Raw genomic sequence first — 72,089 nt, forward strand, 5'->3', positions numbered from 1 at the left:
GGGAATTTATTTGAGGGAAACCCCACCCCGGCCCTATATGCATGCGTAGAAGTGGAGGAACTCTTGAAATCAAGCTATGAGGATAATGAGATAGACATCCCCACTGCAGATGGGAAGAATTGTCTTGGAGAATGTGTCGGCAGCACAATTCTGTGACATAAACGAGATATCTTACTGGTTAGTCAGATAACTATGTCTGATATGGAACATATCTCTCCAGGAGCACAACAAGAACGAGAGGAATCACCTGCGGCTCTGCCATCACCTGCGGCTCTGCCATCACCTGCGGCTCCAGAGGAAGGAGAGCCGTCACCTACGGCTCCAGAGCAACGAGAGCCGTCACCTACGATTCCGCCATCACCTGCGGCTCCAGAGCAACGAGAGCCGGCACCTGCGGCTCCAGAGCAACGAGAGCCGTCACCTCAGGCTCCGCCATCACCAGCGGCTCCAGTGACACGAGAGCCGTCAACTCAGGCAACGACCTCGGCTCCTCTAAGCAGATCAGTGCTACCTCGAGTTTTGCGGTCTTACCAAAAGGAAAAGGAAGGGTCCAAAATTGTGAATAGATGGCACACCGCAAACAAGAAGTCTGATGAAAAAGCTAAGAAGGCTAAGTCAAAGTAAAAACCACCAACTTCTAGTGGCAGTAGAAAGTCGGGCTTTTCTACGCCCCACACGGACATGTTGCACAACCAGACCCTTGCGGTTGATGACCTTCCAGACTTAGAAGATGCTCCTCTGGAGTTTGCGTACGGAAAAGACTTGTTACCGAACTGGTTACTATCTGATTGTCCAACTTACATGCAGAGGATACATAATTGGTACAAGAGGGCATGTAGATTTGGGCTGAAAACCCTGTATGCTCCGCACCATCCGAATGTATTCGGAGTTAAGGGGCCACAAATCAATGATATCACGCTTGATTTTGAAGACATCCAGCACATGTTCCGCCTCACACAACTTGGCATCGAAATGGTTCGACTATGGTGCATGTAAGTGCCTCATCGACTTTGTATTACTTTCTAAAGTATTGTATATGCATAAATATTTAATGCCATACATTAATTCTACAAGATGCAAACAATGGATGCTATTATTTGTAATCTCAAGGTCCGATACCTTGATCCCGTAGAGATTTGCGAGTCTTTGCACGCTGGGCCAAAATGGATGAAGGACGACGATGATCATCTAAAGCAATTTGAAACAATGGAGGCCAAAGATGAGGAATGCAGAAGATTTCACGAACTAACTATGAAGAGGGTTGCAGCCTACATAGTGATTATGATGGAACAGTGGCAAGACATGGATTCCATATATGCGCCATATCACGTCCAGTAAGTGTAATACAAATTGTTTGATTATCCATTACTCCGATATCCATGCCTACAAATCGTACATTAACTTTTTTCTTTTTGTTTTGCAGAGGTCACTGGATTGCATTCGAGCTAAAGGCAAATCTTGGAAGATTCATCGTATATGATTCCTTGGACTGGAACACCGACATATACTAAAAATTCATGGACCTTATTTAATTGTGAGTGAATTTCTTATCTTTCCTATGCACATCTGTCTCTTGTAGGGGCGGGTCCACCCGCCCATGTAAATGCTTTTTCAGGGGGCGGTTGGATCCGACTCTACAAAACGATTTTTAGGGGCGGGTGACCCCCCACCAGCCCCTGCAAATGCATTTTCAGGGACGGCTCTCATGCCCGCCCCTGCAAACTGTCATTTTTAGCTGCGAAAAGTAGGGGCAATTTTGCTGCCCTCCCCGAAAAATACGTTTTCGCCCGCCCCTAAAAACCGTTTCTGCACTAGTAAAAATTCTCGCAAAACTTGAGATAAATAGGCAACACATCCTCTCTAAAATGCCATGGAGAAGAAGAAGCCCGAACTCGGTCAAATGGTTAGTACCGGCTAGTTGCTCTAGCCAGTAGCTGGTACTTGATCTGTCCACTTAGTACCGGAGCCAAGGTGATACTAAATGTTCTCGCGCCATTTAATATCGGCTATAGCCACCAACCGGTACTAAGTTGCCACAAAGCCATTGCCCCCTGTCATCAGTGGCGTACTTTAAAGCTGGCTTGTGGTTACAACTGGTACTAGATGCCTCACTGGGACGCTGTTCTTTCGAGCCAGTGCTAAATGTGCATGTTAATACCCGCTTAAAGCCAGCCCAGTACTAACAGACGCAGACAAATGCTTGGTTTTCTAACGGTGATATCTCCAATATTATCCCACACAGCTCTAGGCTGAAAGCCTAAAACTATAATTACGGAAACATGAAAGACGTTATGAAGCATAATTTGCGTCACTAACCATGTGAGATTATTTTTTTTCGATGGCTCTAACAACAAATCGTGTTAAAGATAAAACCATCCAATGTATGGTTTCTTTACTTCATGCAATTGAAACGCTTATTATGGTGTGGCCTGGTTGATGGTTAGTGTAACTATAATATAATGTAATGAACGGAGAGTTTCCCTTTTTCTTAGATTCTGGAAAATATCCGGCCTCAGCTGGCACCAATGTACAAAATAGCCCGCTATAGTCCGCTACTAGCTTTTTAGGAGATCTACCACTACGATTTACAATAGTTGTCCACTATATCCGCTAAAGAGGTTTTTACAGGATTTAGCAGTAATAAATTAATGTTAGCGAAAAAAGTTTTTGCGATATTTAGCAACGCTAAAGGTCAAGTTGTGAGTATATTTTCATAGTGTCATTCCCTCGAAGATGTAGTCAAAATAATCAATATAACTAGGGTGGACCATACAAAGTAGCATGTGCACAGTTGGGCGGTCAAGAGACATGTTGAATCTATTTTAAAGTGTTAGACCAATGATGCTTCTAATTTTATATGTAATTATTGATAATTTTATCATTCTGCTAAATGATTTAGCTTTCGTTATAGCTTTCTATAGCTTTTAGAGAAAGCTATCATTAAACTTCATAGCCCGCTATTTCTTACATTGACTGGCACAGAATGATAGCTTGCAGACAATGATTATAAATCATACAATTCTAAGCCTGCCAGAACGACTTAATAAGCGATTATAAATTCAGAGACACAAAAACTAAGAGACAAGCACTAGTTCTCAATGTATTTCTGAATTTCCAGCCAAACTTGTTGAATATCTCCATCACAGCATTCTCCAACCGTTGGCAATTTTTCTTTAGGGAGATCATCTCTTCCTCTTTAGATAGCAGTGACCAACATCTAATCCAGTAAGTCGCCCTAAAGATAACCCGCAGAAGTGAGTTAGTGGTAGAGTTTTTGAAGATGACATCATTCCTACTAAGCCAAATAGACCAGCGAAGAGCTGAAGCTTCAATTAGAATTGTCTTTCTAATATTTGAAGGAAAACATCCCCAAGACCCAAACAGATTTGCCATACCGGATGGTGGTTGAATGGCGAAAGAACAGCACGTTCCATTAGCCATATATATGACACTCAAAAAAAAAAGGTGGATTGCCTGTTCCTTACTAATGAAACAACATTTGGCGCATCCCTTCCATTCTCTTTTCACCAGGTTATTCTTAGTTAGAATTACTATTTTTAAGTACCATAAGAATACTCTAATTTTTAGAGGAAGCTTCAGCTGCCGGGAGATACAAGAGTCAGGGAGGGAATTATTTTCCATCAGATCTTTGTACATTGAGTTAACTGAAAAGACACCTTTAATTTGTTCATAGGCAAAATGAATTCATCTTTTCTATCCCTTATCTGAACCAGCAGCACTTTATCCACTAGGTCGAGCCATTGGTTCAATTTTCTCCTACTACGGCTCATCTAAACACTAAAAGGCCCGCAAGGCCAAAAAAAAATAAAAAATCTAGCGACCACTACCAACCCCCTGCCGTCCACAAAACTTGAATCCAGGATTAGTTGTCTCACGCACAGCTTAAAACAACCCCACCTATCCAATCCAACATATGTAATTTTCGATAGGATGCTTTCTTTTTAAACTAACATGTGAAGATCCCTTTAGTTCCGGTTGGAACCAACCGACACTAAAAGTTCTTTGACGTCTATAAAATTTAGACCGAGATGACTAATGCTCTCATTAGTCCCGGGTCTATAATCTACCCAGATAAATAAGAGGGATGGATGTAGGTTTCTCTATTAGTGAAATGATATGTTCAGAGTAGTAGTGCTTTGCACTTCTGCCACTAAAACATGTTTCTTCTTGACAATATTGCATAGAAGTAGGATGTTTAACCATGTTTCCCTCTAAAGTTCCAGCGAACACTTTTGCCGGATAACAGGCGTAAAGACAAACACTGTTCGTCGGCTTTAGGTCATGCCAAGAATTCCTCTTCCCAAATTCTCTCCACCTACCCCATTCGTGTGGCCGATCAATAGCATCTTTATTTTCCCCAGTTGCACAGACACGTGCATGCCCAACCCACTCGTGTGGCCGATCAATAGCGATGATTTTGTTTTGCTCATTATTATTATAGCAACTATATAGCCTCTTAGTTTGACCGTGGAATCTCAGCATTCTGTAAGGCGATTATATTGCTTAGTAGTCAAGAATCATATTGTGGGCCATCATTGTCACATGCACGATTTTCTTAGACCTTGATTATCCTTACGACTCTGTCATGCATGGATACCGGACACTCCATCCCCTATATTTGGCAGTGCGCAACCATATGACAAAAGGAAACTGTTGAATCCTCTTTCCCCTTGTCATTGATGACCCTTTTTTGCTTCTCTACTTGAACAACTTTGCTGCTCATTGCCCTAGTTCTGTCAAGGCCTTGGCTAGTTAGATGCACTGCGTGTTCCAAACCATTGCTATAAGAGTGCCAAAATCCGCAGGTCGACCCAATCTGGTCGAACTACATATGACGTCCAAACCTATTGTATTGTGCCAGCCTTGGCTGTTGATAGTCTATCAACATATATCTCTTGTCTAGGCACCATCCAATGTTGTTAAACTTTTACTTCAACAAGAAGAAAAATAGAGAAATGTAATGAAAATTCATCTGCTATCATTCTTGTTGTTATGTTATTTACTCATATATTGTAACTGGATTGACATACATTATCAAATCTGATGAGAGGATTTCAAAAAAAATTTAAAACCTTGATGAAGGGATATGACAACACGTTTACTACCTATGTACATAAATAAATGATTATTTGAATTTTTTTTTACCTTCAACCAAGAAAGTGAAGATACATGCCAGGAGATGGATACAGGAAGCAATAGTACTCTCACCAAATTACTGCTGCCAACATGTCTGTTTCCCTGACCGAAGTCTACTGTCAAGAACATTTCCAGTGTTCTTACACAAATTTTAGGAGATTTTGTTATATTTCACATATTCTTGTAGTTTCGAAATTAATTAGTTGAAGAAAAATAGAGGTGGGCCAGAAAGAGCTATTGCCAAAACTGAACTTATGATAAAAAGAAACTTAATAATTGACTTTCTTTGCAATATGAAACGAGCTATTGATTCTTTTGATTGAGAAGATAATAAAGAATTAGATGGTCACATATAATAGTAAGACATTCAAGGAAGTCGAGAAAACATAAACCGCAAAACTGGATTCGTCTGTGTAATCATAACATAGAAGATAGTTGCTATGTGCTCAAAAATTTTGCTGCTCATGTCGTGTTAGGCTGTTACGATGTAATAATAAAGAAGCTCGAGTAGTTTTCCTTGAAGAAGAAGATGACACCGTCAAAAAAACATCAAGGAAGAATGTAGCACATGTGCATTTGCTATAGTTTTGTTTGGTACAAAATGAGAGAGGTTAATGATTACTACTCATTTGAGAGCAAGGTTAATGACTGCTATCTACCTTAACATTCATGTATATATCCATGGACATCGAGTAAACTCCCGAAGCGTGTGAGATCTGGAGCTAAAGGGACCTGCAGATGCAGGATGTATAGTGCGACAATTCTAGGGTCTAGCGTAGCTGGCTAGCTGCCCCTCTAGTTAGCAAGTGCTGTAGTAGTGTCTGTGAGACGGTGACTATATGCTTTCGGTAGCTGCCCCTCCAGCTACCGAAGGAATTTTTCTAAGATGACAGAGCTAGCTAGAAGATAGCCTAAACACGAACAGTCTGTTCACGGTTTCAAACTCATAGTGGCAACTGAAGGAAAGATTGGCGCTTCGGGTCACATCATGGACAACCTGCACTATTCCTTCCTGTCAACGAACCAGCCAGCCTCTGCGACGCATCCATGGCTGCAATAATCGATCTCTACAGCTAGCAAACATGGCAAACAGAACCATGCTTGTTGCGGAAGCATTGCTGTCGTGCCTCGATAGATTCGCGCTCGCTCCTAGGCATCTGAGCCTCCATCAATGGGGTGTGCCTGCATGCCCATGCACCTCGTAGTTAGATAGCTAGGGTTTTACTAGAGGGCCCTGTCAGGGATGCTATCTTGAGAACAAAGCAACGTACCATACTCTTGATTGTTTGGTAGATGCAACTAATATGCTGGTGGCATCGATGCTGCATGCATCTGCTCTTTATTGCTACATATTGATTACAGTAAGTTTTGAGTATCGTTCACTCCTGCTAAATTTATCAATCAATGATTGATGTGCAAAGTGTTGACGCAAATTTGGTCAATACACGAAAATGCTAGCACGTGCAGATCGCAAATGATCCACACCAGCGAGGTCCTGCGCAGGCCGGTCAGACTGATTTGAACAGAGATGCCGCGAAGACCTAAAACCACACAAGCTCGAGAGGGACCCCATTGGAGCTAATGGAGCTAGGGTTGCCCTAAGGTCGGCAGACCACTCAAGATGCCTTCAAATGCCGTAAAGGCGCAGGAAGAACATAATTAATTAGGTTGGAAAAGCTAGGGTTTGAAGATAAAAAAAATAAAGGACAATGTATTGATTTAATTGTGATTAGGTTGGAAAAGCAGGAAGAACAAAATAAAGGACCACTCAATCAACTTTAGCCTTCGTATATAAGGTCGGGAAGTCATACCCCTTCACGAGTCGGTTTACAAAAAGATTCCTAATTACAAATCTAAACCTACTCAGATTACACAGGCCAGAAAAGTCTGACCGGTCAGATAGGTTGGCCATAGTCTTTGCCAATTTTAGCTGTCAACATATGCCCGCTACCTTTTTTGATGAGCTTTGTAAGCCAAAAAGGAACTACCAGAACCTATCCTAAGAATTATGCTTTACACATAATACAGTGGCCTAAAAATAATAGTAAGGGCGATATATTCATATATCAGCCATCTTCACCTTCAAGCGTCTTGCCATACATTGTGATAATATTTTTTCAAGGATCTTCCACTAAGAGCCCCCGGGTAAACGCTCTTCTTGCAGCGTCTTCACCATATATGAATTTCCGAAGATGATCTTTTTGATAATCTTGTATGGACCTTCCCAACTTGACGACCACATGCCGAACTTGTTACTTTTCATTCCAAGAGGTGGAAATTGTCTTCCGAACCAGCTCACCAACCTGAAGAAATTTACTTTTTATCTTCTTTTTGTAAGCTCTAGCCACCCAAAGCTTATCCTTTTCAATTTTCTTCAAATCCTTCAAACACTTGTCGGCCACCTCATCAATGTTATCCATCATCAAGTCATGGTAATCAACAGAGGAAAGGTTATTTTGTTTAGCCGACTTATAAGCGTCCAGATTCACCTCAACAGGCAAAACAACATCTTGACCATGTACAAGCTCAAGAGGAGGAATTTTAGGGCCTGTTTGGGAGTACTCCACTCCACCAAAACCAGCTCCACTCCCAAAACTCCACTCCACCTTTGTACTCCACTCCACCCATTTCACCTCAACATGTTTGGCTAGTCTCTAGCTCCAAAAATTCTCGTGGGCTTGCTAATTCCGAAGCCCATTGCCTGTGGGCTGTCTGCACTAACGTGGGCCATCTTCAAGGTCAAGATTTGAGTGGTCTGCTGCTTTTTTTTATTCATGGTCTGCAGACTACCGCTAAACATTACTGCATGGTCTGCACCCAAGGCTGGTGCCCGCCTCGCCTGGCCATCCATGCCCACCACGCCATCGCTAGGGCCAGCAAGGGGGTGGCCAGCGCCACGTGCCTGACCACCGCCACACCTCGCACCGCCAGCGCCGACATCCTCTTCAAGTTGGGAGAAACAGGGCGCTGCTAGCTGGCCTTCAACTGCGAGCTGGGTCAAATCGGCGGCCGGTCGTCGCGGAGGACCTCTGCAGCCCGCCATTTTGCTGGCGGTGGCGCGCAGAAACCAAGGGGGTGGTGCTGTGGAAGGAGGCAGTGGCGCTAGCATTTGCTCTGCAGGTAGGGAAGAAAAGGGAGCGCAGGACTCTCTAGTCCAAAAGAACTGGCCGTTGGGTGGTCAAGGCTCGGGGTAAACAAGAAGCGAATCGTTTCTTTTTTGTGTAATGGATGGTATGGTGGGTAATTTTTTCCAACTCCACCTGCTCCATGTTTTGGTGTAGCATCTCTTGAGGGGTTTCTTATTTTTTGTGGAGTGGAGCTAGTTTTCTATGGAGTGGAGTGGAGTTGGTTGTCTTGTTTGGATATTTTTTTTGGACTAGAGCTGAATTTGGTGGAGTGGAGTGCACCTAAACAGACCTAGTATCGTCGTGTCTAGATATGTGATGAGCCCATAAAGTTTCAGATAAAACCTCATGCCACCTAGGCTAAAGGTTATGCTTCGTTTGTGTTATGTCCCACGGTTTGTTAGAGGTAGGCCGTAGATGGTGACGACCCTATTGGTCCATTGTAATCCTCCATGTTCGGACATAGCGTAGAGCTATTGGCTGTAGTCGCCTGGCAGACCAGGTGTAAGCTAGTGCCCGAAGTGAGTATTGCGTCCGAGAGGTCGACCTTTAACTCATCTATAGTGCTATTGTAGAAATCCTCTCTGCCAATGCCACCTATCTTGGTGTGTCCTTGGACCGACTAGAATAGGAGTTAGTGCACACATGTTCCCTGTGGATTCGATAACCCTTAGAATACTCTAAGGTGAAAGCTACAACGGTATCCGTGTGCTTGCGAATTTATTCGCGACGCTAAAATACCCAACATGGGGTAAGGATGAGACAAAACAACACATCCACTCTCTTCTGACTTTTGAGTTGGAGGCTCTCCTTGGAAGCCTTGTACTGGCTAGGTAGAATTTAGAAATTAGGGAGAGAGTGAGGGGAAGCTGGGGAGGTGCCAGGGTTGTCGACCCCCGGTGTTCTCCTCCGGTTTGTACCTCGACAGATACTTATCAATTATAGTAAGTGTTCATGATCTTGCCCATGCTTTAGCTTCTTAGATAAGTAGTGCTAGTACCCTAGTTGTTAATGGGATCAATAGTTCACTAGTTCAGTGGATGCCTCTAGAGTAGGACTCCTGATAAAGAGGGATGATCCTATACAACTCTAGAGTTAGTAGAAGACGCTGTAGACGTGGTGTCGACTAGACTCTACCTGTTGATTGTTGTATGACCCCACGGTTTGTAGAGGTAGCCTGAAGCTGGTGGCAGCCCAGTTTAGTGTCATCATAACCCTCCACATTCGATAGAAGCCTTATTATCAGAACTTCTAGTTTATTGAGGCGAAACTAATAGCCCGAAGTAAACAAATAGTAAACTCTATCTTACCTTTGATGCTGAGCCTTAGAAATCCTCTCTGCCCCTTACCTCTTCGATAGTGTGGTGTCCTTGGACGAATTCGAGACTTAGATAGTATACTCACGTATCTCAGTGGATACGATATCCTGGAATATTCTTGGGTGAAAACTGCGACGATATTGCAGATTCTATTCGTGACGCTCCTAACCATCAACACAAATTTGTCGGCCTCTTTTCGACCTTGTACCTCGACGGATACGATTCGTTTGATCAAGTATCCGAGTTCGTCTATCGGTTAGTTCTTGGTAAAGCTACTCTCTTGGTTTCATTCGTTTATGGGTCTACCGTTAGTTCTAGTAGATACTCTAGTAGAGGGCCCCTAATAAAGACAGGATAACCCTACGCAATACTTGAGTAGTAGTCAATAGCATAGACGTGGTGTCTAGATCTTAGATTACCTTTGTTTCTTTCGAGCCCCACGGTGTTGAGGAGTAGACGGTAGGTGGTGATAGCCCTATTTGTTCACTATGGAGACAATCTTCATGGTTAGCAAATTCCTCTACATTTGGGTTTGCAATAGAGCTAATAGTAGGAGAGCCTTGGCCGACCAGGGTCAAATCGGTGCCTGAAGTAAATGAGTGGAACCTTGAGTTTACCTTTCCTTGATTCTATCCTTTCAGATAAAAACAACACTACCCAAAGGCAATCCTATCTCTCATTCTTCAAGGATAACATAGCCAGAAGACCGTTACACATCCATTCCTCGTGGAATACTAGCAGGTTAAGTGCTACAATGGTATCTCTGTGCACTTGCGGATCTTATTCGTGAACGTTAAGAAATCCCAACAGTCTCCGAGCGTCGCTATGGCGCCGCCGCACGGTAGGGGCGGGGCGGCGGGGATGGGACGATCCCGAGCATCGTCGCGGCCGTGCTGCAGGGGAAGAAGGAGTAGCACTGCGGCAAGGAAGAGGGAGGGGTGGCGGGGGAGACTAGGGTATTTTGGTCCAAGTTAACAAAGATATTGGGGAAATCTAACAGATTGGTAGTTTCGAGTAAACGTTTGCATCTTTAGATGGTATTTCATGGGTGCAAACCTTTTTAGTTGTAATTTACAGAAGTCGTGATCTTTTTATTCTACACAACCAATTTTTCCTTACTTTTTTAACCTCAAGTTTGACTACTCGTCTTATTAATTTTTTTACAAAATGTCACTTTTTTTGCTTTGGCTTGCTTTATCCATAAAAGTTCTTCGACAGTGACTGAAATTTGACTATATTTGTACAATTTCTTGGAATAAGACGAGTTGTCGAACTTGAGGTAAAAAAGTCAAATGAATTACAATTTCGAACGGAGGGAGTAATACATTACCACCTAGCTATATGTACACATTTTTCGCAATTCAAAACAATACTGGACCATGAAACAAATAAGCACAGTTACACAAATGATTTCATGAGTTGATAATGTTAACTTGCTTTCATGTACAACATATTAACACTGTGCTATCTATTGTGGACTAAAGCCAGGGTGCCTTTGGTTGGGCTTTTGGCTGTGGTTTTTGCCTCCAAAAATCAAAAGCTCAACCAAAGGGTTCAAAAGTCACATGTGCTTTTACCCAAAATCAGTTTTCACTGCAGCACAAATCAAAAGCACCACTCCCCTCTACTTTTCACTGGCTTTTGGGTCAAAAAAATTACCCACATATCATTGGTTATGAGCATACTGTCACACCCGATTTCAGAAAGAAACCAGATGCATCTCATATGTGCGCCAGGATCAAGTTTACACACATATGATAGACGTCATAAGTGAAATATATCAAAGACAATGTCCAAAACGTAAGCAAGAGAGAGTAAATAACTTTATTACACTCCGATAAATAGACGCGAAGGTCTTTAGACGTTCCACCGATATCCTATACGATATCTTCAACAAAGCTTCATCCAATCCCATAGGCAATTGACTGGTGAACGCATGCCTAGAACTTCTTGAAGTTGATGTAGTTCTCCATTCCAACATTCTCTTTTGAGCAGCAATTAGGCAAATGTGAGTACATTTATGGTTGGTACTCAGCAAGTGGGGGAAGATGCAAGGCTACCAAGGAAAAGCTGAGGTTTATAGGAGTTAGCATTTTAGTTGGTCAAATTTTATTAGCAAGCACCTATTTACTAGGTATAAGTTTATACCAACCCACTTAAGCAATAGATCATAAATGATACAACAATATAAACCAAAGCACCACAGATTAAGTCATTCTTCAAGTTCAGTTATCATGTGAGGGTCCAGGCCGCTCATGACCGTGAGCACGGCTGATATATCAGTTTTAAACACTCTGCAGAGATTGTACACTTTACCCACAAGTCGGGTAAAAGTTAAAAAGAACTTTGGACCCAACCACGCTGTGCTGATCAGGCACAATACCACACTTCCGAGGTGTGGTTGCATAGGGACACTACGAGGCCTTTACAAAGATTCCCTAGTAAGAAGTAGTCCGCTAAGGTTTCCGGAGCAGTAGCAGAGTATAAACCTCCCTAATGGGCATAGTGTCTTAGCAAAGCCCACATCCCAAGAGGACCGGGTTATACCCCGACAACCGCCACTCCTCTTGCCCTTTCGGTAAGACCGCTTCAAACTAGAGTCTCTAATTAATCAGCCAAGACCAGAGCCATGTGGTCCTTGTGGTTGTACTGTTTTCCTGGGTGGTTCTCCATGTTCCAATTAAATCATATGATCTTGTAATTAACCACAACATAACAGCATATATAAAGCATGAATAACATTCTCAAAAGATTATGATATTACCATTCCAAAGTTAAGCAACTAAGCATTTCTACCCAACAGATATACTAAACCCGGTGTTCAAGGTTTTGGGGTAAAAGACTAGGTAAAGTCCTTAATAGGTGTCCCATCAAATTTATGCAATTCAACAATAAAGTAAAGTGAATTATCATATATTATTGGGACAAAATGGAATATGCAGGGGGAGAAGTCCACTTGCCTTCCTTGCCAAACTGTTGTTCTTCTTCTTCGAATTGCTACTCTTGATTTCCCTCGAACGGCGTGTCGTCTACACAATCACACAAGCAAACATACAACAAAATAAGGAACAACACATAAAACAGTAAAAACAGAGAAAGATATGTTGACAAAGATGTTGTACGCGTTGCAAGGATTGCGTGAGCGCAAGAATCGCTGAAATCGGAGTTGAAACAAGGAAGTTATGGCCAAAATAAGGTTCCAGGGGCTTATTTGCGAAGAAACAGAACTTCCAGGGGCTAGAATGAAAGAAACCAAGGGCTAGGTCATAAATAAACCTTAAATATAAGGTTTAGATTGAAAAACAAAGGCTAAAGGATGGCGGATACAATTTTGAAAGAGTTCAGGTCTAAAAAAGAAAATAAAGGACTTGTTTGGAATTATTTTTGAACTGATCAGGATGGCGGGTTGATTTTCAAAGCGTTCAGGGGCTCTTCTGCAAAACCGGCAAGAATTGACCGATATGTATTCTGTTGACTCCGGTCTAGATTATATCTGGACTGTAGGATCAAGATCGGGCGGTTGAGAAGCGATCAGGACAGCTCGGTTCGGCGCTCGGCGGCTTGGCTCGCGCGGGCGAGCAGCTGCAGCGGCTCGGCTCGGCTCCGGGCGGAGCCGACGGCCACGAGCGCCCGTGAACGGCGGCACGCGGTGGCGACCTCGCTGGAGCAGGCCGGAACGGTGCTCCGGTGCTCGGATTCGCGCGCGGAATTGCCGAGGAGGGAGAGGGGAGCACGAGGAAGAAGATGGAGGGGTCGAGGAGGCGAGTTCGAGCAGCGGAGATGGCACACGGCGGCGCGGTGGTGCGGCGGTGCTCCGGCAAGCAATTGCCGGTGAGGGAGAGCGAGAGGGAGAGGGAAAAAGAGGGGGCTACCTTTCTCACCTCAAGGCAGAGCTCCGGCAGTGGTTTGTTGTCGAGTAAGAGCGGAAGAGCGGGAGATCAGCTGTGGCGGCGCTCCGGGCACGACGTGCGGCGGCGCTGCGAGACTGGGGAGAGCGAGGGCGGGGCACCAAAGCAAGGAAAAGAGCGAGGCGGGGCTTGGGTGCGCCTTTTGTAGACCGAGGAAGGAAGGGGAGGAGACGGCAAGGGGAAGGGGCGGCGAGCACATGGTGGCCGGCCATTAAGGCCAAGATGTGCGGCCGTTTCTGATCGAGGAAGGAGAAACGGAAGGGGAAGACGAGGAGTTGGCGATGCAGAGGAGAAGGAGGCAAGCGGCCACGAGAAGGGAGCGGCTCGGGCGGCGCTCGGCATGGGGGACGGGAACCGGCTGGAGGAAGAAGAGGGTGCTGACGGGTGGGCCCAGGGCGTCGGTGAGAGAGAGAGAGGAGAGGGACGAGCTGGGCTGGTGTGGTAGATGGGCCGAGCAGGCAAACTGGGCCGAGAAAAAAAAGAATTGGGCCGCGCAATGAAAGAAAGAAGGATAGGGGATGGTTGGCTGGATTGGCAAGGAAAAAGGGAGAAGGAAGTTTTTTTTTACACAAACATAATTTTAGTCAAATAAATTTTGGAATTCAAACCAAATGTGATTTTGGGTGTTACAAACTCTACCCCCTTAAAGAGAATCTTGTCCTCGAGATTCGGAAAGATTAGAGAACAACTGAGAGAATTCTGCAAAAGCTCATCTTCTTTTTCTCATGTAGCTTCATCCTTTGAATGATGATTCCAATGTACTTTACACATTCTAATTACTTTTCTCCGAGTGACTTTTTGTGATGTTTCCAATTTAAGAATCAAATAAAACTGATTGCGGATTAAGAATTGACGTCGAACGTATCGAACACAACATTTGAAGTGTCTTGAGTTGTCTCTGTTGTCAAATTATTCACTCGACCACGCTTGTAGTTCTATTGACTCCTGTTGCCTTGATAGTTGGGATTCCCAGTGTGCACTTGAGATGATTGATGTCCAGTTCTTTGACCATTGTTCTTCTGAATCTGAGAAGTCTGCATGTTGCGTGTCGGGCAGATGTTGGCATAGTGCCCCAGTTCACCACATCTGAAACAACCCTTGGGATGAATTTGCATGATTGGATTGTAAGTCCGCACTGGTGCACCTGTTGTATTGCCTAAACGGTTTTGCTGCAGGTTGAAATACTGGGACTGTTGAGGAGTATGGGGAGATTGCTGATTCTTTTGATAGCCTTCACTTTGTGTCAGACCCGAGGCAGCGGAACTGCTTATAAGCATAGAATGTTCTAGAGTAAGGGATAGCTTATGTATGTACCTTACCTCTTTTGTAACTACCCGAATAGGCGTAGAACTAGCTGCAGTACAAAGGAAACTACCCGATTGTGTTGTAATAGAATTTCAACTGTACTGGGCTAGGACTTTCCATGTAACCCTGTCTCCCCCGGATATATAAGGGCGGGCAGGGACCCCCTCCAAACGATCATCCACACCTAAGGCAATACAAACCACACATGACGTAGGGTATTACCAAAACTCGCGGCCCGAACCTTTCTAAATCTTTGTGTTCCTTGTACCATCAAGTTCCAGAGCAGTCGATCCCTACCTACAAACCTTACTGCTAAGGGTATCGCTAAGCAAGTTTGGCGGTAAACACCGACAGCTGGCGCACCAGGTAGGGGATTCGGCGAGTTCAGCGACGAATTCGATGGCCGGATCAAGCGACGCCAACAAAGTGCCAGAGGGCACAACCCTTATTTTCGGTTCTTGGGCATGTACGTCTGACGGATCGGGCGGCTTCTCCAGCCACCTTGTCACGTCTAACTCGCCTAAACCGAAAATCATCTCCCAACTCGCCGACATTCACGAGTCTGTGGATCTCGACGAAAAAAGAGTTCTATCTGAACTCGACTCGGTCAACCCAGAAAACGTGTCAACTCCAACCCGAACTCTTGGTTCAGTCGAGTTCGACACAAACTCTGATTCCAAAAAAACCTCACTTTTCCAAAACTCTTGGAAAATACCTGATCATCTCAAGACGATAAAACGCCCCAAGATCAAAAACTCAAAACTACTCGATGGAGTAAATCGAGTTTCATGATCAATAGAGGGATGCATCAAACTTGCAAAAACTGCTCTTGGCTCATCTACATCACAGCAGAACTCAGAAGTATCGAACCCGCCACAGAAGAGGCCGGGCGATATACTCTCGGGAATCGATCGAGTGGATTCCAAGCTCGCCGATTGCATTAAAATAGCTGAAGGCACCCTGCAAAACAAGGAGCAGAAAACGGGAGGAGGAATCTGCGGAGAATCTGGTGAGACAAACCCCCGGCTTGTTCGGATGGGACCGTCTATCTCCAGGATACCTCAGAGCCCTTCACCGAAACCTGCTCACATTCGGACTCCTCAACCAGTCGAGTACCCGTTCGATCAAGATTTTGATCAATTCATGAACGGTCTCGACAACTTTGAACCATTCGATGATCTCGAAGACTAGTCCGACAACGTCGACTTGTTCATGGATGCTATGGCCAATCCACCCGAGCATGCTAACGCTCTTTGGGAACTGGCCGAACTTAAAAAGGGAAAAGCCAAAGCTCCAGAACAATTCAGCAAGTCAATTTTCGACAAACCCTAGATCAAGGAGTCTGAAGGGCTGACTCCCACTCAATCATGGCTACACTGGATGCAATGAAAACGTAAACGCTAAACGGAGGCTGGGCGGTGACCCAAAGTTTAGTGTTTAATTGGTTTAGACCGATTTAAACCGTGTTTAGACGGGCTAAACGGTGTTTGTACTGTAGCACATTTTTTCAAGTATTTCAAGTATAAAATACATAAAGTGCTGGTAAGAAACAGAATTTTGCACACATGTTGCAGACCTTTTCTTTCTTGCTTGATGTTCCCTCTCTGAACATGTGCCTACAAAATATAAAATTAGTGTTAGTAACAAAGAACATGCAACAAACACAAGTGTTCAGGATCAAAAATTCAAAACTGTTCCAGATTTTTAGAAATTAAGATGGCAACAGAAACAGCCACAAGCACACATAAACATGGCAATAGAAATTAACACAATTAAACACAAACAAGGTCCTCAGATCTTAGTTCTTACACAGCCACAAGCACACATGCCAATGAAATTAAAAACACATTTGGTAGTTCACACAAGCACAAATAGGAAAAGCACCACAATGACAATATTGTTCTCATGAAGATAAATAGAGGCTCAAGAAGCAAAGAGCCAATTCAGTCATCATCCTCCACTTCCTCTTCCACATAGCCTGTCGTGACCACATTCTCTTGGTCAGACTCAAACTCAATTTCTTCTTCATCCATTTGCTCTTCTTCCTCGGGTTTATCATGGACATCATCTTCAATATCTCTTGTTTGATTCAGTCTTCCACTTCTACGAAGTTTGTTAACTTCTTCAGCACCACAAGTTTATGCAATAAGTTTCCATTTCAGCCCTGTGACAGGCTCAACATCGGAGCCTTCTTCATCATCACCTTCCACAATCCAACCTTGAGCTTGAGCACATGTTGCATCAGTTGCTAAAAGGGGATCCATCTTCTTGTTTTGTTGTGCCTTTTTTTCTTGTTTGCATGTAGAATATTGAACCGAACAAAGAGAAGCTGATTCAACCTCTCACACGTCAGCCTGTTTCTTTTACTTGTATGAATCTATATAAAAAATATAAAATCAGATTGAGAAGTGAAGAACTGAACATAGAAATGAATCAAAGTATATTGTGATTTCAGATTTGTAGTGTGAGTGTGTTACCCCCTCAAAGCTACGCCAATTCCTTTCACAGCCAGAAGCACTTGAAGTCAAGTACAAGATTCTTATGGCCATCTTTTGTAAAGTTGGAACCTGTGTTCCATAATTTCCCCACCATTTTGCTGCACAATAATAGAAAAGTGAATAGGCATAACATTATTAGTTTATTATAGATCTGAAAATTCTGAAATAAATGTGAATCTAAGGCAATAAACTATTGGACTGCATACCCGGACTATATTCAAAGTCTTACAACCAGCTAGAGCAAATTTCTTGGAAAAGTGGCCAACTTGATCTTTAAACCTGTGCACATCTTCATTCAACACCTGACTTTGTTTCTCATAGTCACCATGATAAAAAGTTTCAACAGCTGAAATGAACCCATCCATGATCTCCTCAGATTCAAATATAGATGGATCATTGTAGCTATAGTAGGGATTTAAGAAGTATGCAGCCTTGTGCAATGGACAGTCCAGCCTATCCTTCATCTTTGCATCAATGATTGCAATAATGGAATGGTACTAGGTCCCAGACCTGTCCACATTTCCTACAGCCACCATGATTTCTTTCTTAGCCTTTAAGATCTCTCCATATAGAAAAGCCATTGATGGCTTGATATCCCCATCTACCATGCGAAGTACTTTGACCAATGGCTCAAATACCCTCAAACAAAGTGAAACACCATTCCAAAAATTAGGCCTCACCAATGTGGTTGTGGCTTGCACACCTTTGGCAGTCTTCTTAACTTGGTTTATTTTCTCCCATTCCTCACTTTGAGACATCATCCTTAGCTGGCCCTTCTTCTCATACAAGCTTTGTAAAGTGAGAAAATTGGAAGCAAATCAGGTCACACCTGGCCTAATGATGTCTCTCTTCTTTGTAAACTTTCTCATCAAAGAGAGTGTCTTATGGTGTGCAAAAATGAAGATAGTAAGAGCTTTTGCTTGATCAACTATGCTCTTGAACTTCTTTATCTTTCCCATACCTTCAAGCATAAGGTTGATGGTGTGAGTAGCACAAGAGCTCCAAAAGATGTTTGGCTTCAGCACATACAACATGTCATTTGCTGCCATATCGTTGGAGGCATTGTCAGTGACCACTTGGACTACATTTTGTGCACCAACTTTCTCAATGCAGCTGTTTACATACTAAAATATTAGTTCACCAGTATGGGATTCAGATGAGGCCTCCTTTGATTCAAGAAAACTTGTACCAATGCTGCAATTCACACACAGATTCATTATACTCCGTCTTTTTTGATCCGTCCATGCATCAGTCATAATGGAGCAGCCATTCTTGGCCCACTCATTTTCCTGCAACTTCAACATCTCCTTTGTATCACTGACTTCTTCATGCAACAACTTCTCTCGCAGCTCATGTTGGTAAGGCTTCTTTGCACCAGGCCCAAAGCATCCAGCAGCTTCAAGCATCTGGTCAAATTCTTCATTATTGATGGCATTAAAAGGTATACCTGAAATTAGAGAAAACAAGATTAGAAACCTGAACTTATGCTAGTAACCTTGAACTGAATATATGTATGGACTGCCATCACATACCTCTCACATACAACCACCTTGCAATGTATCTCTTCAGTTTATGAAGCCTCTCCTTCATTATATGCTCACTGATTTTGGGTTGAATTTTCTTGCTCAGAGAACTAGCATCAAGGGGCTTTGTGAACTTGTCCATAGGACCAACTGTTGCTTGTGATGAGCTTCCAATTTCATGCAGCCCTGTCTCATCTTCCTTGTCTGATGGAACATCAATTACTACATTATCTCTAACCTCCTGTTGTTCCAGCAACCTTGCCTTTTTAGCCTTGCTAGAATCCTCAATAGCTTGCTTGCACCTTGCTATGTCTTCATGTGTGGCATTTGGGCATGGTGTCACCTGTCCTCTCTTTTGAGCAATATGCAACTTCAACCTATAAATGTCTGCCTTGGCAACTTTAGGACATAGCTTGCATTGGATCACATTCAAATCATTAGGATCAACTAGCACTCCATATTCCCATCCTATGTCCTCTGAATTTCTCTTAAGGGACACTGGTTTGTCCATAGTAGCAGCAGTAGGATTAGATGCACCAGACGACATTCTGTAAAGAACAATCTTTGATTTAAACCTATTGTTTACACTTTACTGGAAGCTCTAGTCAATACTTCAATAGGCAATTGGCAGTAGATGAAGCTAGCAAAGTAAACTCATAGCAAAATTTTAGGATAGCAGAAACATGAAAAAACTCATGACTAAATAGACAGACATGAAGGATTGGGCAGGGAAAATAGAGGAAATAGATGAACATTACCTGAACAGGGGCGGGCAGAGCAGCTGCACGTCGAAGCAGGTCGGAGTAGGGGAGAGACCGGAGCAGTGGCGCGCCTGGGAGAGGAAGAGGAGCAGGGGCGCGCCGACCCCTAGATCTCGTCGGAGCAGAGGGGAGCAGGGCGCGCCGCTCCTTGGAGAGGAAGAGGAGCAGGGGCGCGCCGAGCCCTGGATCTCGTCGGAGTAGAGGGGAGCAGGGGCGCGCCGTGCCTGGGAGAGGAAGAAGAGCAGGGGCGCGCCGAGCTCGCGCCTGGGGGAGGAGAAGGGGTGCGTTGCGCTTGCGCAGGGGAGCAAGGCCGCGCCGTCGCTCGCGCCTGGGGGAGGAGCAGGGCCGCACCGCTGCTTGCGCCTGGAGGAGAAGCAGGGCCGCGCCGCCGCTCGCGTAGGGGAGTAGCGCGCGATTTTTTTTCTAACCCTAGCCCTGTGGCGACATATACCCAGCGCAATTGCGCGCCCAAACCTCCCGCTTAGATTTTAGTTTCGCACCTCCGCTCTAATGCCAAAACTGGTCAAAAAACGGGCTGAACGCCGTCCATGACCGCCCAAGACCCGTTCCGTTTAGGCCGAGTACCCCGTTTTTTCCCGTCTATGACCGTCTACACGGGTCAACCATTTAGGAGACTGATTACCTCCTAAACTATGTGGTCAGGCCTCGTTTACCGTTTAAACCCGTTTAGACTGACCGTTTAGGCCATTTAGGAAAACACTGACTGGATGAACGAGAACACCCTCCGCGTAGAGATGGGCATCCCGCTTCTCGCTCACCCAAAGCACAGATACTCTAAAATCGATGGACTAACCGATTCCGTGTCCGAGTAGCCCTCCAACTCGGAGGATGAGCTAGATGACCTAATCCAGTACAACAAGCAAGTAGAGTCCAACTCGGCTAAGAATTCTAAGTCCGATCAGGACTCCCTCACTAACTTGGTCATATATGCAATGACGCAAGGACAGATAGTGTGCCTAAGGAAGACACAAGATCCCACCGCCTCCGGCTCGCAGCCAACGGATCTGCCTTACCAACAGAGCACCCCTCTAGATCCGTCCTCAAGCAAACAAGAACAAGAAGTTCAAGATCTTTGCCATGAAATCCTCATGGTTCGCATCTCCGAAGTTCCGGAACCTCAGGGTGATTCCATGGAGCGTCTCAACCTCGACGACTACAACTCTGATGATTTCGACGAGTACCTTTCCGACAACATGGAAACTACTCCTCCCACAATCACAGAAGCCCAGGCTACTACCAAGCAAGATTCGCTTGTACCTCCTCCAGTGGTGACGGTCACGTGCAAATGGAAGAGCAGCATCCAGCAGAAGATCTCTACGAGCGTCGTCGCATGCTTAACCAAAAACGGGCGTTCAGGCGCCAGCGCCTCGCTAACAGCCAGCAGGAATAGTAGGGCGACAACTACGACTACTCCAATTGCGATCTCCGCAACGTGATCAATGTTGGCCGCCACACGCGCAACATCATCATCTCAAGGAGAAAGTAATGCGAGGAAGTCGAGGCTTACAGCCCTTCCTCTAACTACTGCATCCCACCAAAGGCTTCCACATCCTTCAAGAAGCACAAGCCGCCAACCATCAGTACCCATCCTCAGGGTAAACCACGCACCCCGCACCAAGGAGAATCATCTCAGGGTGGAAACAGGATCAATATAGTACTGCTACGCAAGTGCTTCATCCACCCAAAGAGCTCTCACACGATCTATCAGTGTGACTCACTCCGCAAGGCCCTTGGGGCACCTCTCCTGAAGGAGACCCTACCTCAAATCTAGCCGACCATCATATCGACTAGTTTTATCTTCGAATAAATTTTTATTCAGTCTTGTAAACCATTGCTCACGTCTAACAGGCAAGGGGTAGGTCTTAAGAGTCAGAGTCTGTCACTTTACAACTATTGTAATGTCGACAAACCCAAATAAGAGTTGATTTCTCCCGTAAATCGACTACTTGGCTTTCACTCATATGACCAATATCCCATCTCGAAAGGCATACTCAACATCGGAGCAGCTATCAAGTAGTTTTTATGGTTTACACTCAAGTACTTTTCTGACATTTACATCTTGGGCAACCCGACGGGGTTCGTACCTAACAGTTCTATCCAAAAAGTTACTCCAGTCCTTGGTTAAAGGGACACCCTACTCGCTTGCTCGAGTTGGTCTTGGATACTCTTTCGGCATTTTCGTTTTGGGCAACTCGACGGGGTTCGTACCTAACAGACTTGCCCTAAGAGTTACTCCAGTCCTCGAGTAGGACACCTTACTCGCCCTGCTCGAGTAAATTTTTGGGATATTTCTAGAATGTTTACATCTTGGTTAACTCGACGGAGTTCAATCCGAACAGTCCTATTCTAGAAAGCAATCCAGTCCATGTATAGGACATACTACTCGATAAGATCGAGTAGTCCGGGATATTTTCACAACAGTTGAATACTATCTGGGTGGCCAAGCAAGGTCTATCCTAACTGGTCAACTACGAAAATCCCTCAAGGAGTACGAACAAGTTCTTGATACTCTAAAATAGGTTGACACAAGTTTCCCGCTTGCTCAGTCTAGTATGGGAATCTTCGCTACGGAATCCTTTTGCCTCAAGTACTTGACGGGTGCTACTCGCTTGCTTGAGATACAAAAGAAATTCCTTTTTCCCTTAGCATTCTGAGTAGTTGTCGAGAGCTTCCCGTCCTCCTATCTACCATGGAACATTTCAAAGTACTCAATAAGAGTTCTTCCCCCTGATTGGACAACAAAGTTCACATGAGCTTCGCTCAAAATAAAACATTTCCTTGAAAAAGGAAACCCACACTAAGCTATGGCTTTGTACACTCCTTTAGTGTTTTTCCCACTTGGTTAATCCTTCGGGATTCAATCCTAACCGGTCAGCACTACGGTTCTGACTCAGAACCATACAAACTCAATCCTATTCTAGAATACTCTGCCTTCTAAGGCACTTACGAATACAATTCCTCGTATCTACTATTATAACTGAGTGGGCGCGATGCTGCCTACACTTAGGACCCTCGAGTACGACTACTCGACACAATCACAGGATTTCACAATCTTAGACAAGTACTTGACATTACACAAATATTCAAATATTTGTTCCAATGTACTTCTGGCACACATGCCAACTCAAATTCATTCATAGATCAAGGAGAATCGGACTTGTTCAAGGACTCCACAATATGGTTGGCCACCACCGAGGTTTCTTCTACATACTGACGGAATTGATCATCCGTACAGTCAGCCCTGGCTCCTTTTCCAAGTGCATCAAGACGAGTGGTCGGCCAATAAGACTTCACCAGCCCAAGTACGTGACCCACGTACTAGCGGGTGATTGTGGAGGCATACCTCTCGAAGGCCTCGGGTACCTTTCGAAGTCTCTCCGCCAGCGAGAGCGGTTCGTCTTTGTCCCCTTCTAGGATGTCCATAGCCTTGGCTATTTCCTGAGTAGCATCCCTAACTTCCCGCAACATGAAAAGTTCGTCAGTGTACTACTCGATCTAAGATAAAGTACTCGAAGTATTCTACTACTTAGCAAGCTCCACCTTCTCACGCGACAAGCCACTTCCCGATGTGACCTGGGAAGTACTCGCCAGCACCTCAGAAATAGCCCTTTTGGGCACATCTTCAATCCTCCCCACAGTATTCCCTGTATCTTGGGAATCTACAGGAACAACACGCTACTTAATCAAATTAAGAGCAGAGAAAAGATACCTTTCCTACAAGGAGACACAAGCTTACATGCAGGGGTCTCCTCGGGCTGATCCTTGCCGCCTCCTTCAGGAAGCTTCATGCCTTCTCCCTCCTCCGAAAGCTTGTCGCTTCTGCCATCCTCTAGGACCTCCTCATTGCCCCTTTCGGAATTTGGCAAAGGAGAATCCAGAAGCATGGCATTGGCCATGGACTCCGCATCTTGAGCACTCACATCAGGAGTGTTCGGGGGCTTCTCCACCGATTTGGAAACCGAGGATTCAGTCTCCACGTTCCCCTCCAGGACTGCATCGCTGAAAAGACAAAATAGTTAAAAACTACTAGACACAAAAGCAGATCCTATAGCCACAAGTTTTGAGGAACTTAAGAAGGAGCTCTTCTCAGAGCAAGACCCTTGACGCCAAACTTAAGGGCAGGTTTCACAACTATGGCATGTTTCCCCGCATCAATGACTTTTTTTTACATCGGAACTACTCGCCGAAGGAGTAGCCCCGGTCCCACTTGACGAGTCCAATGTGGTGGAAGGGACAGTCTGCTCCACCACAGTATCATCCCTAGATAACGATATCCGTGGTATTTTAGCCGTCGGACTTAAAAAAGCAAAACACAAATAAGCAAATCGAAAATAAAAAGTACTCGATTCCAAAATAACTAGCTACTTACTTGTCGCTAGCAGTTTGGGAGGAGCTGCGACGCTTCCTCGCCACGGATCGAGTACTCCTGGGATGCCTAGTCTGGGTATCGGTACTCGGAGTAGGGCTGAGATCCCTATCACTCCTTTCCCCAGCTTCCTCATCTGCACAACCAAGACTATATATAAATATTGTTTGTATGAGACTTCATATGAACATATTTGGACTTGGTTAACAGATCGAAAAGTTTGGGAGAACAAAAGGGCGAATAAATGCCTAGCAGTGAAGGACTACTTTTAAAGTGCTCCACGTCCTCCTACAGAAAGCAAAATCCTATCAGATTTGTACTATGGTATAGTACTCGACTTCTACGCATCGACTACTCTTATCAAGTACCTGCTTCGGTGGATTCGCAGCAGAAAAAGTATCAGGAACAACTGGAACTTTCTTTACGTTCCTCAGGAGTCAGGCCATTGGATTGGAGAGCCTGGAGTAATTGGTGGAAAGCGTCCTAACTGGTTCTCGACATAGAACCATTTGGGCTTCCACTCGATTACTTTATTGTTAAGACTATAAGAAATGTACTCTCTATCCTTTCTTTGCCTAAGCTGGAGACCCGCACCTCCTACTACATCTAAAACGAAGGAGTCGGGCTGCGGTTTCAAATGGAAAAGAAATCGGAAGAGTTCGAAATGGGGCTCGATGCCCAGAAATGCTTCGCACAAATGCACGAAGATAGAAATATGAACAAAGGAATTGGGGGTCAAATGATGAAGCTGGATCCTGTAGTAGCGCAGGAGTCCAGAAAAGAAACACGAGCATGGAAACCCCAATCCTCGTTCCAAGAAGGAGGTGAAAGCAACAATTTCACCCGTATTTTCATACGGATGATCTTTACCCAAGGCTGGACGCCATTGGATAATAGATCTGGGAACCAAAAGACCATGCGAAACTAAAGTTTCAAGGTCAGATTGGGAACACTTACTTGTCTTCCAGCCTTCCTCACGGGTTGGCTCTGTAGCCGCACCCTTCCCCTTGGTCGCCTTCTTGGGAGCCATCCGGAAATCAGCGGATCTTTTCAAGCGCATACAATGGCGAAAACCCTAGGGCAAGAATGGGGAGCTAAAGGGAAGCAAGAACTCTAGATCTGGGGCTTAAATGCAAAGATAGATCTAATGCAGTAAAAGCAAGTGGCGGCCGGTGGGGAAAAAACCTTGTTACCGTTTCATTTTATAATGGCGGTGACAGCATGGTAAAAACACCCGACTGGCCAACAGTCCGTTGCAAATCGCGGAAAAAATGGGATTTTCTGAGACATTCCTTTTTCTAAGAGATTACATTCTGGAAAAAGAAAACACTCACACCCCTAGTCAACTACTCGACTCTTCTTTCCTCGACTGGGATTACATTCTAGAACAAGGAAAAGTACTCGATGCAGTACAATTACTCAATATTATAGCTTGAGTACTTTTTCCTATCTAACTTTTTAGCGACTCGGGTCTGCTCGCACACTTCTTGGCTTCCTGGGAAGCCTGTTGCAGCTAGATTGGCCCGAGGCTGTGATAAAGTACAAACTTGTTATTCCCAATAAGGGAATAATGATACTTGTACTCTGGAAGAAAAGTTTCAAGAGCATGGAGACAGATTACAGTAATCGCCTCGCAAGTCCTCTTGTAGCATCTTCTGGAGAAATTTCTCCTTCTCCCAGAATACGTTGTGATAAAATTAAGTCTCCTTACCAGAGATGTCAGTTCTTGGGCACCCAGAAACAGGCAACCCCAAGGATGTGACACAACAAGACCCAACCAGTCCACAGGGAACCCGCCTCATTGGAAGATGCAAGGACATGATGTCCAGAATGGACCCAATGAGAGCATGGGAGTGGCAGGATGAGGTAGCAGGGACTTCTCTTGTCACTCGCAAGTTCTCTTCTAGCATCTTTTGCTGGAAAGAACTACACAAACTTCAGGAGGGCGAGAGCAAGGACACCAAGGATAAGCCATAGCCGCTACACTTTGGTGCTTCTGGCAAAAACCTCTCCCCCACCTTTTATAGACACAAAGGGGCTTACTGAAGGAGAACCCGTGACTCTATAGTGCATGCATTCACGAATGCATTCATGACTGTATTCATGGAGCGATTCACGTGTGCAGTCAAAGACGCAATAATTCTCCAAACAGTAATGTCCCATGTGAGCACTGAATAAAAGCCGTACATCTCAGGTTTTATTCCTAAAGTTATTTCGGGTGCAATCAGTGTGGCGTATCCAATTGTATAATTTTTCTGGGATTCTACCCAAAAAAGAGGTCTTTTCGGGTACCGGATCTGATGAATCCTGCAAATAATCTAAAGGATAAAATCTCATGCCACGTCTTAAATCCTTAATTCCAAATCTGTGCTCGGGGGCTACTCGCGGCAAAAGGGATTTTGATTTAAGGCTCGGGGGCTGCGGGATATGTGCATCAGAGATTTATTTTTCAAATTTTTTGGAAAATAAAAAAGGAAAAAGACTGAAGTGAACCTCAGCCTGATTCTGCGATTCAACCTAAGGCTCGGGGGCTACTCCATATGGAGCGCGAGTACTTCGCACACCATATATGATCAGGATTTCGGGGCTTGAGTACCTCACAGCCTCGGAGCAACCAGAAGTACTTGAAGGACTACTCGATGTATCTGAAGGAAGGCCCAGAAGCAACCAGGAAGGATGTTCTGGCTACTTGAAGTACACGAAGACACCCAGCCAAGTACTCGACGACTGCAGGACTCGGCTACGAAGAGCTCGGCGGCATGTCAGACCCGGGGCAGCGGGACTGCTTATAAGCATAGAATGTTCTAGACTAAGGGATAGCTTATGGATGTACCTTACCTCTTTTGTAACTACCCGAATAGGCGTAGAACTAGCTGCAGTATAAAGGAAACTACCCGATTGTGTTGTAGTAGAATTCCAACTATACTCGGCTAGGACTTTCCATGTAACCATGTCCCCCCGGATATATAAGGGCGGGCAGGGACCCCCTCCAAACGATCATCAACACCTAAGGCAATACAAACCACACAGGACGTAGGGTATTACGCAAACTCACGGCCCGAACCTGTCTAAATCTTTGTGTTCCTTGTACCATCGAGTTCCAGAGCAGTCGATCCCTACCTACAAACCTTACTGCTAAGGGTATCCCTGAGCAGGCTTGGCGGTAAACACCAACACTTCGTCCTCCAGAGCGAGACTGAATTCCTTGTGATGAGTTGTAGCGGGGACGAGTATTGCTGCTGGATTTCCCTTGAGATTGAAACTTTCTCTTTTGTTCGCCAAGTTCATTGTGCTTGCTTTCCAAGCCTATAGCTTTGTCCAACAGTGTTTGGAAATTTGAGAACGTGTGACTCTGCAGTTGATAGTTGAGTGGACCTATAAGACCATCTAGAAAACGATCCTGTCTCTTCTCATCAATATCAACTTCATTGGGTGCGTAACGAGACAGCTGAGTGAACTTGTCTCTATACTCACTGACTGACATGTTGCCTTGCTTCAGAGCCAAGAATTCCTTCTGTTTGAGCTTTATCACACCTGCTGGGACATGGTGCTCACGAAAACTATTCTTGCATTAGCGTGTGCAGCGGTGTAAACATCCCACCAATCAGCTGCAGATCCTTCTAAACGTCCTGAGGCGTATAAGACCTTCTCACGGTCATTGCATTGTGTTATCTCCAGCTTCTTGCTAATGACCTTCAGCCAAACATCAGCATCCAAAGGATCCACCGAGTGCGAGTAAGTAGGAGGATGGTGGCTCATAAACTCCCTATGCTTGTCCCTGGGTGGCTAGTTTGCATGTGGCTGCTATTATTTTTGTTGTGCTTGAAGATTTGCGATAATGGCTGTGAGGTTCTGTAACAGTTGCATTTGTGCAGCTAGGAACTGATCCATTGCTGAGTTTGTTGGTGAAGGTGGTGCTTGATTCGTTGGTTAATTATATGAGCACGTCTCGTGCTTGGGATGTCTTGACTACCTCCTGACCTAGTGTTTACCATCTGATTCGTCAGAGGAACGAGTCTTGGATAAGAATGGTGAACCGATAAAGATGGATGAGGTAGAAGAGAGCCAAGATATGAACCCAGAATAGATTTTAAACATTTTATTTAAGAAAGCAAAACAAAACTCTGAACAAGCACTTGTTCACAAAGCAAGCATTATTACATCGTCGTCCTCACGAGAACGGTTCTAGCGAAACAAAAACCTTAAAAGGGATAACCAGTCTAAGAGCCTAGAAGCCTAGGGCCGACGACCGGTGATGGAGCCTGGTGTACAGTAGCGGAGTCTCTTGCGGGGCGGCGACATCGAAGGATAGAGGGGCTCTTCTGCATCCTCAGGTGGGTCTTCTCCAGCAAGCTGTGCCTCTAGCAGTGTGATCTTGGCTTGAGCTTCTTGTAGCTTCTCGCGGGTGTTCTCCAGCTCGGCGGTGGCACCCTCGAGATCCGTGTTGAGAGTTGCGGTGACTCAAGCAAGAACATTGAGACGGTCTTCTCCAACTTCTCCCAGTGGTACTACTGTGTCCTCAGTTCCACTGGTATGATGAGGAAGGTGACGGTACTCGGTGAAGCTCAGTTCCTGGCGATGAGTGTAGCAGAGGGACCACAAAGCTCTCTTGGCGGCGTTGCTGACAGAGGCGGCGTAGGTAGCGTGGGGCGCGGTGGAGTTGTGCGCTGAGCGGGTCTTCAAGCCTTTGGAAGTCTCCAAGCATTCTCTGATGTGGACCTGAGTGCGGTAGTAGTCGTCACGACCAGGCTCAGAGTAGAGGGTGGTGACGTAGAGGGGCTTCACGGTGTTTCCCATTTCCAATAGCACATCCTGGAGCAGAGTGGGAAAGTAGCCAGGCTCATCTGTCGAGGAAAGTATTTCACAAGTTCCATTCATCACACGAGGACCATTCTCCTGGTTTTCATCAGCGTTGTTGTTGTTGTTACTACCAAGTTTCATGATATGTCAGTTTTCCAACTTAATGTAGAAGTAGACATCTTCCTATTCTTTCTCTTCCACGGGCTGAGCGGGGGCAGACGAACCTGGGGACCTCCAGTGTCCTGGTCAACTGATAGAGCAAGAACCAAAACTCAAAACTCATTTTAAATCAACAAGACTGACGAAGAACAAAGAAAAAAATTAGATTTTTATGAAGTAAAGTAAGATATTTTTGAGCGGAAGGGCTTGCTAAGAATTTAAGTCCTTGTTGGCGTTTTTTATGCTCGATTAGAATAGATATTCTGCAAGCGCACAGAATCACCGCTGTAGCACTTCACCTTGGAGTATTCCAGGGTATCGTATTTTTCCTCAGGGAAGCACTATGGTAAAGAGTATCGTAAATCGATTGATAACCGTACTAGCTTAATCGACCGACTAACTAGACGGGGGTAAGCCAGATAGGTAGGTAGGGTAAGTGGCTAGGCAATGACCGAGTGACACATGGAGACTCTAAACCTTAGAGAGGTAGAGCTGGGAGGACAACGAGCGAGATAAGACACCTGATACACTTCTGAACTATCGAGCTAGCCTCTCTAGGTCAGACTAAGCACCTAACTAGTTCTCGGGAAAGCAGAGGTTACTTCGGCGGCTGGAAGAGGAAGGACTTCAGAAAGGGATGAGATGGGAGTCCAACGGCAACCTGCACTACTGCTATGAAAACACCCGAACGTGGTGGACTACAAAGGACAGATAGGGCTGTCACCACCTACCGACTACCACAACGGTTCCGTAGGGTGGAACACACTTTCTAGCGAACACTAAGGGTAGACACCACGTCTGCACTCGGTGTTAGGATTTCTCTCGAGGCCTTCGAGAGAAATCGCCCTCAACCTAGAGCACTAACTTGAGATACTCTAGTCCGGACGAGAAAACCCGTAAGATAAGTTTCCGATTACTAAGAGAGATAACTTAGTCTAAGCTAAAGGACAACTTCCGTGCTCAAGCTGAACCTCAGACTTGAGTAAATGAAAGACTGCGGAAAGTAAAGTTGAACTCGGAAAAGTAGAGAAGATAACTTATATTAATAAAGTCAAAAGAAAGATACAAGAGCTATACTAGACTTCCGACGACTCCGGAGTCCCGAGCAAGCTCGACTCGACTCTAACTCCCAAGCTACTAACCTACTCTAGAAAGTACAAGTGGAAGAGAAGAGCTCCAATGGTGTGTGTCTTGAGTGATGGATGGTACCTCCTTTTATAGCCTCCCAAGGTCGGTACTGGCGGTTACTGCAGGTCGCGTCGGTTGAAAGCAGGTAAGACGGTTATGCTTAGCTTCCACGCCAAGTCCCAGCCTGAGAGGCTTCCAAGTGGGGCCGGCCGGCCTCCCCTAGGCCGGCCGGCCTGGGGATCCTGCCACGTGGCCACCGACCTTCAGACAGTGGCTCTGATCACTTCCTGGAGGCGGTTGGCAGTTGGTCTCGCATCGGTATTGCAGTTGCTAGGCCGGCCAGCCTCCCTCTGGCTTGTCTCGGCCTCTGACTTGGCCGAGGCCTTGCTCTACTCTTGGGTAGTCTCCAGGGAAGTGGGTTCCTGCAATCTTTGTGATCTTGGGCTGGCTTGTGAACCTTTGGATGGATGTTGAGGCCTTTCGGTGTTTCCAGTTGATCCAAGGCCTAACCCTCGACTTAGAGCCTCTTGATTGTGTCACATTGTCACTGGTTCGAAGCCGGTGCCTTGCTTGTGGAGGTGCCAGGCCGACCGGCCTAGGAGAGGCCGGTCGGCCTGGGATTTTGCCCAAACTTGCTCAATTTTGGTACACTTGTTCCTGAAAGCAAGACTCATCCAAAACTCGTGGAACTCGTTAGAATAAAACAAAATATGAATGGAACATAGTGCAAAGCTCAAATTATTTTTGAGAAGTTGACGGCTTAGAATGTGGAATTATGGCCTTAAACTTTTGCTCGTCCTCGAGCAAAGCTTAAACTGAGGCTCGGTGGATCAGGAGTTGCATCAATGTTTACCCCCTTGCAGGTACCTTATGCATAGCATATTACTCTTCATGTATGTACTTATGAAAAGTTGGCACATACCTAAGGTTTTGGAAGATGGGGCGTATTCGTTCTTCATCCCTCGGTCTTGAGCGGTTGTTGGACTGAACAACCTTCACCGGAATGTTCCCTGCTACCTGTTTAGGTTCCCAACTCGGATGTTTGCAAGAATTTTTTTCAAAAGGGGTTCAGGTTTCCCAATGGTTCTCTTGAGTCTCTCAAGGTGTATGATCCTCTCATATGGTCGAGTAATACGTCCATCTTCTTCCTATCTCTGAAGCTGATATGTGGAGTTTATGGGTAGGAAAATGTATGCATACCTTGGTTACCTGTATTGCTTAGCCGAAGGGTGATCCAAGACGGGGTCGGTACTTAGCCAAATCCAGGTCTTATGGAACATGGGGTTTTTGGAGGGTATGGAGTGGATGGTATGAATGGCTTCCCATTTATTTGAACTCCATAATTTGCAACTTGAAATGGAGAGTGGGCTTCTCTTTTTCTTCTTTTCTCTCTCTCTTTTTTTTAAAGAAGATAACTCCACTCTCCTTTGCTAGAATATCATGAATTTTTCTCTTTGGAGTTTTGAATGGGGAAGCTTTTGTGGAGTGAACTTGTGGTATATGAGATGGTGATTGCGTTGACACATAGCTGGCAAGAGTGGATGTCAATTCCCAGAGTGGGTGACTGACAGGCCAGCTATGCTTGGGCTAGCAAATGGTGGATTTTTGGGATAGAGACCTGTAGAAGGCAAGTACCATTTCCGAAGTCGCTGCACTATTCGAAACAGCTCAAAGTAACTTCAGATAGCTCAAATGGTTTATGCAATATAAGGCTATGAATGGGTCATTTTTACCATGGGAAACCTTTACCAAAATTTCAGTTTTAAAAGAATTCCGAGGGGTTCCCTACTAGAGCAGCAGTTTAAATTCCGGTTTGGGCTATCTCGAATTCCGCAACAACTTAGACTTCAGAAACTAAGCTCATGCCTCCACACAACCAAATTTTCAGTGGGACTACTATGTGCCAACTAGTTCAGGTACTGGGAGAGTAAAAAGTTGTAAACAAGGCACATACAGAGTTTAAACAGAGCAACTATTCATCATTTCCAAAGTAAGAGCTTACATGGATTTCCACTCATACATTTTATTCAAAGCATGTAAATATTTTTGGGATTTTTGTTAAGAGATTATTCATTACTACTACTATTTTTTTGGCATTGCTACTGAATGGAAAGAACGAGTGCGATGACTTACGTGGCGGTCTGACTGCCCCCCAGGCTTCGATGAAGCTCAATCCTCCTCATCGGAGTCCTGCTCTCCCTCGTCGGGGTCCTCATCATCGTCGTTGTTGTTCTCCTCCTCCTCCTCGTCGTTGTTCTCCTGCTGGTATGGCTGGTGCTCCTGGTGCTGGTACGGCTGGGACTGCTGATAGTCCAGCCCAAGGTGGATGAAGATGTTCGAGACGCCGTACTGCAAGGCAAAGGTCAACCCCCAGCTCTCCTAGGTGAGCTGGGTGTTGTGTGTCATCGTGTCCTACATCTCCTGCTGCTGAGTCCCAAGTGTGTTGATGCGGTTTGAAAGGTCCGCGATGCTCCGAAGAATCGGGTCCTCATAGTTGAAGCGTGCCGACGATGAGGGACCCATCTGTGGACCATAAGACGAATGCATACCTGCGGGGTAGTACGGTCCATGTCCGCCGGCGAATCCACTGCTGCCGGCTTGGTACGGGTCATAGTTGTAATGACCGTATGCCTCCTCGAAGCTCATGTTCTCCGTGGAGAGCCCCGGCTGTGCCGAGGCGTGTTGTGAAGGACCTGTTTCGGCTTGTCCGCGCCGTGTCCTGCTCCTCGTCTGTGGACCTGCAACACTCCGTCGTGCGGGTTCTCTTTTCTCCATCTGCAATGTTAGACTTTTCACCGAGTAGAGAGAGAGTCTCGGGCATGGAAGCTCGATCTCCCTATCGTACCTGGGATAACACATAAAGATCGAATTGCATGGCCCTTCCCGCATCATGTGCCATTGCACAAAATGCTCAAGTCCGACCTCGTATCTGTATGCCTCCGTCTCAGGCAAGAAGGTGACTTCGGCGCCCTCCATCGCTTTGACATACTGTTGTCGGTCGAAACCCACCGGCGAGCAGCGACAGGCAACACGAAGAGCCGGGAGGTCGCCGGGGCGCTGGCAGGCACTGTTCCCTCGTCGACGGCCCGCAATTCCGTCACGCGCCCGGAGAATGTATGGGAAGCCGGGCGTGCCACCTGACCTATACCCGATCAGGAGGGTGCGAACGTGCTCCAAACAGTTTCCTGCATAAAAAGACACGTGTAAACATAAGTCCGAGCCGTGGTCGGCTCCCCGGGACGACTCTTGCATCGGCTTTAAAGAGCCGATCGAGTCCCGGTGTCAGATGGGATCTGTTGCATCCAGATATTGTTGAATAAAGCAAATAACTATAAGGCTGCTTCAATTAAATCTAATTAATCTAATCCATGATGATAAAAGCTTCACTGCTAGATCGGAACATCCTACACGTGACTAGGCCTAATGAACATAACAGACAACTAAACCATAACCCAAAACAGAGGCCTTAGAACTAGCAAGAGCCGATTCCCGGAACAATCCCTATCAAGGCTAGGGTAAAGCATCTACTATAGCACCGTATCGTCCAACCCGTTTGCAAGGCCTAACCTAGCAGATATTACGCAAACTCTTAAGACAAGAGCAAATCATAACAGATCAGATCTATTAAACTCAAAAGAAGCAGGGTGTTGCCTCTGTGCAACTATTTCTATGCGACAAGAACTAGTATGAGATTGAAACGTGACTGCACAGAGACAACATGATATTCATAGATGATAAGCAACGAAGCACAAAAGATCTACTAAAAGCCATTCTACGAACATCAAGATAACTAGCATTACCCGCCATCAAAAACGCTTCAGTACGAGTAATACCAAGGTAAAAGCAAGAACAACGCTGCCCTGATCGCGAGAAGCGATCAGGGCAGCATGGCGCTTACTTGGATGAAACCCTAGGATTAGGGGTGGCGATGCGCCGAGAGTTGTTGTTTGCGAGACGTGATGACGCTCTCCTTTACGAATAACAAAGGATACATATTTATAGTCCGGAGACTTGGGAAACAATCTAAACTAATCTTGTCCCGATCGGACTCTATCTCTAATCTTAAACTAAATCTAAGGATACATGGCCCATGTGGCCCAGATGCTCACGCAGGAGCCGATTTACAAGTCTTCTTAATCTTCTGCTTCAAGCCCATCTTGCTTTCGGCCCATAAATTAATCCTGTTAATTTATGGCGATAACACATGCCCCCTGGTTTTGGCAATGAAAGTTCCAAAACCAATCCGTTGCTTCATCTTCCCGTTAATGCTCATTAAACATACTGCAACCACCAAGGAAGACGCAACGTCTCTGCAACTGGCTTCTCGTAGAACGTGAAAATTGCCGATCCACCTTCCATCTTTTCACTATTTAATCTCACCCGAATCAGCTCTTCTCCACAGCAAACTCCTTCTTCCTCCCAGAGCCAGTAGCGCAGAAAAACCCCAATCCTCCAGCACCAGCAATGGCGATCTCTTCCTCCTCCGACTCCAACTCCTTCGGAGACTCTTCCTCCTCTTCTTCCCCTTCTTCTTCCCCCCTCCCTGCTTCTTCCATCGACTCTATTCCGGAGAGTCAAGAGCCGACGCCGGAGTGGGACCCGACTGCAGCGTATGAAGCGCTGGCCCCTCTGCATTGGGATGCAGAGGAGTTTGGCTTCGGGGTCGTCTCCGAGGAGGACGAGCCCAAAACTGAAGGAGAAGACCTCCGGCTCCTGTTCCGGGAGGAGTCGGAGAGCGGTGAGGAGGAAAACCCCTCTTCGGACGAAGTCGACCCCTCCTCGGAAGAAGAGATCGACTCCCCGTCCGACGACGACGAGCTGATGGGTGGAAAGCCCTTTCAGTTCCTCGGGTCCTCCGAGGAGGACAGCGAGGAGGAGAAGAGCGGCGGCGGCGACGGCTGGAGTGACCTTGGGTCTGAAGGCGGTAGCAGCGCCTTCAGCGGCGACGACGACAACGACGACGACGGCGACAGCGGGGATGCGCCGGCCTGAAGCCCCAAGCGTCGTAGGTACTAGGTACCAACGAGCAGTAGCAGTAGTATCGTAGAGGTAGAATCTCAAAGCCGAAGGATCGATTCCTTTGTAAAATCGACTTTCCTTGTAATGAACTTTCCTTTAATGAAATCAAATTTCTCTTCAATTCCATGTGTCTTCGTTTACTTTCCAAAAAGCCGATGGCAACGCATCAGGCTTCCATAAATATCCAAGAGCCGACGAAATTCAAACTAGAAGCAACCCGCACAAGAGTAGAACATCACTTCCAGCTTGAACCGAACTCTTGAATCCGGGCATAATTCGAAAACCAAGCTCTACAAATCCGAGCAAGAACTCTCCAAACAGCCGGAATTCGAATCAGAGCCTACAGTAATCAAACCCTAAGTCAACGGATCTGAATCATGGCAGATTCTGCAGCTCAGACGACAAACTCTGCAATCGATGATGCGGCAATCTGTGGCCTGAAGGTAATATTCGGCCCAATCCTTTAGTTTTCTTCAGCTTACTAAGCTTCTGAAACTGAAACTTTGAAACATGACACCATACACATACTTCTGAATTTCTGAACTCCAGGTGTCAGACATCCTTCTGCCGCATCCTTCTAACCCAAAATCTTTCTGTCTTGGCCCACGAACCCACGAAAATCCCATAGATCTGATCTCTTGTGAAGCAAATAGGACCCCTTTTGTGAGTCAAAACATTGATCTGAACCTCTGGGCCGACTGCTTAAGAGCCTGGCCTAATCCCCCTGAGAGCTGGATTACATGGTACAACAGAGTAGAAAAGCTCACATGCCCTTATGGCACGATTTGAACATAGCCGATGCACTTAGCTTATCATTGTCTCCACTTGACAAAGATGAGAATCTTCTAAAAACCATCGGCTATTTCTGGTCTGATGCTCTGAACTGCTTTCTCTTTGGTCATGGACCCCTGACTCCTACTCTGCTGGATATCACCATGATCACTGGCCTAGACATTAGTTCTCCTAATCCTGCTTGCTCACAAAATGGCAGAAGTCCCCTTCAAACTGTCTTCCAAGGTTAACTGCACAAACTGGGGCACTTACATGAGTCAGCATATGAAAACAAAAGGTCCAGTGACTGAGAAGGAACACACAACCTTCTTAAATCTTTGGCTAGAACACTTCATCTTCTGTGGTCCTTCTTTAGCTCCAACCAAGAACTATCTTCCCTTGGCCTATCACCTAGCCCATGGCAATCGCACCGGCCTAGGTAAACTTTTTCTTGGAGAAACCTACAGATATCTCCATTTGATGACATCTAACTTGCTTAACCAAAAGAAACTGAGAACTGGAGGCCCTTGGTGGTTTATTCAGTTGTGGGCACAACTGTACTTTCAGCACCATATCCCCAACTTCCAAGGCCTAACCAAGAACTCTTTCCCAGATGAGAGTGGCAAACCAATTAGATGTACTAGCTACGGCCAAGCTTTATTTAGTCTCCCTGGCAGTAAATTGAATTCAACAGATGCAACAAACTGGTTCAAAATCTTCTACAAAGGACTAGATAATCCACTCTATTTCCCATTTACTGAATCTGAATCCTTTGAGAACCCAACCGCCTTCAGATTAGATAACTTCGCCGATGACGACAGCACTCGGCATCTATATTCTTTGATGATTCGACCTGGCTTCCTCCCCGTTGGCATCAGCACCTCTAATAGAATTATCAAGCCAGGTTATGAATCTTACCAACCAGCCATAGCAGCTCGGCAATTTGGCCTAGGACAGGTCCCTCCCCACTTCCATATTCACCACTTGATGGAGAGCAGAGCCGATCTGCCTGATGGTCTCACCAGTTCAAGATGCTACAGCATGTTTGATGACCTCCACATCCCAATACCAGCCGATCTGTCCTTTACCTCTTCATCAATCGGCTTTGATACTTAGTGGAACATGTGGAAAACACATGCATTCAGGAAAGCTCTAGGTCATCGACTGCAGCAGATTGATCCTGAATATGCAATCCCCGAAGAAGAGGTATTGAATTTATACATTTTTGCTCTTTCCAGATCATCCATCCTTCCATTTGTCTAATTCTAGCTCACTTTGCTTGCAGCAACAAGATGGTCCAGAACCTATGACCAGCAACGGGGAGCCATTCCACTTTCTTCCAACTGCCCCTGATGTACTCTTCTGCAAGGGATCACCAACAATGAAGAAAGTGATAATGACTGTTCAGCCAGACTTACTTCAGTCGGCTTCCAAACGAAGACAAACTCCTGCAAGCGTTGCCCCCCGAGTCTTGACCAAAAAAAGGAAGATGATCATGAGGCGAGTGATCAAGAAACCAGCACCAGCTTCTTCGAGTCCATCAGAGTCCAATACCAACCAGGTAACTCATTTTTCTGAAACTTCTTCTTTATCTCATACATGTGTACTCTGGTTGACTGTAATTCTATTTTCAGGACGCAGCTGAAGACATCCCCAATGCAGAAAGCCTGGAACAACATGAGATGGCTGCAACCCCTGATGCACTGATGGATGTAAACGAAGAACAAGCCGATACAGTCAATGTTCTTGATGTCAACACCAGCTCTAACAGGACGATTGCTCCTGAATCGCCCAACACTTCTTCAGAACAGGTAACATTACAAAACCAATTCTGAATCAGCCGATAGCTTCATAGATGCATCCTGCTCTAACTCCAGATATGTCCATAGGATTTTGACATTTCAGGTTTACTTTCCTTTGACCCGGCATCAATGGGTCTGACTATACCTGGAGCAGAAACATCATCTTCACAGCAATCGGCTAACTTGGCACATCAGCTTCAACTCATCAAGGATCTACTATCCGCTCCGATCACTGCTCTGGTTGATGATTCCAGCAAGATAAAGAACATCTTCGAGCAAATAGAAACCCAACTCCCGGAGCCGTTGCAAATCAAGCTCTGGCCAGCCAGCAACCTTCCATTCTTCCGGATAGAAGTGAATAAAGCACAACAACGGATGGAAGCACGTCGCTCTCAAGCTTCTCTGAAAACTGACATTACCCAAAAGTGCAAGGCCCTCAACCAGAATAAGGCAACTCTAGATACCAAAGCTGACGTATCTGTCAACAAGAAGCGACTCGACCTCCTGAAGAAACAACTGGCAGAACTCGAAGAAAAGGTTCGTACCACCAAGAAGCTCATCCAGGCCGAAGAAACTTCCATCGCAAACTCCGAACAAGAGACCCAGGAAATAACCGAGCAGATACAAGCAGAGTTTGCAGAGATAAGCACCTTGAGTCGGCAGATAGTAACAGGCGATGACAAGGATGACGAAGCAATCATAGCACGAGTAGACGCCGTCCGTATAGAAGCCATCCATGTCATAGAAGAATTCCTGAACCAGTAGATAGGCTCAAGATACAATTAGTACTGCCTGTTAACCTGAAACTTCTAACTGTTTTAAAAACATCTTAAGTCGATGGTTAAACACCGGCTGTTACTTTCCCTTTTTTTTACTGGCCAACTCAACGTGTTGGTCTGTCATCATTTCATTTTTTTACTGGCCAACTCAACGTGTTGGCCTATCATGATTTTTTTTACCGGCCAACTCAACGTGTTGGCCTATCTCTTTTCTTCTTTTTTTGCGGCCAACTCAACGTGTTGGCCTATTACACTGCAGCCAGATGGATCTCATCGGTTTTTCGTTGCTCACCTTCCCACATGCTCGGGAAAAACTTCTTGAGATGTTGGCCATTTACAGCAACAGGAAACATGACGCCGTCCAATTCCTCGAGCATGTATGCATTCCCAGGCAAGACCTAATCAACCTTGTACAGACCATGCCAAGTTGGAGACCATTTACCAAACTTTTTATCTTTAGTTCCCAATGGCAATACTGCCTCCCAAACCAAGTCTCCAACCTGGAAATCCTTAGGCCTGACCTTCTTGTTGTATGCACGAGCAACTTTAGCCTTATTTTCTTTGATCTTCTCCAGCGACCAAAGCCTTAGTTCCGTCAGGTCTTCCACATTATCGTTCATCAAGGCTGCATACTGTTCAGCGAATAAATCATTCTGAAATTCGACACGCCTTGATCCGGCCGTGATCTCCCATGGTAACACAGCATCTTGGACGTAGACTAGATGGTACGGCGACGTTTTGGTGGACCCATGACATGAAATACGATATGCCCACAAAGCTTCTGATAACACCTCATGCCAGCGCCTAGGATACTCAACGATCTTTCTCTTTATGAGCTTGATGAGGCTCTGGTTGGATGCTTCAGCCTGTCCATTAGCTTGGGCATAATATGGAGATGATCTGATCAGCTTAATTCCCATGTCATCAGCAAACTTCCTGAATTCCTCTGATATAAAAACCGACCCTCCATCGGTCGTAATGGTTTGAGGAATCCCAAATCTGTGAATGATATGCTCTTTGACAAAGCCGATCACATCTTTCGATGCTACTTACCTCATGGGTACTGCCTCCACCCACTTTGTGAAATAATCTGTGGCAGCTAAGACCCATTGGGGACCCTTGCTAGACGACGGGTTGATCTGACCAATCATGTCCATGGCCCATCCTCTGAATGGCCACGGTTTGATGATAGGATTCATCACTGATGCTGGCACTATCTGAATTTTGCCAATCCTCTGACATGGCTGACATCCTTTGTAATACTTGAAGCAATCTTCAAGCATAGTGGGCCAGTAATAACCCGATCGCCTAATCAGCCACTTCATCTCATGAGTCGATTGATGAGTACCGCAAGCTCCTTCATGAACCTCATGCAAGAGCCGATTTGACTCTGAAGGTCCCATACATTTAAGTAGTAGTCCTTCCAAGGTCCTGTAGAACATGTCATCCCCTATCAGAACATACTTCATGGCCTTGAGTCTTATCCTTCTGGGTGCCCCCTGAGCCGAATCCTTCAAGTAATTGAAGATGTCGGCTCTCCAGTCTCCGGGTTCTAGAAACTGAACCTCCACGTCAACTCCATCGGCTGCTTCCCTGTACCCAGAAGCCATCTGTGCCAAATCATTGACTTCATTGTTCAGAGTTCTGTGTATCCAGTGGAAATTGATGTACCTGAATTGTGACATCAACTCACAGCACTGCATCCATATCGGAAATAGAGCCTTGCTCTCACATCTATATTCCTCCGTGAGCTGGGAAATCACCAACTTTGAATCTCCAAAAATTTCCACTGCCTCTGCACCAGCTTTGAGGAGCAGTTCCATCCCTTTGCGAACGGCTTCATATTCCACCAAATTATTAGTGCATGGGGCAGTCATTCTGATGGAAAAGGAGTAAGTCGCCCCACGCGGTGAGACCAACAGAATTCCCACACTGCACCAATCATCACAAGCTGATCCGTCAAAAAACATAGCCCAGGCACGAATAAATAATGCAGCAATATCAGTGCTGATCCTGTCTGCAACAAGATCCGCCAGTGCTTGTCCTTTGACCACTTTCGCAGGCTGATACCGAATATCGAACTCTGACAATGCAAACATCCATTTTCCCAGCCGGCCTTTTAGGACAGGAGCCGACAGCATGTGTTTTATGACATCCGATTTGCATATGACAATTGTTTCCGCCGAGAGCAAAATATGGCGAAGCTTTGTATATGTAAAGTATAAGCAAAGACAAAGCTTCTCGATTTCAGGATACCTGGTCTCGACGTCTAACATGCGCCTGCTGAGGTAGAAAACCACCCTCTCCTGGCCGTCGTGCTTCTGGACTAACACCGAAGCAATGTAAGTGTCACCCACGGATAGGTACACGTAGAACGGCCTATCTTGCTGAGGAGGAACCAACACTGGAGGCTTTGACAAATATTCCTTGATTTCATCGAAAGCTTGCTACTGTTCTGCCCCCCAGCAAAACTCATCATCTGATTTGATCTTCACTAAACCCATGAACGGCTCAATGCGTCCAGACAGATTAGAAATAAATCACCTGACAAAGTTAATTTTACCGATGAGCTTCTGCAACTCTTTCTTCGTAGTTGGTGGCTTCATCGTCTTCACAGCTTCCTGACTTTTCAGGCCGATCTCGATTCCCCGTTCATGCACCAGGCATCCCAAAAATTGACCGGCCGATACCCCAAAGGCACATTTCTTTGGGTTCATTTTGAGCCCAAACCTTCGAGTCCGTTCCAAAACTTGGCGCAGATCTTCTAGATGCCCCCCAGCTGACTTGGACTTTACCACAACATCATCAATATAAATCTCTACCAGTTTGCTGATGAGATCATAAAAAATGTAATTCATGGCACGTTGATATGTTGCACCTGCATTTTTCAGTCCAAAGGTCATCACCAAATATTCGAACAAGCCGACCGCGCCTGGTACTCTGAACGCGGTCTTGTTCACGTCTTCTGGGGCCATGAAGATCTGGTTGTAACCAGCATTACCATCCATAAAACTCATCATCTTGTGGCCGGCAGCTGCGTTGATCAATGTTTCTGCAACAGGCATCGGATATTCGTCTTTTGGCGTCGCTCTGTTGAGATCTCTAAAATCGACGCAGACACGCCATCGGCCATCCTTCTTTTGCACCGGTACCACACTGGAGATCCATTCTGCATACCGGCATGGCCTGATGAACCCAGCATCCAGCATCTTCTCCACCTCTTTCTTGACTTCTTCTAGGACTTCGGCCCTCATCTGACGTGCTCGTTACTGAAAAGGCCGAAACCCTTTCTTGAGCGGGAGCCGATGCTCGACGATGCTTCTATCCAGACCGGACATCTCGGTGTAATCCCATGCAAAACAGTCCCGGTATTCTTTCAGCAGTGCAATCATTTCCTCTCGCAAGGCCGGATCCAACTTCTTGCTGATAAATGTCGGCCGTGGCTTATCCCCAGGACCGATGTCAACCTCTTCCAAATCATCAGCCGATGTGAACCCGTATCCGAGTTTGCCGTCATCTGAGAAACCAGCTGTGAACGCAAGCGAGTCCTCGTTATCCACAAGATCAGCGGCAAACACAGGGAGATGACAAGAAAAATTATTTGGCCAACCGCATGGGCTGGCCGCTTCTACACTTCCATTATCATTCGAAACCAAATAGTCGATGAGTGGTCAACTGCTAGAGCAGGCCATCGTGTGTACATGATGTAACAATTCCGAACCCAAACAGGATTTTTCTATTTTTTGGGGCCGGTCGCTGGGATTGGCCTCTCTATCTCTATTACATCCCGTGACATGCCAGGATGCGTCTACTCTGTGAGGCCAGTGGATAAGACCAGCCTCAGCCCGTTTTTTGTCGCCTCGATCCGATCACAGTCTTCCAGGGCGATCCCTGAGATCGGCTCTTGTCCATCCCACGTCCCAGGCATTCATATCTGCAAGCGAGACTTCGCTGGAATCGTCTGCAAGGACCACTTCTACTTCATCACCATCCCATTGGACCAGATACTGATGCATTGTGGAAGGGATACAACAGTTGGCATGAATCCAATCCCTCCCAAGCAGTACTGTGTATGTACTCTTGCTGTTGACGATGAAGAACGATGTTGGCACAGTCTTGCGACCCACTTTCAGCTCCACATTTAGGACCCCCATCGCCTCTGATGGCTGTCCATTGAAGTCATTAAGCATCACATTGGTCTTGATCAGATCGGCAGAAGAACGACCCAATCGGCGCAGCACAGAGTATGGCATCAGGTTGACTACGGCACCAGTGTCGACCAACATCCTGTTCACAGGCTTGCCATTGATGAAGCCCTTGAGATACAATCCCTTTAGGTGCTTGTAGCTCTTCTCCTTGAGCTTCTCGAAGATGATCGGCCGTGGGCCCAGATCCAGCTGTGCGATGGCCGATTCTTCCGGTTGGGGTGCCCGAAACTCCGATGGGAGCACGAACACCATATTCACATCAGCCGATGGCTTCTCATCGGCTTTTGTCTGCTTGGGGCGCCACTCTTTTCTGGGAGGGCGCCTTTCCTCCCTTCGCGGTCGCCTGACTTGCTCCGCGAGATCCGGACGCGCCTTCCTCAACACGTCGAGGTACTTTGCTTCTGCCTCTTCCAGATTACGCAAGCGCTGCACTCTGCGCTTCTGCGACCGATTAAGCCCGTCAGGACACCACCGTGGGCGATGGTACCTGTCTTCTTCTTCTTCTTGCTCGGAATCACCCCTGGTTGGCCTCTTCATACGGTCATCATGACGTGTTCCGGGCCCTAAGCGCCGGAACACCGATGTCTTGTCCTGTTGGTGTTCTCGAGGCCTGCACTCCAAGCAATCATCTATAGTAGGCAATCGGCTCATGCCGGAATTCCAACAGTACCTGAAGAACGGGCAATGCCAGTGGTCGCGTATAGCCTGGCGTCTCCCCAATGTCCTTCCTGAGCGGTGCTCGTACTCGTCTTCTTCCGATTCATATCGGCGGCGCAACTTGTACTGGTACTGGTACTTTTCCAGAAGCTGGAAGCTAATTGCGGATGTGACGCACCTGCTCTTCAGTCACATGCCGCTGTTCCAGCTCACGTTCATCCTGCGGCCGTTTGCCAGAAGCGGCCTCTTTCCTCTGCTTGTCATGGCGGCGCATGGGTCCCACCATGTTGACCTGGAACGCCAAATTCTGGCCCTTGAATCCAAAATCTGACAGCTCCACCACGTTAGCTTGTGGGAAGGACTTGGTGTCAACCTTCATCGTGTGTTGAGCCAGGATTAATCGGCCTTGCTCGATAGCCGATTGAATCTGACGACGTAGCTCCTTGCATTCACCCGTGGAATGAGTGAACGAGTGGTGCCATTTGCAGTACAGTCTTCCCTGCAGCTCTTGTGTCGTCGGTAACTTGTGATTCTCTGGGAGCTTCAGCTGTTTTTCTTTGAGGAGCAGATCAAATATCTGCTCTGCCTTGGTCACGTCGAAGTCGAAGCCCTTCACAAGTCCCTACTGTTTGACCCACTTGCACAGGACAGGGTTTGCCCCCCGGGTCCACTCTGCCACGGCTACTTCTTGCTCCTTGCCAGAGTCATCAGATTCTTCCGCCTGGGCCATGTTTACATGACGCTTGAACTTGTCCTGGTATAGCTCAGGATGGTAATGTTCGTATGCTGTAAGCTTTTGCACCAGGTGCGCCAAAGATGTGAACTCCAACTGAAAAGCCGCATCCTTGATCGGCTTAGCGAGTCCCAGGACAGCCAGATCGACTGCCTCCTTCTCTGTGATGCGTGACGAGTAGGATCGGTTCTTGACTTCCCTGAAGCGTTGTATGTATTCCGACAAAGTCTCTCCTCGCTTCTGCCTGACTTGGGCGAGGTCGGCAATTCCAGCTTCAGCAGCCTCCGAGTGGTACTGGGTATGGAATTGATCTTCAAGCTGTATCCAAGTTCGAATTGAATCCGGAGCCAGTGATGCATACCATCCAAAAGCTGGGCCTGTAAGAGATTGGCCGAAGAACCGGACCCTCAATGGATCCGACACTGAGATCATCCCAAGCTGCGTCAAGTATCGGCTCACGTGCTCGATGGAGCTAGCTTCTTCTGACTCGTTGAACTTGGTGAACTCAGGAAGCCGATATTTGGGTGGCAGTGGGATCAAGTCATAGTCACATGGATACGGCTTGGAATAGCCGATCGCTTTCCTCTTGGGCAGGATGCTGAACTGGTCTCTCAGTATTGCACTGACCTGCTCCACACTAAGAACTCCTGGGGCCGATGGCTCAGCACTCGGCCCAGTAGCGTACTTTGCCAGCCACGCTTGTTTCTCCGCGTCTGCTCCAGAAGCTCCTGGGTTTACCATCTGCACCGAGCGTGTCGGATTGATGCTGTCAGGGATGTAGGCGCACGTGTAGCCGTGCGGAATCTCCTTGGGTGGCTCGGTGAGGAATTGGCCTTCTCCAGGATCACCGCCGATCTTGTGGACGACGTAGATCGGCGAATTTTGTGGTTTTGGAGCCGCAAATGAGAACGGCAATACCGGTCAAGAATGCAGTGCAGCTTCTTATGTGCGACTCCCCAGGGTTGGCCCCAATGGAGAGTACTGGTTCTTGATTATCTCCTGGATGACGCGATGCGCCAAGCGCTCGAGTTCGTTCATCAGGCTCTGAGAGTGCCGATGAAGCGCATGAGCCACCATGTAGTTCATCTCCTGACGCAGGGCTCTGGTGCGCTCTTCAGATGGCACAGACAGATCTACATTGTCAAGAGCGTCTTCTGGTGAGAACCCCTTCCACCTGATGCCATGGTTGCGGGTCTTCTCAAAAGAGCCGATGAGATCGGCTTCCAGCAGAGCTTTGATCTCATCATACTTCTTCTTGTGTTCAGGAGGGAGCTCTTCATACGTGACGGGCTTGGGAGCGGGTTCTTGATCTTGAGCTCCAGTCATTGTTGCAGTGGACGTTGTTGCGGAGAAGGCGTCCCACCAGGCGTGCCAGAATGTGTTGTCCGTCGAAACCCACCGGCGAGCAGCGACAGGCAACACGAAGAGCCGGGATGTCGTCGGGGCGCTGGCAGGCACTGCTCCCTCGTCGACGGCCCGCAATTCCGTCACGCGCCCGGAGAATGTATGGAAAGCCGGGCGTGCCACCTGACCTATACCCGATCAGGAGGGTGCGAACGTGCTCCAAACAGTTTTCTGCATAAAAAGACACGTGTAAACATAAGTCCGAGCCGTGGTCGGCTCCCCGGGACGACTCTTGCATCGGCTTTAAAGAGCCGATCGAGTCCTGGTGTCAGATGGGATCTGTTGCATCTAGATATTGTTGAATAAAGCAAATAACTATAAGGCTGCTTCAATTAAATCTAATTAATCTAATCCATGATGATAAAAGCTTCACTGCTAGATCGAAATATCCTACACGTGACTAGGCCTAATGAACATAACAGACAACTAAACCATAACCCAAAATAGAGGCCTAAGAACTAGAAAGAGCCGATTCCCGGAACAATCCCTATCAAGGCTAGGGTAAAGCATCTACTACAGCACCAGATCGTCCAACCCGTTTGCAAGGCCTAACCTAGCAGATATTACGCAAACTCTTAAGACAAGAGCAAATCATAACAGATCAGATCTATTAAACTCAGAAGAAGTAGGGTGTTGCCTCTGTGCAACTAATTCTATGCGACAAGAACTAGTATGAGATTGAAACGTGACTGCACAGTGACAACATGATATTCGTAGATGATAAGCAACGAAGCACAAAAGATCTACTAAAAGCCATGCTACGAATCGGAAGAAGACGAGTACGAGCACCGCTCAGGAAGACGAGTACTAGCATTACTCGCCATAAAAAACGCTTCAGTACGAGTAATACCAAGGTAAAAGCAAGAACAACGCTGCCCTGATCGCGAGAAGCGGTCAGGGCAGCATGGCGCTTACTTGGATGAAATCCTAGGATTAGGGGTGGCGATGTGCCGAGAGTTGTTGTTTGCGAGACGTGATGACGCTCTCCTTTACGAATAACAAAGGATACATATTTATAGTCCGGAGACTTGGGAAACAATCTAAACTAATCTTGTCCCGATCGGACTCTATCTCTAATCTTAAACTAAATCTAAGGATACATGGCCCATGTGGCCCAGATGCTCACGCAGGTGCCGATTTACAAGTCTTCTTAATCTTCTGCTTCAAGCCCATCTTGCTTTCGGCCCATAAATTAATCCTGTTAATTTATGGCGATAACACATACCTCGCCACACGGGTGACCAGTGGGGTTATGTCGATGGGGCCTTTGGCCGTGATCATCTTCTGCCAATGAGCAAGTATGCTCCGGACGGGCGAGAAGCGAATCTTGTTCGCCATAGCGTACAGACATTGCAGCTCATGCGAGCTGCAGAGGTGAAGGTCTGTGCGGGAATGCACAACCATGGCGAGCCACTTGCCGAGAAACCTCAGAGTAGGATTATGGATTGAAACTATGCTGTTCTTACTACTCACGGGTTCATTAGAAATTTCACTCCACCAAGAGCTACGATCATACTGATAGCGCTCAACAAGTGTGTTGGGATCTAGGATGCATCTTTTATTAAAACCCAAAGCAACACTAAATTGTAGAAGAGTCATTTCAAATTGCTCGTTAAAGAACCGAAAATAAACTTTAGTTTCAGTGCTGGTTTCTTCAACGGTAAGAGACACAAGAAACTCCATGGTCAAGAGATGCGAACCTGGCTCGACGATGTCGGCGAAGTTCTCCCATCCGACGGCAGTGAAAGCTTGGTTCATGTCTTGCAGAAGTCCCGTCATGATGAGGAAGCGGGTTTCGAACATCTTGGCATGGGCATAGGTTTGCCTCTTCAGCAGCTCGAGTGCTTGCCGCTCGTAGTCGTTCTTGTAGACGATCTGCTCAACCATCGTCAAAATCCTGATGCGGAAGCGGCTTCTTGGGACTGCGGGAATTTCTTCTTCTTCCTGGGATGCATGTGAGCGGTGACTGGAGTCGACCGACATGTTATCCCGAGAAGAAGAGGAACTCCGCGAGCTCCTCGACCTTCTCAAGAACGCCTTCTTGACCTTCTCTTTTGCTCGGGTTATCATGATGCCTGCAAAAGGTTAGCACGAGCAATACCCGAAGGAAACGAGAAGTTAAGAGGAGGGTTAGCATTAATCGTTAGTCGTTAGTTGTTAGTCATTCTTGCGGGGCGTTTAAACCACCACAAACGTTCAACGTTCAGCGAGCCATGAATTTGTTAAGAGGGGAAATATTTTTGTGTTTTCTGGTTTATGAACTTCACTAATTACCACTCAAATTTTTGTTCTTAGGTGAGCTAGCACTTGAGTTCTTCTCCTAATCAACTCAAAAGAGCTCAATTAGGCAAGAAACTCAAGGAAGAGAGAAGGGATTTAAGAGCTCGGGCTGGGATCACGAGTACCTAAGCTTCTGGTGCGCTGAGGACCGTCGGGCTCGCTGGCTTTTATAGCCGCGCGCAAAGGCCAGGCCGGCCGGCCCCCTGAGCGGCGTCCGTTACTCCACGTCGATGCTCTAGTGCATAGGCATGCATTTATGGTGCTCCCCGTCGGTGGTGATGGGACGTGGGTGGATGGCAAAGGCCGACCGGCCCTATTGTGGCCGCTCGGCATGCCTCTGCACGTTCCCATGCTCCCCCCTTTTCCCTTTGCTTCACCCTTAATCAAAGTCGCCACCCCTTGCTGGTTCCTGACAGAAACAAAAGAGGTGGGGCCGGCCGGCCTAAAGCTCGGCCAAAAATTTTCGAAATTTTTTTGTGAAGTTCTCTGATGCAAAACTCTCAAATTTTTAACATGGGTTGGTTAAAATTCAAAACATGATTTTGCGAGTTGAAAAGAACTTTATGCAAGGGAAATTAAACTATCTTATATGCAATGCAAGTGATGGATATGTGCCACGTATCTCATGGCGAGGGCTCGGGTTTTGAGTCCGGAGCCGGACTCTCCATTCCTTCAGTTCGTTTGTCATCGCCGGATGGAGTCTTGGGCGATGACACATTCTTTCGCCATACCTTCTTGGGTGTGGGTTGTGCTTCGACCTTTACTTCTTGTGAGTCCAGAAATTTCTTACGCTGGATTCGACGTTTGGCAATCCTCTGATTGTGAAGCATGATTTGTTTCGCTTCCTCTTGAAGTCGTAGCTCCTCCTAAATCCGCAGATTCTCCACGAATGCGATGAGGGCTTCAATGTTTGGAAGCGATGGTTTCGTTGTCTCTTTCTCGGGTTTGTTCTTCCTTCGGACTTCCTTGACTTGGTTGCATTGTTCGACTTTCGGTTTGAAGGCGAACTTCTCCTGCTGGCCATTGATGTTGAGCTGGATTTCTCCGGCCCCGACATCAATATGGGCGTTTGATGTACTCAAGAACGGCCTGCCCAAAATGAGCGGCATCTTGGCGTCGACTTCCATGTCGAGCATGACGAAGTCGACGGGAATAAAGAAATTCTGGATTTTCACCGGGATATTCTCTGCTATTCCTGCGGGATAGCGGACCGTTTGATCCGCTAGCTGCAAACACATGGCAATAAGGGTAAGTGCATGATGGTTAAGTTTGTCATAAACTACCTTTGGCATGACACTGACGCTTGCTCCCAAGTCGCAGAGGGCGTTGGAGAAATGTTGAGCCCCGATCGAGCAAGTGATGGTGGGGCAGCCTGGGTCTTTCTTCTTCACCAGGAGAGGATCGAGTATAGCAGCGCTACACTCTTCCGTTAACTGCACGACCTCAGTGGTGGGCAGCGTCCGCTTGTTCCCAAGAATATCCTTGATGTACTTGGTGTACGTGGGTACCTGCATAGCGTCAAGAAGTGGCATATTCACATATAACTTCTTGATTACCTCGACGAATTTGTCGAATTGTTCGTCGGCCACTGGCTTCCCTATCCGCTCCGGAAATGGTAAGGCAGTTGTGTCGTGAAAGTCCCGTGAAGTTCTTGGGGGTTCCACGGGGTCTTCCTGGGTAGCAAGTGTGTTGGAGTCATCAGCCTCCTGCTGCTCTTCGTCTTCAACTTCGATACGGCTAGCGGTTACGGTCTTCCGCTGCTTTCCTGCATCTTTTGGGAAAGGTGGCTCTTGCGTGGTCTTACCACCACGCGTGGTCACCGCACTAATATTTTCTTTCGAGGGTACTTCCGGTTGCCCGGGTAGTTTCCCCGCATTAATGTTAGGACATGAAGATGCAAGCTGAGCTACTTGGGTTTCTATCATTTTATTAAAGCTCAGTTGATTTTTAATAATAGAATTAAATCCCTCTAGTTGTGCAGCCATAGATTCTAGAATCTTGTCATTAGCAAGGAATTTCCTACTAATGTTATAATTGATTTGTTTTTTGCCGTACACTAGGTCTTTTAATGTGGGCTGAAAATTGTTATTGAAATTCGTACCTTGTTGTTGACCGAAGGGGAGGTTGGGCTTGGAGTTCCAACCCTGCTGAGGATGAAATCTTGAGTTAGGATTGTTGTTGCTCCCAACGAAGTTTGCGTCCTCTTGAGTTAAGGGGCACGAGGTGCCCGAGTGCCCAGTCTCGCCACATGTTTCACATGTCATATGAGACTCCGAAACTTGATTAACCTACTGGTGCGAAGGTTCCAACTTCTTCATCAAAAGTTCCAATTTGGCAGCTAACATGTCGACTGTGTCGATTTGATGCACGACCCTGGGACGGGCTGGCTGCCTTTCTCCTTTCCAACTTTGGTTGGAAGCTATCTTGTCGATCAGCGCCTTTGCTCCCGCAACAGAGAGAGAAAGGAATGAACCACCCGCAGCTGCGTCAACGTGGTCCTGGGCTTGCTGATTCAGGCCATGGAAGAAAGTTCTGAATGATCAGCCACTCTTCTATGCCGTGGTGTGGGCATGCTTGTATGTACTCCTGGAGACGCTCCCAGACTTCCGGGATGGTCTCATCCGGCAATTGCTGGATTCCGGTGATCCTGTTCCGGAGGGCATTGGTCTTGCCCACTGGAAAGTACTTGACTAGGAATGCATTTGCACAAGCTTCCCATGTTGTGAAAGCTTCCTTGTTGGAGTAGAACCACGTCTTGGCCTTCCCGAGCAGTGAGAACGGGAAAGGCGAAGACGGATGTCATCCAGAGTAGTTCCTCTGGGGTTGATGGTGTTACTCACCTCCAGGAAGTTCTGGAGATGGGCATTGGCATCCTCGGATGCCTTTCCGCAGAACGAACTTGCTTGGACCATGTTCACGAGTCCAGTCTTCAGCTCAAAGCCGTCATTGCCGGCTTGGTTGACATTCAGTCCAGCAGGAATGTGGCTGCTGGACGGGACAGAAAACTGACGGAGAGTCTTCTGAGCCATGAATGAGGATGCTGAGGTGGAGGGTGAACTGGTAGGCCAAGTGAGTTTCTTCTGAGGTGGGACGACGCGGCGTCTCACAATTCTCCCAATTCTTTCTGGATTTGGGTGGAAGTTACTTGGTAGGTCGAAAGCGGTCATGCACTGCTCTGCATCGATCAAAAGATGGAGAGAGCAATGGTAAGCTTGCTAGGGTTAGCGGCGACAAACTAGTTTAGTTTATCAAACTATCTACGATATCTTTAGCCAATTGCTTCCCCGGCAACAGCGCCAGAAATGCTTGTTGGCGTTTCTTATGCCCGATTAGAATAGATATTCTGCAAGCGCACAGAATCACCGCTGTAGCACTTCACCTTGGAGTATTCCAGGGTATCATATTTTTTTCTCAGGGAAGCACTATGGTAAAGAGTATCGTAAATCGATTGATAATCGTACTAGCTTAATCGACCGACTAACTAGATGGGGGTAAGCCAGATAGGTAGGTAGGATAAGTGGTCAGGCAATGACTGAGTGACACACGTAGACTCTAAACCTTAGAGAGGTAGAGCTGGGAGGTCAACGAGTGAGATAAGACACCTGATACACTTCTGAACTATCGAGCTAGCATCTCTAGGTCAGCTAAGCACCTAACTAGTTCTCGGGAAAGTAGAGCTTACTTCGGCGGCTGGAAGAGGAAGGACTTCAGAAAGGGATGAGAGGGGAGTCCAACGGCAACCTGCACTACCGCTATGAAAACACCCGAACGTGGTGGACTACAAAGGACGGATAGGGCTGTCACCACCTACCGACTACCACAACGGTTCCGTGGGGTGGAACACACTTTCTAGCTAACACTAAGGTCAGACACCACATCTGCACTCGGTGTTAGGATTTCTCTCGAGGCCTTCGAGAGAAATCCTACAGTCAACACAGCTTTTATACCACTTCTGTCACACCCGATTTCAGAAAGAAACCAGATGCATCTCATATGTGCGCCAGGATCAAGTTTACACACATATGATAGACGTCATAAGTGAAATATATCAAAGACAATGTCCAAAACGTAAGCAAGAGAGAGTAAATAACTTTATTACACTCCGATAAATAGACGTGAAGGTCTTTAGACGTTCCACCGATATCCTATACGATATCTTCAACAAAGCTTCATCCAATCCCATAGGCAATTGACTGGTGAACACACGCCTAGAACTTCTTGAAGTTGTTGTAGTTCTCCATTCCAACGTTCTCTTCTGAGCAGCAATTAGGCAAGGGTGAGTACACTTATGGTTGGTACTCAGCAAGTGGGGGAAGATGCAAGGCTACCAAGGAAAAGCTGAGGTTTACAGCAGTTAGCATTTTAGTTGGTCAAATTTTATTAGCAAGCACCTATTTACTAGGTATAAGTTTATACCAACCCACTTAAGCAATAGATCATAAATGATACAACAATATAAAGTCAAAGCACCACAGATTAAGTCATTCTTCAAGTTCAGTTATCATGTGAGGGTCCAAGCCGCTCATGACCGTGAGCACGGCTGATATATCAGTTTTAAACACTCTGCAGAGGTTGTACACTTTACCCACAAGTCACGTAAAAGTTAAAAAGAACTTTGGACCCAACCACGCTGTGCTGATCAGGCACAATACCACACTTCCGAGGTGTGGTTGCATAGGGACGCTACGAGGTCTTTACAAAGATTCCCTAGTAAGAAGTAGTCCGCTAAGGTTTCTGAAGCAGTAGCAGAGTATAAACCCCCCTAATGGGCATAATGTCTTAGCAAAGCCCACATCCCAAGAGGACCGGGTTATACCCCGACAACCGCCGTCCCTCTTGCCCTTTCGGTAAGACCGCTTCAAACTAGAGTCTCTAATTAATCAGCCAAGACCAGAGCCATGTGGTCCTTGTGGTTGTACGGTTTTCCTGTGTGGTTCTCCATGTTCCAATTAAATCATATGATCTTGTAATTAACCACAACATAATAGCATATATAAAGCATGAATAACATTCTCAAAAGATTATGATATTACCATTCCAAAGTTAAGCAACTAAGCATTTCTACCCAACAGATATATTAAACCCGGTGTTCAAGGTTTTGGGGTAAAAGACTAGGTAAAGTCCTTAATAGGTGTCCCATCAAATTTATGCAACTCAACAATAAAGTAAAGTGAATTATCATGTATTATTGGGACAAAACGGAATATGTAGGGGGAGAAGTCCACTTGCCTTCCTTGCCAAACTGTTGTTCTTCTTCGAATTGTTGCTCTTGATTTCCCTCGAACGACGTGTCATCTACACGATCACACAAGCAAACATACAACAAAATAAGGAACAACACATAAAACATTAAAAACAGAGAGAGATATGTTGACAAAGATGTTGTACGCGTTGCAAGGATCGCGTGAGCGCAAGAATCGCTGAAATCGGAGTAGAAACAAGGAAGTTATGGCCAAAATAAGGTTCCAGGGGCTTATTTGCGAGAAACGGAACTTCCAGGGGCTAGAATGAAAGAAACTAAGGGCTAGATCATAAATAAACCTTAAATATAAGGTTTAGATTGAAAAACAAAGGCTAAAGGACGGCAGATAAAATTTTGAAAGAGTTCAAGGGCTAAAAAAGAAAAGAAAGGACTTGTTTGGAATTATTTTTGAACTGATCAGGATGGCGGGTTGATTTTCAAAAAGTTCAGGGGCTCTTCTGCAAAACCGGCAATAGTTGACCGGTTGTATTCTGTTGACTCCGGTCTAGATTATATCTGGACTGTAGGATCAAGATCGGGCGGTTGAGAGCGATCAGGACGGCTCGGTTCGGCGCTCGGCGGCTTGGCTCGCGCGGGCGAGCAGCTGCAGCGGCTCGGCTCGGTTCCGGGCGGAGCCGACGGCCACGAGCGCCAGTGATCGGCGGCACTCGGCGGCGGCCTCGCCGGAGCAGGCCGGAACGGCGCTCCGGTGCTCGGATTCGCGCGCGGAGTTGCCGAGGAGGGAGAGGGGAGCACGGGGAAGAAGATGGAGGGGTCGAGGAGGCGAGTTCGAGCGGCGGAGATGGCACACGGCGGCGCGGTGATGCCGAGGTGCTCCGGCGAGCAATTGCCGGTGAGGGAGAGCGAGAGGGAGAGGGAAAAAGAGGGTGATACCTTTCTCACCTCAAGGCGGAGCTCCGGCGGTGGTTTGTCGTCGAGTAAGAGCGGCGGAGCCGGAGATCAGCTGCGGCGGCGCTCCGGGCACGACGTGCGGCAGCGCGGCGGGACTGGGGAGAGCGAGGGCGGGGCACCAGAGCAAGTAAAAGAGCGATGCGGGGCTTGGGTGCACCTTTTGTAGACCGAGGAAGGAAGGGGAGGAGACGGCAAGGGGAAGGGGCGGCGAGCTCATGGTGGCCGGCCATTAAGGCCAAGATGTTCGGCCGTTTCTGATCGAGGAAGGAGAAACGGAAGGGGAAGACGAGGAGTTGGCGACGCAGAGGAGAAGGAGGCGAGCGGCCGCGACAAGGGAGCGGCTCGGGCGGCGCTCGGCATAGGGGACGGGAACCGGCTGGAGGAAGAAGAGGGTGCTGACGGGTGGGCCTAGGGCGTCGGTGAGAGAGAGAGAGAGAGGAGAGGGGCGAGCTGGGCTGGTGCGGTAGATGGGCCGAGTAGGCAAACTGGGCCGAGAAAAAAAGAATTGGGCCGCGCAGTGAAAGAAAGAAGGATAGGGGATGGTGGGCTGGATTGGCAAGGAAAAAGGGAGAAGGAAGTTTTTTTTTACACAAACATCATTTTAGTCAAATAAATTTTGGAATTCAAACCAAATGTGATTTTGGGTGTTACACATACTGACTTGAGTTATGTTTTTTTTCCATCACTCTCTCCTTCCTCATCGACGGCCCTCCGCTTCCCCACCGGCGCCGCGACACCTCCGCCTCCCTTCCTCGCCGCGTGATGTTGTCGGCCCTGCACCTCCACCTCCCCTCCGCCGCCTCGGTCTCACCGTGTCGCGGGCCCGCCATGCATGCCCCACCGTGCAGTTCGCCCTGCTGCCGATGAGTCGCTCGCTCCGTCGCTGATGCGCCGCGAGCTCACCCCGCCGCCGCCGTTCCGCGAGCCCACAGCCACGTCGCGAGCCCGCCCTGCCGTGGGGGTCCGCTAGTATGTGAGAGAAGTTTTACCAAAAGCCACAACTGTTCAACCAAATGGGCTTTTCTACAACGGCTTTTCTAAAAGTCACATCTCATAGCAGCTTTTTCAAAAACCACAGCCCAATCAAACACACCCTGGGCTCAAATTGTCTGTGTAGTGATCTGAGTAAGACGATAGAAGAGGACCACTAATCGAGTTTAGGCAAGGAGTCAGACGTCAGACCCAATGTACTAATAGGATGACTATTTGTTGTTGTTTATTTGATCGTCAATCAGTTGGCGAGTTGTAAACACTGATTAGAGATCATAACTTGAATGTTGTGATCACTACTATAATATGGATCTGTAGAAACATCCCGTTTCTTTCCAGAGGCGGGTCAAAAAGATGACATGTTCCTACAAAGGGAACGGATCTACTATACCAATTGGCCCACCCTTAAAAATGTACTTCTAGAAGCGTGTGATGGTATCACCCTCCCTTGACAATAGCCACCATTTTTTAGAGGCGGACGACGCCATCACCAGCCCTTAAAAATCAATTTTAGAGGTGGGTGATGTCATCATCCATCCTTGAAAATTAATTTTTAGAGGCAGGTGATGTCATCACCCGCCTTGAGAAATAGCCACCATTTTAAGGGCCGGATGATGGCTGGACCCCGCCCCCCCTATTAATGGTCTCATGAACAAATAATAACCTTTTCATTTAATCTCGAATGAAGATAAACTTTATAATAAAATTGTAGAACTTGATGAGATCTTAAATTTTGTAGACTATGTAGAGTAGTTCCATATCAAAGTTGTAGTGGTAACATCTAAAATTTTATATTTGATACATTACTCATTTAAGACCATTTAGAATCATAAGATTATTTATTATTTATGCCCTATATATGGCTATGACTATATACTATCTCATATAACTCATGTTATATTTTCAAGTTTCCACAATCTTAACCTTTATATACACTAAAATATATGTGACATATTTTTTCTGGTATCTATAATTCACTGTAACAACAGTGCAGGAGGTTCACTTTTTTTATTTGTTCTCTATATTTAAATAAATTTTTGGAATAAAATAGAAAAATATTTTTAGGGACAGGTGATATCATCACCACTCGAAAATGGATTTTTGTTATGGCGGGTGATGCCATCATCCGCCCCTGAAAATTGATTTTAGAGTTAATATAAAAGAATAGCATATACCATAGTGTCACAAGTGACTGTATAGTGTGGTGGAGAGGAGGGTACACGCAAGACTCGAAGTGAGCGGTTCGAACCTCGGTTTATGCAAGTGTGCATATTTCTTCAAAAAATAGTATCTCGGTAGTAGAGGGACTTGCGATGATGGCCAGTTGGCTGTGATATTTTTAAAATTTTTCATTTTGTTGTTTCCAAGTTTTTCTATTTTTTTTAAAAAAATTGATGGGTGATTCCGTGACCCTCCTCTGCAAATACATTTGTTGTTCCTACAATCAATATTTAGCTGTGAGACTAGGGCCAGATACCGCATCTATGCTAAAAATATGTTTTTATCCACTATTTTTTTTTTGTAGTAGTGGATGATTAACCCTCGAGTAGAATAATTTTCCTTTCTAGATGCTATATTGTAAGACGTACGTACCTCACATTTATTTCAGTTTGCAGCTCCCGAACGACAGTCAAAGCGCACTCCCTTTGTCCCTAAGTTAAAAGAAAAAACTTGGTCATGAAGTGTTTTCTTAGATAAAGGAATGTTCCACCATTGAACACTCTCAACAAAATGTCTACAGGAATGGTTACGAAGCATATTATCCTTTTTTGCCGCACAGGACACAGGAACTTGCATTTCATTCTAGACCGGTCCAGTGAAACGGTCAGCCCGTGGGCCTGAATCAGGTGCTACATGCCAGCCCAAATGAAACATTAATTTACATCAAGTTCATTTTGTACGGTGCGTGCTTATCAGACAAAAAGTCCCATAAGCTGAAAGTCAAGTTCTCATTAAGAAAAGAAAAAAAGATATTCCAGTACTAAACATTCTTTCAATAATCTGTCCTAAGCATTGTTATTTCTTTGCTTTGATTTATCAGTGATAGACTGATAGTTAATAGCATCTGCGCACCTGTGTACCTTTCATTATCTGCGCACCTCTGTACCTTTCATTATCTGCGCACCTGTGTACTTTTCGCGATCTCAATCTTACTGATTGTGAACTGATCGAGCTAGGTGCCCATAATCCCACATGCACATGCAATTATGCATGGTAACTGGCGGTAATATAATGGAGCTGATAAACGAGGTGGTAAATACTTCTGTAGATGTCACTGTCAAGACTGACGTGCAAAAGTAACTCAACAAATTATGGTCTATTTTTTTCTTCTCCTAATTCGAGGTTGCGGCATCAAGTTGGTCCATGAGCTGAAGTCAAGTCAACGAAGCAGTAAGCAATTTTAACAATTATATCCGAACGATGCGCACAGGTCACATCGGCTGGTAGAGTATGGCCGTGTTTAGATAGAGCGCAAAAAAAATTTCGACGGAATTTTGCTAATTTAAAGTACTAAATGAAGTTTTCTTACAAATTTTTTTGCACAGATGGGTTGTAAATCGTGAGATGAATCTAATGATGTTAATTAATCCATAAGTAGCGGATGGTTACTGTAGCATCACTGTTGCAAATCATGGATTAAGTAGACTCATTAGATTCGTCTCGCGATTTACAGCTCATCCATATAAAAAGTTTTGTAAATAAACTTCATTTCATTTAGTACTCCACGTATGTGTTTGACTTGATATATGAGCTAACTTTTTATTATTTTCTTTATTAATAGTTTTAGATTATAAAATCGTTATACATATACAAACTAAAGTATAATATTATTATAATAAATATAGCTAGTTAAAAATAATTTATTTATCAATAAATATGCTAATAAATAAATATATATAAATAAAATTAGAAAAAAATATTGCAATAAATATATAAATTTTTTTATTATATATAAATAAAAAATATAGAGGTAATTTGAAGATAAAATAAGAATACATAAAAGTAAATTTAATATAAAATTAATAATATGGGTGATGAGAAATAAATATAATTTTTAAATAGTTTTTGAATGAAACGGATATGAATAGTGTCGGATATTGTCGAATACGGATGTGGAATCGGAATGAGAAAATCAATGAAAACCAAATTCGGATGTATCCACTTTACTACCATATTAAATTCGAATACGGATACGGATATCCATATTGATGTTTAAACGGATACGGATATCAGATAATTCGGATATCTGGTATCCGTTTCCCATCCTTACCACAGTATGGATGGAAACGGATATCTTGTAAGAATGGGAAATGTATACCTGATATCCGATATCCGTATTCGTTTAAACATCAATATGGATATCCGTATCCGTATTCGAATTTAATGTGGTAGTAAAGTGGATACATCTGAATCCGATTTTCATTGATTTTCTCTATCCGATTCCAGATTCGTATTCGACAATATCCGTATCCGTTTTCATTCAAAAACTATTTAAGAAATTATATTTATTTCTTACCACCCATATTATTAATTTTATAATAAAGATATAACAAAAAAATTAAATTTACTTTTAAATATTCTTATTTTATCTCAAAATCACTTCTATATTTTTCATTTATATATAATAAAATTATTTATATGTTTATTGCAATATATTTTAGTTCTAATTTTATTTTATGTATTTATTTATTAACGATAAATAAATTTTTTAACTAGATATCTTTATTATATTATTATACTTTAGTTTGTACCTGTATAACAATTTTATAGTCTAAAAGTACTAATAAAGAAATTAACTAAACGTTAGCTCATATATCAAGTCAATATCCGAATCCGAAGCATCCGTTTTGTATTCGTATCCGAGAATATCCGAATCCGTATCCGTATTTGATTTACTATACGATAAAATGTGCTATCCGAATTCGATTTCATGCGAATCCGATCCGTTTCCATCCTTATTAATTCCTTATTAATTGGCCACTGCGGCCGAGGAAAAGGAACTGCCCCGATGTGACACTAGTAGTAGACTAATACATGAGGCAGAGAAGCGAGGATCTAGCGCGCGCAGAAGATGCCGCTATTCCGCACGAGCGCTTGACCGGCCGGCGGGTGGTGGCTGGCCAGTCCGCCCCCTCCGGCTGACCGCTGCTCCGTCACGACCGGCGCCTTTGACCAGCTCCCCAACCGCCCCGCACGGAGCTCACCTACTGATTCGCATCCAGTTTTTCTCACTGACTTCCTGGGCCAGCGGACTCCTGGACCCACTTGTCAATGGAGAAGACGCCACGCGATGTGTGTACGATTACGCTTTGTCCTGTGCAGACAAGTGAAGTGTTTCCTCCCTACTGAACGGCGGGCAGCTCGTGTCGCCGGCGGCCGAAGCTATAAAAGCCGGGCGGCTTCGGCCGCCAATTCAACAACACATCAACGCAAGAAAAGTCGACCCTCGTGCGATCCAGAGCTAGGATTTGCGCTCGACGTAGCCAAGCTTTTCGAGTCCACGAGGAGAAGCGGCAGGTCAAGCTAGCGAGAAAAGCTTTGCAGGTCAGCAGCGGGGCGCATGGCCATGGAGGTCCAGGGCTCCAGGCGGCACCAGGACGCCGGCGTGAAGGTCAAGTTCATCGAGACGCACTTCATCAGCTCCGACGCCGCCAGCTTCAAGGCCGTCGTGCAGCGCCTCACCGGCAACGGCAAGTCCCCCGCCGCCTCATCGAGGCCGGCCCAGGCGCCACTGGCGCCGCAGCCGCAGAGGCCGCGTCCTTGCCGGCCGGCCTTCGGTGGCGCGGTGCAGCAGCACCAGCAGCATCAGGCCGCCGGGTGGCCGGAGCAGCACCAGGCTGGCGCCTACCTGGTCGCTCCGGCGGCGAAGCAGGTGCCGCTCGCGGCGGCGGCGGCAACCCTGGAGGAGATGCACGAGCTCTGCGACTTCGCGGACCTGTTCTACACCACCAGCGCGGCCGCGGGCGCGCGGGGCGACATTGCTGGCTGCGCCTTCCCTTACTGAATTTGTTTTACCGAGCACCAATGCTTGTAGTTTGCCTTTGCAAATTCGCAGTCTGTCTAGCACATTATTAATGGTCGAGGAGTTAGATGCGACGAGAGATGGTCATGGTCTGCCACGCCTTTTTTTTTTAAAAAAAATGGATACGTCTCCGGACTCTGCAGCCGCACACAATCATATTTTTACAAAATTCAGTATACAAACAACTTAAATGAATTAAAAGCAAAGTCTATTATTGCTTTTCCATCCATTCTTGGCAAAGATATCCAAGACGACGACCTCCAATACCTTGCTTGCCAAACATACAGTCTTCTTTGTATTCTCACGCTATAGTAGGGACCAAAAACGCAGCCAGTACGCTCCCCTAAAAACTACATGCATAAATGAGGTAAATATTTTTTCTCACAAATTAAATCGTTACGTGTACACCATATTGCCCACATAAGAGCTGCAGCTCCAACAAAAATCAATCTTCTTTCTTTCATACTTATGCCTGTTAGCCAATTTCTAAGCAAGATTTTGATGGGATTAACCCAGTAGCTACCTGAACAACTCTTGAAATGATCTTAACATGGTCTGCCATGCCTGTCGAGCTTAGTCATGTAGTAGCTCCACACGCACAGTACTGGAATTGACGATGTGCCTCAAAGTACAGTGAAATGCTGCAGCCTCGAATTTATAACGTGCAAACAACAGATCATGTTGCAACACATCGAATTTTTCCCATACATATTCGAAAGCTTAAAAATTTATTGGACTATTTTGCATTTTATTTTATAGTGCAAAGGTGGTTCTGGTACGCATGACTTCCACTAAAAAACACAGTTTTGTAATTAATTAACTGCTGCCAAATCCTTGATCGGCCCGCTTGCTGCTGCGCTTTGTATTTATGGAACATTTGATATGAATAAGCATTGATTATGATCACACAATAATATATTAATTGTTGTAGCCCCTCCCCTAGGAATATGTATTCAATAGTAGTATTTAACTGTAGAGTTATTGTAACTTATATTAAAATCTATGCAAATTTTAAACTTAATTTTTGAACTTAAGACTGATCTTTTGAATATATATCATACTTTTAATTATTTTGTACTATACTTTTAATTATTTAATTTATACTTTTATACTAGATAGCTTAGAGAATTTTATAATCATTCATTTGATAATTTATTAGTTCTATTGTATTGTATAACTCCGCCTGCGTTGACTGGAAGACTTTCTCGAGTCGTCTCAACACAGCCGGTTCCAAGCCCGGGTAAAGGAGGAGGGTTGCTGTAGGTTTGGCGAACCAGTGTAAAAAATAGCCACTCTAATGGATATGAAACCCATAAGAAACTCATTGGGGTGTAACCCTCTTAGCGACGCGCCACATCGGAACCCGGGTGTGGTGTTAAATGGGCAAGGGCCGGGTCGCCACCCCACCAATGGCGCGTCGTATCACGACCTGGGTACGATGATAAGTGAGCAAGGGTCGAGTCGTCACCTGAGTGGCGCGCTACATCTACGCCCGGATGTAGTGATAAATGAGCAAGGGTCTTCGCACTTCCCTCGACGGGTACGAAGGGTAAGGAAGCTAGCCGAGTCAACTAGGATTCGTATAGGTAGCTGAAACGTAGAGTCCCTAGCGGGTAAGTTGCGAGAGCTAGTTGATGTAGCAATTAGGAGGCGTGTAAATATTCTATGCGTTCAGAAGACTAAATGGAAGGGCCAGAAGGCGAAGGAGGTTGAGGGTTTTGGATTCAAGCTTTGGTACACGGGGGCAGCATCAGGTAAGAATGGTGTCGGTATCTTGATCGATAGGAGCCTTAAGGATGGAGTCATAGATGTTAGAAGGCGAGGCGACCGGATTATCCTGGTTCGGAAAGTAGTTGGAGATTCGGCTGTGAATGTGATCAGTGCCTATGCCCCTCAGGTAGGCCTTAGTGAGAGCACCAAGAAGCAAATCTGAGAAGATCTGGATAGTATGGCCAGTACCGTGCCTGTCAACGAGAAACTCCTCATAGGAGGAGATCTCAACGACCATGTGGGTGCGACTAATGTAGGGTTCGAGCGGGTGCACTGGGGTTTTTGGTATGGTAGCAGGAGTCATGAGGGGGAGGATGTTTTGAACTTCGCGTTGGCCTATGACTTGTTGATAGCGAATACCCTTTTTAGGAAGAGAGAATCCCATCTTGTGATCTTTCGTAATGGACAACACTCGAGCCAGATAGACTTTATCCTTACTAGGAGGGAGGATAGACAGGATTGCTTAGATAGTAGGGTGATACCTGGGGAGTGTGTTGTCCCTCAACACAAGCTTGTGGTGGCGGATTTTTGTTTTTGGGTACGTGTCCACCGGGACAAACGTGCCAAGATTATGAGAACGAAGTGGTGGAAGCTTAGAGGGGAAGCGGCACAAACATTTAAGGAGAGGATGCTAGGTGAGGGGCCTTGGGAAGAAGGAGAAGATGCTGATGACATGTGGCTAAAGATGGTGACATGTGTCCGGAAGGTGGCCTCAAAGGTGCTTGCCGTGAGTAGGGGAGGCAAACAGGAAGGGAAAGACACCTGGTAGTGGAATGACGAGGTGCAAAGGGCTATTAAGGAGAAGGAATGTTTCAATCGCCTCCACCTTAACAAGAGTGCAGCCAACATCGAGGGCTATAAATTAGCGAAAAGGGCTGCAAAGCGAGCTGTGAGTGTAGCAAAGGGTAAGGCGTATGATGACCTATATCAGCGACTAGGCACGAAGGAAGGGGAGAAGGACATTTATAGGATGGCTATGATCTGCGAGCGGAAGACACGGGACATCAACCAAATCAAATGCATCAAGGATGGGACAGATCGACTTCTAGTGAAGGATGATGAGATCAAGGGCAGATGGCGAGAGTACTTCGACAAGCTGTTTAATGGGGAGAATGAGGGCACTACCTTTAAGCTAAATGACTCTTTTGACGATACTAATAGATGTTTTGTGAGGATATTTCAAGAGGCAGAGATCGGGGAGGCTCTGAAGAGGATGAAGGGCGGTAAAGCGATGGGCCCTGATGGTATCCCCATTGAGGTGTGGAGATGCCTAGGTGATAGAGCGATAGTATGGTTAACTAAGCTTTTTAACTTCATTTTTCGGTCAAATAAGATGCCTAAAGAATGGAGAACAAGTATATTAGTATCGATCTTCAAAAACAAGGGAGATGTTCAGAGTTGTACTAACTACCGTGGGATTAAGCTGATAAGCCATATGATGAAGGTCTGGGAGAGGGTTATCGGGCACCGCCTAAGAAGAGTGATAAGTGTGACCCAAAACCAATTTGAGTTCATGCCTGGAAGGTCGACCATGGAGGCGATTTTCCTAATACGACAATTGATGGAGAGATATAGGGAGCAAAAGAAGGACTTGCACATGGTCTTTATTGACCTCGAGAAGGCATATGACAAAATACCGAGAAATATCATGTGGTGGGCCCTGGAGAAGCACAAAGTCCCCACTAAGTACATTACCCTCATCAAGGATATGTACAAGAATGCGATGACGTTTGTCCGGACATGTGGTGGCAACACCACTGACATTTCTATTAACATAGGCCTACATCAGGGGTCGGCATTGAGCCCTTATTTATTTGCTTTGGTGATGGATGAGGTCACAAGGGACATACAAGTTGATATCCCTTGGTGTATGCTCTTTGCTGTAATGTGGTGCTAGTTGACAAGAGTAGGGTAGGGGTTAATAGGAAGTTAGAGCTGTTGAGATGCACGTTAGAGTCAAAAGGGTTCAGACTTAGTAGGACCAAGACCGAATACATGATGTGCGATTTCAGCGCATCTAGGTATGAGGGTGGTGACGCTAGTCTCGGTGGGCAAGTGGTGGCCCAGAAGGACACTTTTCGGTATTTAGGTTCGATGCTACAAAAGGATGACGACATTGATGAAGATGTTAGGCATAGAATCTCAGCTGGCTGGTTGAAATGGCGTCAAGCTTCTGGTGTCCTATGTGATAGGAGGGTGACACAAAAGCTAAAAGGTAAATTCTATAGGATAGTGATTCGCCCGGCGATGTTATTATATGGTGCTGAATGTTAGCCTACAAAAAGGCGACATGTTCAGCAACTGAGTGTAGCAGAGATGCGGATATTGTGGTGATTTTGCGGGCACACAAGGAGGGATGTTGTGGTGGTTTTGCGGGCACACAAGGAGGAGAAACTTACCCAACATCAGTTGAGATGGTTTGGACATGTGCAACGGAGGCCACCGGAGGCGCCGGTGCGTAGTGGGGTGCTAAAGCGTGTCGATAAGGTAAAGAGGGGTAGAGGTAGACCTAAACTAACATGGGACGAGTTGGTTAAGAGAGATCTTAAAGATTGGATATCTCTGAGAAGGTAGCTTTGGATAGGAGCGCTTGGAGACTAGCTATCAACGTGCCTGAACCGTGACCTTTGTGTCTTTTGGGTTTCATCTCTAGCCTACCCCAATTCGCTTGGGACAAAAGGCTATGATGATGATGTTCTATTATATTGTATACTAGAAAAATGCTGCGCCGTTGGCGCCCCTGATATGCCTGTCATGGACATGTATATTCGTCCTTATAAAGATTTACCGCGGGTTCAGTCAAATTTGATTTGGGTTGTTAAATGTATGTGCATGAGCTGTGGACTGTGGAAATATGTTTATGGATTGTTCATGCATCTTTAGTGAGAAAATTTATATGTGACAGTCATCATAGGTGTCAATGCGGTATATGCAGTGTGAATGTGCGAGATGATTTAACCCGTCACCGATACATATTAAGGGGCTTGGTTTCGCAAAAGTCTAAGGGAGTTTTTAGTGAATTTGATGTTCGTGGAGTGCAGATTGGTTTTTCCAAAGTCCAGGGGGCTTTCATAAAATTTCCATCTATAGAGTGAGTGTCGATTTCGTTAAAATTAGGAGGGCTTTTGTAAAATTGACATTCACAAAGTTTAAGGGCTCTTTACAAAATTGTCATCCATGGATTAAGGGTTGATTTCACCAAAGTTTGAGAGATAATTTTGCAAAATTTATATCCCCATCTGGTCGTCGGATCAGCCGATCTGATCCGACAGTCGAGAAATTTGGGGTGACGTGACAACCTTCCTGTTGCAGGAAATGCACCAGGATTAGTAGGAAAAATTGGATAATTGACATGGCATACTATAGGTTAAAATCCTGGGTCGGGCATTGTATCTCATACTCGTGCTCCCAAATATTACAACACCAAGCTAATAATTGTGGAAAAAAAGAAAACAAATTGTTGGTGTACAAAAGTCATTTGAGTCCACGAAAATGACTTATTGGGCCACGTCTCTAAACTGGGCCTACCCTCGGCAAGTTGCTCATCATGGCTTATATTATACTCTCAGGGGATGCTTGGGAGGATCAATCTTGTAGGTTTCATAGAAGTCTAATATTTTCCATAGAGATATTCTTAAACTTGGGAATTGCAAGTCACAATATTGGACGAAGGAAATCGGGATCAATAAATTGTAAATTGCTTATAATGTTCATATTGGCACGACCTCTTTCGGACCTTGACATGATGACCTTATCTTTAAATGCTATGTATATGCTGGCCTGTGCAATCATATTGGCCGACTATATGAGATAAGATCTTAAGAAGTGTGTGGACTGTTCTATTCCTAGATTGAGTAAAATAGCTAAATTCAGGTTTATGAAAATAAGAAAATTAGTACTTGAAAAAAGAGTTGCAACTAGTAAATAGATAAATTCGAAATTAAAGTGTTTTGTATAGCGATTAAGAAGTCGATTTGGAAGAAAAATAACTTTAAGTAAAGTTCCACCAAATACATAAAGTATTAGGGTCTGTTTGTTGGGGCTTCTCCAACAGTTTTGAAAGTTACACCAAATACGTATAATTAAAACGGTCTCAACAGAGAAGCCTGGATAAAATTTCAAAATGGCTTACAATACAGTGGATAAAAAATGGCTTCATCAGCTTCTCCTTTCTCCTTAGGTAGAATTACCACATTACCACTAAGAAGCTGCTTTATATTTGAGTAAATTGCACCCACCATGCAACAACTTGTTTGGTCGTATCACTTTACTCCAACAAATTGCAAAACATGCAAATCATATATGAACTTGTGAAATATGTGCATGTACGATCACATATACATTACCAGTGTATTATGCCATGTTGGCAACATTAAGGACTATAGCTTATAGGGTGATTATAATGAGATAAACTTATTTTGCGAATATATCTTAAGGATAGTCTCATGTTTATTGTGTGAATGATTTGGACTACATATGAAACAATAATTATGCTATTAGCATATTCTTACAACTATTTTTGATAAATTTATTTTACTTTATTTTGGATATTTTCCTAATTTTAAATTATCATTATTTTGATCGAAGTATATGGTTCCATTCTGGATTATATATAGTATCCTTGTATAGATGGTCATCAATTAAATAGATACCAGATGTATGTTGTTTTACATTTGGTACAATATGTTTACATCCGATCCAAATAAAAATTTATATTGGATTTAACTGCTTTAAAGAATTGCATCACATGATCGTAGCAAGACATATGATTATCCTATTGATCTTTGCTCATATCCTCAGCGGTTGCTCTCTTCTTGTTTAGGTTGGTTGTTCGAGTTATGTCTATCCCATTATAATCACACCATAAACATAAATTATTTTTAGAGATATGATAAGACACATTTAATACATTACATCATATTATTAATAAGGTATAGTTTATATAATCTCCCACCGTGGTAAAATACACTCAATGGTGTACATGTGACCATATATGCACACTTGTGACAACTTGAGGTACCTATTTTCACGGTTTGCAACTTATTGGATTAAAGTGATGCAATCATACAAGTTGTTGTATAGTGGTTGCAATTTACTCTTTTAAAAAAAATAGTTTCGGCTCATGAAAAATATGATTTCACCATTAAAGTCAAAACTAAAATAATTTAGATGGAGATGAGATCCAACCAATTAGGTTATTAGTGTGCAACTTAGGGAGTTTATTAACAACCCCCCAAAAGTTATTACAATAACAATGTAGAAACACAATTGAATAGCATTAACTTACAGGAACAACTATGAATCAGATTCCGAGATAATGATGACAGCTACAGAGAATGCTCATCATAAAGGAGAGAACTATATTTTGACAGTAGTAAAGGTGCAACAGTTACGGCAATATAGATGCATGCTTGAGATTTAAGGATTGAGGATTGTTGAATAAAAAAAACTAGCTAGCTGCGCTATTTGCGTGGCACACCTTATTAGTTATATTAATAAGGAGCATTAAAAAAGAAGCCACCACGTTATTGAATGGGTCTAGAAATTCCTACGTTATTCTAAAAGGGAGAAGAATCTACACCATTGGATTTCATGAAGATCTAACAATCTAGGCTAACTCAGAGATTTCACATTTGATAAAATAAATAATAAATTATCATGTCAATTGGAAAAGAAAAAAATATTCGAATTTATGAGAAAGGTTGCTTGTTTCTTATACCATTCGATGTTAACTATCGATTAAAACAAACCCGCGCACTCGAGGCCAAAACACATGGAGCAAATCACCAAGGCACACAAGAACCCTCTTGCATTAGCCGCAATCCATCTCATTAATAACCTTGAGCGGTCAAAAGCCCGTGATGAAGCTACACTCACCATCCCTATTCTGCACATGCGGCTGCCTAAGCAGGGTGCTTGAGTTGGCATGTGAATTATATCACTGGGCAGACCATCGAGAGCACCCCAGTGCGGCTGAAGGTGATGCAATGACGTATAGATGGCCAAATGGGTCGGATCTAATGGGCCACATGGTGTTTTTGTTGTTAGGATCCGTCTAAGAAAATTTGGTGTGATACCCCATCAATCTCACATGGATTGCCCCGAATTTGAAGTTCCCCCGAATTGTTCTTTTTTTAGACCAAAGACTTCCTTTGGCCTGGCTTATATTGAAAGCATAGTAAGTTTAAAGATGGGAAAACCAGCTTAAAGTGAGAAGATCACAACCTTACATTCGCCAGCACATAACAAAACCTCCTCATTGCACGAAATGGCTGACGCAGCAGCCCACCACGCAAAATAAACAAAACAACACCCTACTGTTAAGAAGAAAAACCCACCAGAACACAGGCGGACCGACGTGAAAAAAATGAGCAAAGGAGAAGCGCCGAGAGCTGAGCAGGAAGCTAGCACACTTCCCCGAAGACAGCACTCATCACAGCATCTGAAGTCCTCTTTGTAGTCACTTCGTCATCTGAATCCGCCCCTCCTGGTCCCTTGAAGAGTCCATCTTGCACCAGTATTGTACGAAACCCATAATTCTATAAACTATGATGTTAGGATTCGAAACTAAAATGTTAGAGAACACCCAATCATTCCTTGTTTTCCAAACCACCCAAGAGGCCCCAATTAACTGGAAGACTAGCACCCTGGCCTACGAGGAACCAGGAGCACCAATTATGTCCAAGATGAGATCCTCTAGGGAAGTTGGACTAGAAACCCACCCCAAAGCATCTCTAATCTAATAACACACAAAACTAGATATCGAAAGAAAAGATGATCCAGGTCTTCCACTCTGCCAGAAACTTTACAATCCTTTGGTCCTTCCCATTTTCTACATTTTAGTTGTACCGCAGTCTGCAATTGGTCGTGAAAAAGCATCCAGAGGAAGATTTGAATCTTCAGCGGGAGTCTCCTATTCCAAAGGTCAATCATCCGCTGGTCACGACAAGTAGGATCCACCATAAAGGCATGGAAACTCCTTTGGGGTCCAGTTTTCAGACCACTTATTTCCCTGGTTCCAGATCACCCGATGAGGACATCCCAAATGATGAACAAGATAGCCCATATGATGGACAAGATAACGATGTCTACAAGGGACCGTTACTCGAGCAAGACCACAACTACTACAAGATGAGGTGAATCTAGTACTTAATGAATGTGAATATTCCTCTATTAAGAATTGTTTACTCTCTAATGGAAGTGAATTTTTTGTCCTTAGGTTCCAAGAGGAGGCCACGGGAAGTCTGTCCAAGTGATAGAGAGCAAGTTGCAGTCCCTGTGATGGCACTAGATTTTACAATAAAAGCTCAAGGCAAGAACTGTACCAATCCTGAAGGTTTCACCATGAGTATCCTATATCGTTGGAAGAGTCTTGAAGTCTACTTTCATATGCAACAAACCACATATCTATTGAAGCTATTTATAGAGAGTTATGCCCATTTTGGTGAAAACTCTTCCAGAACCGCGTAGTTCGGACCGGTCCGATCTGACTTCGAACTTCATGGTGAATTATGTATTATTCTATTAGGTTCTACCCTATGTATTATACACGGATGGAAAGCTTATCAAGTCTACTTTCATATGCAATAAACAACACATTGATTGAAGCTGTATGGAGAGAGTTATGCCCATTTTCGTGAAGACTGTTCTGGAACAATGTAGTTCGGACTGGTTTGATCTGAGCACCCCGTGAAGTGTTCCAACTCATTTATTTTCTAAATGGGCTTGTTTGTAAGGCCTCCAGCCCAGCTAGGAGGGATGTTTCTAGTATAAATATCACTTGTACACTTGGTGGAAACCCTAACCACGAATTAAACTCAAAAAATAGAGAAGCCAAGTGATCTTGTCCTTAGGGTTGTGCCATAGCTGCCCTCTTAAGGATTGAGAGTTTTCTCTACCATTTGTTCTTCTGTTTCCTTGTGATTTGCAAGAGCATTGCCTCTACCTTGCGTGGTTTAGTTTAGGCATTGACCAAATCGTGTGGTTGGGCAAAATCATTCGTCACAGGTGGCTGTTCGAGCAGATGTTGGTGCCATCGGTTCGTCAGGTTGCACGGGTCAAGTTATCCCTGGATCCTACAGCAAGAAGATTGGGCAAGCCCCCACATCGTCTTGGTATTCAGAGCTATGGTGTACTCGGTAGGATCTTTACCCCCTAGTTTCCTTTTGGTTTACTATCCTAAACTCAAAAATACCAAAAATTTCCACTACCCATAACCCGATCTGAAATTTCAGTGAGTTTGATTAAGTTCTAATCCAATAGATCGAGTTTGGTTGCTGAACCTTTGTGTTTCACCTCATTTCTGTCTCTAATTTGTTTTTCCCATTTATTCCCCATAATGATCTGTATTTTCCCCTTCGTTCTTGTGTTCTTGTTCAGATCTATTTTCATCCTGAAGTCATTTCGCGCGCAGATCCGAAGTTTGAGAAGATCACACGAAAATCAGCATAACTTCTGCATCTCAAATCTAAATTGAGTGTTCTTGAGCTTGTTGGAAAGATTATTTGAAATCCTATAAGAACAAGATATGCTTGGTTTCTAAATATTAGAGTTGTTTCATGCTTTATCCATGAAAAGTTTTAGTAGTGAACCAAATTCATCCTTTTGTGGAAACCTTGAACCTATTGAGACTAGCCGTAGGTTGCTACTTGTGGACTTTGCACTCTGGTCTTTCTGAAATTTATCTCAATAGAAAGTGCTAATTTTTTTTATAATTTGGTGGTTGATCTTTGTAGCAAAAGAAGACAAAAAAAGAAGAAAAAAAGGATTAAGCGCTGAGATCACCACAATGATTGGCCTTGCTTGATAATGTTCAGCTTACATATATCTATCATTTGTGCAAATCTTGTAGCCCTGTTGATCTTGTAAGCAACTAGCTAGCATCTCTCCATAACTTTTGCAGCACTGAGCTTTGTCTTCAATCAAAACTTCAGTTTAGCTCTTTTCTTGGCTGCAATAAGTTTTCTCATCCTTATGTGTGAGTTGCTAAACACGTTCTACAATTCCTCTATTTTCAGTTCAGCAACTGTACATCTTTCTTGGTTGGATTCTTACTTAACTTTACAATAGCTTAAAGTTTCAGATTGCACCACCACATACATAACCTTCCAAGCTCCACAAATAAGCCTATGTTTAGGATGCACTGTGACTTTGATTTCGCTTACCACCAAAGTGAGTGCAGCTCGCAACTCAGCAAGGACACATAAGAACTTCGGTGATAAGAGAAGGTGAGATTGAGTGTTTCCACAAAGTCACATAACGTGAATTTGTTTTTTTCTTGCGCTAACTATGGCAGGTGAAAATGGAGAGCATCCACCAAGCTATGTCACATAAGAGCAACTACAGAAGCTAGTGCAAGACTTCAATAACCAACTTAATGAGAACATGGTTGCAGCCCAAAAGAATACGGTTGCTGAAGTTGTGAAGGCATTGAGGGCACAAGGTGCTGCAGGCTCTCCTGAAGAAGAGCTAGATGAGACGGATGAAGAGTATGCAGCTCGGTTGCAGCAGGATGAGCAAGGAAGAAAGAATGTCCTTGGGCAAGGGCGTGGAGGAGGAAGAGGTGGTGATGTGTTTGGTCGAGGAAGAGGCCGTGGGCATGGTAATGGTGCTGCAGATGAAATGATAGATCCAGATACTTTCACACTACATCGCAATGACAATTTTCAACGCCATCACAATGTCATCAATAATCAGCCCAATGAAGAGAAGTTAGGAAAGCTAAAATTTAGTATGCCTAAATTTGAAGGCACATCTGACCCTGATGCATATCTCACATGGGAGTTAAAGGTTGAGAAGATATTCCATGTGCATAATTATTCAGAGGAAAAAAAGGTGCATATGGCTGCACTTGACTTTGATGGATATGCTCTGATTTGGTGGGAACAAATTCAGAATCAGAGAGAGGAGAATGGTGAATTTCCAGTGGCAACCTAGGCTGAAATGAAAAGAGAAATGAGAGCATGTTTTGTCCCAAAATATTATAAACGTGACCTCTGTGACAAGCTACAAAATTTGAAGCAAGGAACCAAATCCGTGGAAGAATACTATAAGGAAATGGAGCAAGCCATGATTAGAGCTCATGTGCATGAGGATGAAGAGCAGTCCATGGCATGCTTTCTCTCCAGTCTAAACAAGCCAATCAAACGTGTTGTAGAATTTCAGACCTACAACAATGTAGTGGAGCTAGTGCACATTGCATAAAAGGCTGAGCGGCAATTGCATGATGATGCTAAACCAACCAAGCATTCAACTTTCAGCTCAAGAGTATCATCAAGTGCTCCAAAAACAGCAAAGTTTGATTTGGAACGAGGTATGTTTGCACCCAGTTCCAGCTCCAAAGCTAATGAATGTTCCAGTGCCGCTGAAAAATCTGATGCTTCAACAAATGTGGAGAAATCTGCAAGGCCAACATCATCTAAGACTAGTG

At 45.2% G+C, this 72,089-nt stretch overlaps 2 protein-coding genes, 2 long non-coding RNA genes and 1 other non-coding gene across 5 annotated transcripts; 3 read left to right on the forward strand and 2 right to left on the reverse strand.

Annotated features, from left to right (window-relative positions):
• The first annotated feature begins 836 nt into the window (after positions 1–836).
• Positions 837–1,559, forward strand: LOC120669543. The gene is made up of 2 exons (XR_005672688.1): positions 837–1,334; positions 1,424–1,559. It is a non-coding gene; the product is annotated as an uncharacterized LOC120669543 (long non-coding RNA).
• A 9,799-nt stretch (positions 1,560–11,358) lies between these two features.
• LOC120670821 lies at positions 11,359–13,873 on the reverse strand. Its single transcript, XR_005673382.1, has 2 exons — positions 13,483–13,873; positions 11,359–12,630 (listed from the first exon to the last, which is right to left on the reverse strand). It is a non-coding gene; the product is annotated as an uncharacterized LOC120670821 (long non-coding RNA).
• A 2,698-nt stretch (positions 13,874–16,571) lies between these two features.
• On the reverse strand, positions 16,572–19,783 carry LOC120670820. Its single transcript, XM_039950986.1, has 5 exons — positions 19,594–19,783; positions 18,845–19,383; positions 17,519–18,759; positions 17,292–17,410; positions 16,572–17,191 (listed from the first exon to the last, which is right to left on the reverse strand). The coding sequence occupies exons 2-3, from the start codon at positions 19,380–19,382 to the stop codon at positions 18,437–18,439; spliced, it is 861 nt and encodes a 286-aa protein (XP_039806920.1). The 5' UTR covers position 19,383; positions 19,594–19,783; the 3' UTR covers positions 16,572–17,191; positions 17,292–17,410; positions 17,519–18,436.
• A 30,494-nt stretch (positions 19,784–50,277) lies between these two features.
• LOC120671687 lies at positions 50,278–50,384 on the forward strand. Its single transcript, XR_005673785.1, has one exon. It is a non-coding gene; the product is annotated as a small nucleolar RNA R71 (small nucleolar RNA).
• An 8,915-nt stretch (positions 50,385–59,299) lies between these two features.
• LOC120670401 lies at positions 59,300–60,035 on the forward strand. Its single transcript, XM_039950486.1, has one exon. The coding sequence runs from the start codon at positions 59,429–59,431 to the stop codon at positions 59,870–59,872; it is 444 nt and encodes a 147-aa protein (XP_039806420.1). The 5' UTR covers positions 59,300–59,428; the 3' UTR covers positions 59,873–60,035.
• Positions 60,036–72,089: the final 12,054 nt, after the last annotated feature.

The sequence above is a fragment of the Panicum virgatum genome, chromosome 4N, assembly GCF_016808335.1.
Source record: "Panicum virgatum strain AP13 chromosome 4N, P.virgatum_v5, whole genome shotgun sequence".
NCBI lineage: Eukaryota > Viridiplantae > Streptophyta > Magnoliopsida > Poales > Poaceae > Panicum > Panicum virgatum.

Excerpts from the sequence above, each read along its gene's own strand:
- LOC120670401 (XM_039950486.1), top strand. The coding sequence starts at position 59,429 with ATGGCCATGGAGGTCCAGGGCTCCAGGCGGCACCAGGACGCCGGCGTG.
- LOC120670820 (XM_039950986.1), bottom strand. The coding sequence starts at position 19,382 with ATGTCGTCTGGTGCATCTAATCCTACTGCTGCTACTATGGACAAACCA. Across the intron at positions 18,760-18,844 it reads AAGGTGGTTGTATGTGAGAG|GTATACCTTTTAATGCCATC; the intron begins GTATGTGATGGC and ends CTCTAATTTCAG.